At 44.6% G+C, this 68,839-nt stretch overlaps 11 protein-coding genes across 11 annotated transcripts; 2 read left to right on the plus strand and 9 right to left on the minus strand.

Annotated features, from left to right (window-relative positions):
- Nucleotides 1–4,184: 4,184 nt before the first annotated feature.
- Nucleotides 4,185–7,291, minus strand: Osi15 (DUF1676 domain-containing protein Osi15). The gene is made up of 2 exons (XM_076795140.1): nt 6,931–7,291; nt 4,185–4,516 (listed from the first exon to the last, which is right to left on the minus strand). Exons 1-2 carry the CDS (start codon nt 7,289–7,291, stop codon nt 4,185–4,187), a joined length of 693 nt encoding a protein of 230 aa, XP_076651255.1.
- Nucleotides 7,292–9,303: 2,012 nt separating this feature from the next.
- Nucleotides 9,304–11,609, minus strand: Osi14 (DUF1676 domain-containing protein Osi14). Its single transcript, XM_076795241.1, has 3 exons — nt 11,387–11,609; nt 10,606–10,791; nt 9,304–9,674 (listed from the first exon to the last, which is right to left on the minus strand). Exons 1-3 carry the CDS (start codon nt 11,607–11,609, stop codon nt 9,304–9,306), a joined length of 780 nt encoding a protein of 259 aa, XP_076651356.1.
- A 4,361-nt stretch (nt 11,610–15,970) lies between these two features.
- Nucleotides 15,971–17,787, minus strand: Osi13 (Protein). The gene is made up of 2 exons (XM_076794676.1): nt 17,595–17,787; nt 15,971–16,302 (listed from the first exon to the last, which is right to left on the minus strand). Exons 1-2 carry the CDS (start codon nt 17,785–17,787, stop codon nt 15,971–15,973), a joined length of 525 nt encoding a protein of 174 aa, XP_076650791.1.
- A 6,554-nt stretch (nt 17,788–24,341) lies between these two features.
- LOC143357859 (uncharacterized) lies at nt 24,342–25,634 on the plus strand. The gene is made up of 2 exons (XM_076794503.1): nt 24,342–24,615; nt 25,447–25,634. Exons 1-2 carry the CDS (start codon nt 24,342–24,344, stop codon nt 25,632–25,634), a joined length of 462 nt encoding a protein of 153 aa, XP_076650618.1.
- Nucleotides 25,635–27,331: 1,697 nt separating this feature from the next.
- Osi12 (DUF1676 domain-containing protein Osi12) lies at nt 27,332–28,102 on the minus strand. Its single transcript, XM_076795141.1, has one exon. The coding sequence runs from the start codon at nt 28,100–28,102 to the stop codon at nt 27,332–27,334; it is 771 nt and encodes a 256-aa protein (XP_076651256.1).
- A 6,903-nt stretch (nt 28,103–35,005) lies between these two features.
- Nucleotides 35,006–37,199, plus strand: LOC143358188 (uncharacterized). Its single transcript, XM_076795142.1, has 3 exons — nt 35,006–35,273; nt 36,796–36,978; nt 37,054–37,199. The coding sequence occupies exons 1-3, from the start codon at nt 35,006–35,008 to the stop codon at nt 37,197–37,199; spliced, it is 597 nt and encodes a 198-aa protein (XP_076651257.1).
- An 814-nt stretch (nt 37,200–38,013) lies between these two features.
- Nucleotides 38,014–39,444, minus strand: Osi10b (DUF1676 domain-containing protein Osi10b). Its single transcript, XM_076795143.1, has 3 exons — nt 39,075–39,444; nt 38,511–38,570; nt 38,014–38,435 (listed from the first exon to the last, which is right to left on the minus strand). The coding sequence occupies exons 1-3, from the start codon at nt 39,442–39,444 to the stop codon at nt 38,194–38,196; spliced, it is 672 nt and encodes a 223-aa protein (XP_076651258.1). The 3' UTR covers nt 38,014–38,193.
- Nucleotides 39,445–43,248: 3,804 nt separating this feature from the next.
- Nucleotides 43,249–44,916, minus strand: LOC143358196 (uncharacterized). The gene is made up of 2 exons (XM_076795153.1): nt 44,436–44,916; nt 43,249–43,676 (listed from the first exon to the last, which is right to left on the minus strand). Exons 1-2 carry the CDS (start codon nt 44,914–44,916, stop codon nt 43,249–43,251), a joined length of 909 nt encoding a protein of 302 aa, XP_076651268.1.
- Nucleotides 44,917–48,078: 3,162 nt separating this feature from the next.
- On the minus strand, nt 48,079–49,504 carry Osi9 (DUF1676 domain-containing protein Osi9). Its single transcript, XM_076794427.1, has 3 exons — nt 49,095–49,504; nt 48,840–49,012; nt 48,079–48,466 (listed from the first exon to the last, which is right to left on the minus strand). Exons 1-3 carry the CDS (start codon nt 49,346–49,348, stop codon nt 48,144–48,146), a joined length of 750 nt encoding a protein of 249 aa, XP_076650542.1. The 5' UTR covers nt 49,349–49,504; the 3' UTR covers nt 48,079–48,143.
- Nucleotides 49,505–58,747: 9,243 nt separating this feature from the next.
- On the minus strand, nt 58,748–59,724 carry LOC143358197 (uncharacterized). Its single transcript, XM_076795154.1, has 2 exons — nt 59,247–59,724; nt 58,748–59,037 (listed from the first exon to the last, which is right to left on the minus strand). Exons 1-2 carry the CDS (start codon nt 59,722–59,724, stop codon nt 58,748–58,750), a joined length of 768 nt encoding a protein of 255 aa, XP_076651269.1.
- Nucleotides 59,725–64,608: 4,884 nt separating this feature from the next.
- On the minus strand, nt 64,609–67,839 carry LOC143357945 (uncharacterized). The gene is made up of 3 exons (XM_076794674.1): nt 67,583–67,839; nt 66,728–66,903; nt 64,609–65,003 (listed from the first exon to the last, which is right to left on the minus strand). The coding sequence occupies exons 1-3, from the start codon at nt 67,837–67,839 to the stop codon at nt 64,609–64,611; spliced, it is 828 nt and encodes a 275-aa protein (XP_076650789.1).
- Between the last annotated feature and the right edge of the window lie 1,000 nt (nt 67,840–68,839).

Raw genomic sequence — 68,839 nt, forward strand, 5'->3', positions numbered from 1 at the left:
GTGTACGCATCGTCATAACTGTTCCTTGCATACTGTTACTGTCCCTCGTCTTCTATTCGGAACGAGTCTATCGAGCACAGCCGAAAATCCTACTGTAAATTGTCGATCGATCATCGATCATCAACAGGTAATCGTGAAAAGCTGTCGACGATTGCTCGTTCACTATTCCACTTTCCGAGGCTTCGAAAGCGAAAATTAAAGCGTTTCTAAGCAAATCTGCTTCATGGCCGATTTGCGTTCGCGTAAGTGGTCCTTAAGTCGGCCACGGTACGTTTCACGAGACGATTATCGACGGGGATGATATAACAGAATATGGTGAAGCGCGTTTTCCACCAGATTTGATCAAATTTAATGCTAATTATAATTACAATCCGTTTTCACTGCCCGTAAAACAACTAGAACCATGAAAGAAGGCATAAAACCAATTTTTTGTCCATATGGAGTCCAACCGAGTGCTGAATATAATAGGAAAAAATACTTTAATGAACCCTTCCTTATTTCCATTGTACCCCTTCTATAGGAAATTATTGACAAACGATATACATTTTCTAGATAATTTTCATACCCGTGAAGTAATCAAGAATAATGTATACGTTCATAGAAATTTACGACTGTTTAATCTAATTCTAAATTATACAATAAAATTATTAAAACAATCGCGTTTTCATTGTTTCCTGTTCTCAATGCTGGTACAATTGAGTGAGACATTAAATTATCAATACAAAAATAATTTAACTGATTTACATATATTCTTTATAATGTGATTAATAAATATTTCAAAATAAAATGTACAAGTAATGTTTTCAAGATCTGAAGAACCCAAGGGGTTAGTTCACCCCCAAACAGTTATTTAAAATATTCTGTGCAGTATGCTGTGTTTATTTCCGAACGGGTTGTGCGCAGTGTGCTTTCGACTTCGTAGAAACTGACATGTAAACCAGAAAAACAAGCATAAACGCCTGTAACGATCCAATCCGACCCATTCAGCCACGACCTCCGATTTTACGCGACTATCCCCTGTCTGCGCCGCAATCAGGCCAACCCGCGCGTTCCTAGCAGTGACTGCTCCTTTCTTGCGTCGATTTTTGCTCTCGATCGTTGGCGGATCCACCGATCGAGATACTGCCCGCGTATTACACATTCGAAACGGTGAACGTAATTGCGCCGGGGTGAGCCATTAAACCGGATGATCCGTCTCCGGCACCATTTTCGCCTCGAAAATCGACTCTGCCACGAGAAAGTTACGCTTACCCGACGATTTACGAGGCTTCTCCGAACGTAGATCCGCGCGATCCACGCAGGAAATCGATCGTTTCGACGGTGAATGGATCGTGATTCCAGGAACCGTGTCGCGAGGGAAGAATCGCGTGTCTGACCAGCGCGGATGAATCTACTGCGTGCGCTGAAGGGATCCTGCGCCATATGTAAACACTGTGAGCTCTGCAGATCTATGGAAAACGTAATTTTTATTCCATAACAAAACTATTTCAGATTTTTTATTTCTTTTTAAAATTTTTTCTAAATTTTTGAAATCAGAACTATTGAATGTTACACATGACTTTTACATAATCCTTTGTGATAATATCAAGATTTGATTTGTTCAGATTTCGTACAATTTTTTTATTAAATCATAGCATTTTTATAAGTTCAATAATTTCGAAAGAAACACTCTGAAAAAAGTCATTTTGACCTATCTGACAATAATAATGTTTCAACTTCCAAATTCAGTCATTGTTATAATGTATTTCCAGTGTCATTTTTCTTTAAGTAAAAATTCGTGGAGACTTCTTTTCAGTTTTATTGAATTTTTGCTATTAGAACTAACAGAAGCAACGACAAAAAAATGTTCTCACCACTCCAATCCAACTTCCAATTTCTATACAATTGATCACCAAAATAAAAACCGGACCAACATCATCGCAATTCGAAGGACGTCCACATTATAGATCTTGGGAAGAAATCGTGTTCTTTTCCAAGCAGCATTACCCTCCAGAAGTCCACGTCTCATCGCGCATTCGAGGATTATCAGACCTCGAAATTCGTAGCAGTAACGACTGCATCTTATTAAAAGCGCAGCGAGTACTCGTTAGAAAAACGCAACACCGTACACGTTACCGTGGGACTCGATAAAAATTTCGTGAAATGCAGGTCGATCGAGGGATGGATCATTAATGTCTCCGAAAGCAGGCCTGAGAAGAAATGTGCATCCGCACCAATTCCTCGAGAGCGTTCATGGTCTTGTGCGCCCGGCGTCGGTGCGCCACGCGTCTAATATTTCCGCGACGCATCGTTCTGTGCAAATGCATCCGCGTTTTATCGAGCCGTGGGTCCGGTGAAACGAGAAAAATCCAGGGTGGCGACTGGCCGAGCTGCCTAGACCTCGTTAATTCGAGAACGGGCATCCGTTATGCGCCTGAACACCGTCCCACGCACTCATGCTCCTTCATCATACTCTTCATTAACCGCTTGGACACTCTGAATTCATTACAATTCAATTCTAGGACGAAAGGACTATCTGTGAACCTCCTCAACGTCAACCATTTGGACCAATGCTACTTCATCATGCAGTTCATCAACCATTAGGGCCCTTTGATTTCATTCGAATGCAATTCTAGGAACAAACAGCTAGCTATAAACATTCTAAAATTCATTCGAATCGTCTAGGAACGTTCATAAACTGAATCGAACGACTACAAGCCGGGAAGATGTTGAGAGGATGCTGCTAGAAGCTGGAGATGGCTTCTGGGAACAATGTAATGATTGTAGGAACATCGTGGGAATATCGTGGGAACTGCATCACAGGGTGCATTCACTTGTGCAGCGCAATAATCGTAAATAACTTTGCTTTTCCGAGAGAAGGTTAGCGATTTTTGTGAAGGGATATGAAAATTGTATCTTGTGCAAGCTTCCTAGCTTATTGTTAGTTAACAGTCTATGTGTACGAATTAACCTAAAATTGCTAAACTAATAGATTGTTCTCGCTAATGCACACACCCCTTGGCTTTGCTACAAATCTTACGCTACTAATAAGAAAAATAAGATTAGCTCGACAATCCTTATGAACTCAAAAATCCTATATACCTCACAGCCTTCAGGGTCCTAAACGATAGTTAAAGAGGTCAAATGAAAAATAGAAGGGCGACAGAAGGTTCTGAAGGGCCCAAGGACCAAGTCCAGGTGTCAGGGAAAAATTATAGAAAGGCTTGACGTTGGCAAAGTTTGATCCTAGAGAAGAAACTTGACGCAGAACGTCATCATCGGACGTTCGGACGTCCAAGCCGACGTTCTCCGCGCGGAGGTCTGCGGCTCTTGACGGTGCTGTCCTCTCGATGGCCTGGTATATACCCGAGATCCCTCTCCTATTCGCTCAGCGTGGTCACAACCGATCCCGTTACGATCGCTCTCTCTCCCCGCCCCGAGTGGAGTCAGTGATCGCCGAGAGAGTCAGCAAGGTGGGAGTCCACGTGGAGGCAACGACCCACTGACCGTGATCCTGATGATCCACCGAGGGGGAAACAGGGCCGGCCAATCGGAGTCACGGTCAGCTTTCCCACCTTTCCCGTCACAGTGACCCCGATTACCTTCCTCTTCCTACTATACCTCTGCTCTCCCACCTGTTCCCCAGACGTGCCTCGGATCCCCACCTGCAGCTGCATTCTCTCCCGCCCGCGTTCGCCTTCTATTTGGGTCGTTAGCCTTCTACCACCGCCATCTGGTTAACCTGCTTATCCGCGTCATTATAGATTTCCAATTCTTAATGATTTTTGGCCACGAGCGGCGCGCGTGATAGGGCTGCGAAGGGACTTGGAGGGCTCAGGGGTCTGGGAGATGGCGGATCAAGGATTAGGAAAATTTTAAAAATTCAATGCTGCTGATGAATTACAGGAGTCTAAAGACAACAGACTTAGGTGGAGGAACATATTTTTTTAGAAAAAAATAGTTTGCACTCTTTACTGGCCTGTGACTTTTGGCTTCAGAAGTAAGTAGAAAAAGGGGTTGTTTTCATCCTTACTTGGATCTCTAATTTTTTGGACTTTGCTTTTAGCAGCAAGCGGACAGTGACACTCGAAGCGATCTCGAAATGAATGAACAACATCTAGAAAAAATACTGTGACGTCTTTATTCAACGCAGAGGAAACAATAAATAAAATGAAAGGATGAGGGGATGAAGGATGGTAAATCATCTAGAGAGGCAAGTCCTGGTAAGGGTACTGTTCAGGGTTGTACTCCGGTGCCCATCCTCTGTAGGGTTGGTTGACCTCTTCCTGCGACCTGTGCCAATGTTCGTGGTGTACTTCCGGTTTGACGATGCCATAAGTGACTCTGGCAGGCGGAGGTGGTGTGAGTAGGGCCTTCAAGGCTACAGCACCAGACAGGAGCAAGGACATCAATCCAGCACCGAGTCCTTTGAGACCGATGAGTCCTATGACGGCGATGACGATGGGCAGGACGATGATGGCCTTGAGTTTCAGGAGAAGTAGCAGGGGGAGGACGATCCTCTTCAGCTTGGTGCGGGCTATGACGAAAAAGAAAATCTTTAGGTTCTTAGCTGCAAAAAATTCAGCATTCAATTTTCAGACAATTTCAGACAATTTCGTGATCATTTCTTAGGTGTCTTGAAGGTATTTTTTAGTATTATTACACCTGACAGAAAATATTGTAGAAGAATTATTTCGACGTTTGTTGAAAATGAGTATTTTGCATATATTAGATAAAAATGATGAATGTTCTTTGCTCTTTTGTTCCATCATGTTTTCCACCAGTTTTACGACCGCTATTGTCTTTGTCGTAAACGAACCGATTTTCCCCGCGAAGGACACGAATAATTGCAACAATGGGTGCTCGGATCGTTTCGAAATACTGTTCGCCGGGGGTGTCTAATGTCCATACGCGGTTATGGTACGGTCGATCGGCGGGGTTCAATGGATTAAGTGAAATTCGTCACGGCGATTGGTTTCGGTGGCTGGAAGGAGTTTCTAGGAGGCTCTAATAGCCGGTTGTCGGCGAGTCTACTTTCTTCGACATGTGGCACTCTCGTTCAAGGTCCTTGTTCGGCGTGTTCTCTCGTCGGCCGTCCCAGAAACCCGGAATCCCGTCGACGGCCCACTTTATCCCGATATCCCTCTCCGCCTCTGCTCTCCCCTACTCGAGGATCTTAGCATTTTCGCGGATGCGGAGGAAGTGGGACGCGTCTTCGTGGCTTTCTTCTTTCTTCGCCTCCTCCCCCGCGGAGAATCGCCGATAATCCGGCGCGGAGGGAACGCGCGGAAAAAAATCCCCGGAGGTAATCTAGACGAGAAAAGAGGCCGGAGAAAGAGGAACCGGGGGAGACGGTGCCAGTTCAACGGCGAATCCAATCGGAAGACGACGCACCGGAAGTGCCACTTTTCAGCCAATCGGATGACAGCTCCGTGGCTTACTTACAGCGCATTGGAGGGACGATAGAAAGGCGAGGCACTATAAGTTTGAGATCCTGACGCGATCCATTCACAGCCCGAGCGGATCGCCAGAGGATCCGGAGACTCAGAGGTCCTTGGGATTTCTGGGAAATCTGCGGTCTGAGACTATGACGCGGCTCATGAGAATTCTTTTCAGTTTGCTGAGGTGGTCTTCGAGTCAGGAACACTCGATAGTACGAAGTTGTAGTGTCTTTAGTACCTTATAAAGGGTTTTTAGATATTGTTTAATAATTTTTCGCTTCGTTCTTTATGTTAGAATTTTTGTAAAACTTTGAGTAGATGTATAGTATAAGTGGAAAGGGGTTGCAAAGTAAATTGTAATGGAGCAAGTCTTTAGTTTGGATGAGGTGATAGCACAACGAAATGATCAATAATGGGGAATTGAAATCAGACTTATATAGTGCAATTTATAAATATGTAGCTTCAAAATTGTGCAATTTAATCGCTCAATATAGAAAATTAATCTAAAAAGATTTTCTTCCCATTATTTCGAGGCTTCTTGTCATTGTTGTTAATTTTTCTGAAGAATAATGAAGAAGAATATTTATTTAGATATCTTGAATCTTAGAATAGATTTAAAATAGATCTGCTACCTGAATTCTTTAAAGTAATTGCCATATAACAATAAGAATTTATTTAGGAAAATGTAAAAGTTTAATTTGTTGTTTTAAGAATTTAAGTAGATATACAAGTTCTGATAGAAGGAGATCTTCAAATTCTATCATTCGGTTTGAATATTGTCATGTAAAAAAATGGATTTGATCGTAAATAATATTTTAAACATTAATCAGTAAATTGCACTTTAAACAATATGAAGTACACTGTTTACTGTTGAGAATTATTGTGCGATCAAAAATTCATCCTTTGACAGTGCTGCCCTCTAGATTGAAGAACTATTCAATGTTTCTTCGCATGAAAGACATTCCTGAAGCCTGATGGTACTAGCTTAACTTTGACATTAATTAAAACAATCAAGAGCTAAGCCACCTTGCTCACAAAATGATGTTAGAAAAATATAATAGATGTCACTTTTCAAGCAAAGTATGATCTCTTGTAAACTTCTCTCTCAGCTTCATTATCAGGACTCTAAGCATTTAATTAGCCCATTTAATTGAGTACTGAATGTTGAGACACTAAGATATTATTATTTTTTTTTTATTGGAGAATCGGTATTTGATGGAACCATTAAAGTGTCTTATTCGTCGACAGGACTTCCGAGCTTTAACTAGAACATTGAACAAACTCACTAATATTTCTTATGCAACCTTATACAATGGCGATTAGACTACGATTTTCACTAACTCAATTTAAAAGAAGAGGTTGGATTAACTCTCTACTCAAGGATCAACGCCCTCAAGATATATTAGCAACGATGAATACATTCTTAAATCAAAAACTCGATTGTCGAACAATCATTGATGACATAGAGCCAACTTAATTTCAATTTTGCGATCGTGGTGATTAACTTTACCTTCAGAAGCGCCCTTGGTGAGTTCCTTAAGCTCCACTCCAACTTCATTCTGCCCCAAAGCTCGTCCAAACAAGTCAGCCGAGGATCCATCATGAGGAAATCGGATCTGGATCTTCCTAGTCCTCAGAAACCTCTCGATTCTGCTCACTAAAGCATCCTCGCTGCTCCTAGCCAATTCAGGATCCATATCAAGCTCCACCTTCTCGAGAGTGATCATGTCACCGTAGATCTTGATGTTATCCATCCGATTTAAATCGTCCATGGCCCTGGTCAGCTTGGTCTCCATCTGTTCCATGGGCGATCCATCGTCCGCAGCAACGAGTGCAACCAATGATAATACGATCAGCAATTTCCCGTTCATCGTGGCGATCGATCCGGTATACCGCGAGGCCGAAGCTACGAATTTGACTGTTTGCCCCCAGGGGCAATTTTTCTTTTATACACGGGACCGTGGACAATGGTGGGGCCCAGTTTGAACCATTTGGCAAGCGACGTGCAAGGACCGCGGTGTCAGGAATATTAATTCGATCGTCCTCTTCGGGCGCATACGCGTTCACACATGCTCGCGGTCTCGTGACGTAGCGTCTGCCGATAGAAACTAATTTTCCTTTTACCCGTGATCACTTTCGAGCGATCGTGACCGCTCCCTCGTCTAATTGGGTCTCTAATGGCTGCAACGTGAGAACTCTCCGGACAATTTCCCTTTAGGGGACCCGGGTTTCGAAAAACGAAACAATCTACCCCACGAGGCTGCCTCCTCGGTCTAAAAATTATTTTGAAATTTCTTTTTGTGACGCTGCTGAAAATCACCCTCAATTTTAACCTGATACCGTGACAGATTAATTTTTTAAACGTCTCTAAACAATTTTTTGGAATCACTTTATTGGGTACTTCAATAAGGTATTTTTCATCTCAAAGATCATAAACTCGGAACAGATTAAGAATATCAATCACGAACGTAAAAAGTCTTAGCAGGATAAAAAATTTTATGGTCCAACATATGAAGATTTGAAGATCGCGTGAACCAATATATAAAGTGATGAGAATCGCTCATCAAGCTCATCATTAGGTCAACCTAGAAAGCGCTAAACGTCGAAGCAACAAAGCTGCCACGGCACAATGGTCTCCATTTCTGTGGAAGAGGAACAAACGGGCGGAGTTCGACGTCGTCCACATTGTCGTGCACAATGAGTTTCCACAAAGACGGCGGAAAATATTCGAAACGGTGTCCGCGGTCGTCCACAATGGCGTGGGTCCCCTTGTCATATTCAAAGGCGGCCGAGGCGGCTTGGTAATAAGTTTCTGGTGAAAATTAGATTTCCGTGTCCGTCCGTGTGACACGGAATGGCATGCAAAAGCCAGCGGCGTGTGTCCCGAATGTTTCGGCGTCGTCGTCGAGCGAAATGGAACGAGAATGCCCCCGCCGCAAGGTAAGGGGAACGCGAGAAAAGAGAGTACGTTAAAGCCGCATCGGTGGGAGTGCGAACGAAACGTGGGTACCCGGCCGCATCCGATCGGAATCGCATATGAGCCAGCCGGTGGAGATGCCTGATATTCCACCGCAGCTCAAACTAATCACGTACCAAGTGTTTTCTATGCACCTGGCCCTCGGGCCGGACCGAGCATAAATAATTTCTTCAATTTAGAAATCGCGCTTTCGAACGCGACGACGCATCGCCCGTGACAAGATATGACAGCCCCCAAAATTATTTGCATGAGAGCTTCCGGATAGGAATTTTTCAATTTTTCAGAACTCAGATGAAAGCTCGAGGAATACACTTTACGATAGATTTACTTGAGATTTTTTTAAGCCACGAATTTCTATCGAGAGTTGAGGAATGATCGGTAGCACCGGAACTGAAATTTACTGGTATGGTGTTGCTTCAAATGAATTTTTCAATCTTATCCCGTGGGAATTTTTTAACATTTCGGGTCTCAAAAGAAAGCTGGAAATATGCACTTTATGATAGGTTTATCTGGATTTTATAAAATTTTGATATCTCGCGGGGAATCGAGGAATTTCCATCGATAGCACCAGGAAACGTGATTTCCAGGTACGAGGTTGTTTTAAATTAATTTTTCACCACTTTCCCGCATGAATATCTCGACTTTCGGAACCGCAAATGAAAGGTAAGAAGGCCCGCTTTACGACAATAACACACGTGGAAAACTCTGTACACAGGACTTAGTAGAAATAATTTATTAACAGTACAGTTGGTCGTTGAATAATTTAAGTGGTCCATAAGTTAGGGTACAGTTATACATAAATACTAGTCTAGCAGTCGTGAGCCGAAGGGTCTGAGAGTCCCGCCAGGCTCGAGAGATATGGCCAATGGTCCTCCATCATCAGCGGAGTCGTTAAGATTGTCTGATTTAATGAGCTTCGTTCGTTGTAGGTGCTTGAGCAGCGTACGCCATATCATGAGCGTCTTTCTGGTTTTCGAAACTGCGTTTGTAGTAACCTTGTTGCTGAGCAACGGCCCCTGAAGACCAGACTTGGCTGCCATTGTCAATCCATGCTGGTTGAGCGTTCTTGCTGAAGAAATTGGCTGGACCTTTGCTGCTGGCGCCGAACAGTCTTTGGAAGGCCAACACTCCGGCAACGAGCAGAGCGATTTTACCAACGAAGAGGGCCTTCACCACCAACAGGCCGAGACCTCCGAGCAGAATTGGCACCAGGGCGAATAATTTCACTGCCACTGCTGCTACTATTGGCAGGATCATCTTCTTGATCTTGCCGCGACCTGGGAAATGATTTTACAGGGTTACATTCGCTGATTTAGGTAACGAAACATTTATTCTGTAAGGCGGAGCAAGATGCTTCCTTTAAATTGCAACAAATTTTTCTTATGAAAATATAAGTATTGAAATAAGTACAGAATTAATATACATTTTTCTTGTTCTTCTGGGAAATACAAAGGAATTACTGATTGTTGTTGAAGTTGTGGAAGAAATTGTACTGTTAAGGGTTAGGGATTAGTTTCTGGGTGACTTTTGGATTTTATGAATGAACAATGAGGTAGCCAAGTAAATAATGGCTGATTAAAAGAATTCTAGTGAAAAATGTCTAATAGATAGAATCAATAAAATTTCTAATTTAGAGTCTATTCGTGTCTTCTAAAATTGTCATCTAAAAATCGATTAAATCTGTAAAGCACACAACGATACTAAATTTAGAACCCGAAGGTAGAAAACGTGTGCAAGTAGGTCTCCGTTCCCCGAACCGAAGATACTGAGAATCTAGAGGCAATCACTATGCCAGAATGGGACCACGCGCGACAAGAGCTCGCGACAAACGTTCAAATATTTAATCACGAATACTTATGTTAGCCGCGCGGCTAGCCTTCCGTGTGAACCATGAATGAAACGCCGGCAGGACGAGTGTCCTTTCTTCGCAACGGGGGCCAAGGTTTCAGGAGGAAAGGGAATCCGAGGAACAAGTTTGTCCGGTACAGGTTGCCGCGGCGCGTGTGGATGTCACGAAGGTGAAAGGCTCTCTCTCTCTCTTTCTCTCTCTCTCTCTCTCTCTCTCTCTCTCTCTCTCTCTCTCTCCCGCTCTCTTTCTCTCTCTCGGTGAACAGTTCAATCGTGACAGTGCCGGGACACTGTCGGGGATGGGAGGGACCGATTACGTAATGTACACGACGCTATCATAGGCGATAGATGGAAAGTTACCTTCGTCGAGAGTACGGGAAATAGAGGCGTCCTCGGGCATGCTCAGTTTCAGGCTGTGGCTCTTGATGAAGGACATCGTCGACTCGTAGAGCATGTTCACTAATTTGATGGCTCTGTCTGAGGCATCCCTTGGTAGCTCGTTCATGATGTCCTGCTCGGTTTTCAGGTCTTTGCCGCTGCGATCCACTGGAACAAGCACGAGATCGTGTAGAGATTGATTCCTCTATTCAATTTTCAATTGGTCAACAAATTGGCCACGGACCCTATTCCATTCAATTTCTGTTTCTACTACTTTTCCTACTCCATGTAATTCCTATTTTTTCTATTTTCTCTACTCAACGTTTAATCGCCCAAGAAATTTGCGAGGCAAGAGGCACAAGAATATTTAAATGACTGGTATTATAGGAAGTGTGGACGATTATATTTAGGTGTAGACTATTGCATCACGTGATACAACCAAGCGAATTACGGAAGAAAAATATTTTATTCTCATTTTAACCAGACAGAGCAAAAAAATTCCGGGATCTTAAGTAAATCTTCATTTTTAAAAGTAAATCTTAAAAAAGTGGTGTTCACAAAAAATTCTGTTTTCTACAATAGATTAAAAATGATCAAGGACTGTATTCAATTGGCCCGAACTTTTTATTATCTCGCACAAACGATTACAAGTTCGAAGTCCGTAGATAGCTAACACCACGAACCCAGAAGCTAACAAACAGCCTAATCTTTTACGATGCTAACGAACCCCGTAAATCCTAGCGGAAGTAAGAGTCCAACTCACTTGGCGTTTCCCGGACGAACTTGACGCCGTCGAAGATCTCGAAGTCGCTGGATCTCGCAGCCCTGTTCAGGGTGCTGGCGGCTTTGACGAACATGCAGCTGAACAATGCATCCTCTTGCTCCAGGCAATCGAGGTCCCTGTTCGCCTGCAGATCGTTAGAGTCCGGCACGGGCACCGCCATCGCGGACGCAGCGAGAAGTCCCAGAAGCACTAGCTTGGTCATTCTTGTTCCTCGTTTGGTATCCTCTGAACAGACACGGTTTCGAAGATGACTCGAAGATATTTCGAAGATAGTTCGAAGACGATGGAGCACGTTCCTCGGAAAATTTTCGGGGCAAAGTGTGATCTGACCCTGCGTAGCTTCTATCTTTATAGGTGTGCACCGGTTGGGACCCTCCCCAATATCCCCACTCTGGATAACGATGACGCGTGTGACGACCAAGGCACGCGAGAGCCGTCATCCTCGTGGTTTGCCCACCTCCCCGCGGACGCGACAACTTTCTTCGATAATTTTTTAAACAAACCGCCTCTTCCGACGAAGCTGGGCCAGCTGGGCGGACCTTAGGCTTAGGCGATCCCTGATATTGGTGGCCAGCGTAGGTCCACGGATTTGGGTCAGTAGGGGAGGTGACGTTTTAGGCCTACGCAGATGCATCTTCGAGATGCTGCACCAAAACCGATTGGTTTCTCGTTGTCCAGCTTTGTCTGAAACGAGGTTGACCCTCGTTGGATCTTCATGCACAATAGTATCAAAGATTCACCAATTTTTGGGATACACTTTATCGCGTGATCCTGGAATAATGGAACCATCTTTGATTGATACTTGGAATAAAAAAATTACCTTCCACTTATAATGGTTAGACATCTATAATCTTTATATAAAATTAACATTTTCAGGTTCAAAGAAACACATCTTATCCGGAAATGATTAAGGGTTAAAGAAAGAGGAACAAATCGAATGTTTTACAGTACCCAAAGGAAGAAAATGAATAAATTGACCGACTCTTGGAGAAAGATTTGAGGAATGCGTGCGAAGCGTTGGAATCTCCAGAAGTGTTGACCCAACTTCCTCGTTTCCTCTAAAATTCGACAATCGCTAGATTAACGGTGTCCCTGATATCCCGGCGAATATTTCGGAACTCACATAGGCGCTATTTTCAAGAGTTTCCATATTCATGTCGGAGTATCTACAAAGGCTGTTCGCAAGCTGCTGATTTAAAAGGCATAACCACGTGGTCACCGGCACAGTCACCGGATAGGTATCAAAAGCCATCATCTTTATTCCATGGCGTTCGTAGCTCGCATTCCACGCGACCCGATAGAAGAATTCGATGGAAACGGACCCACGGGTCTTTCCAATAAATAGACAACACAGGGCAGGCTCTTGGATTTTTGCAGACCCAGCTATTAGCAAAGTGTTAATAATAACTCCTAATTGTTCATCTGAGGAAATTAAAATATTTCGAGATTGTCGATGTCTGATTATTATTTTAGTCCGAGTCGGGAGTTGGGGATGTACATATTGATTTCTGAGTAGTATAATGGAAAATTCTAATAGTGAGTGCATCCAGGTGCGTCCACGTGCATCAAGCTGCTCACCTTGACCCACAGGCATAGTCGCCGGGCGCTTCAGACCACGGATTACATCGGCATCGTCTGATATAACACCTATTCGAACAATTTCCCTTTTGTAAAAATATAATGTTCACACCTGTTCGAACTGCTGGCATGGTTAACGAAGATCAGTGGATTGTAAACTGTATGCTGATGGGATAGGAGAAAGACCAATGAGTAATCCAATATTTCTTCTTAGAATGAAAGGATCGGGTTCATCAATATTCATTTCGCCTAATATCCCGAGGCGAGTGAAAGATTAGCAAGGTATTTATAGTTTAAATTAAATAGAGTCCTTGTACTTCCGACGTCTTAGACAAATTGTGCAGATGGGATTAATTAATCTCTAGAAGGTGTACTACTTTTTAAAATATTTTTTGTTTTTTCCTGGACAGTATAATATTTCTTTAAAAATTCTTACTAAAAAGTTCACACACGTGCAAAATATGCAGTGGGTTTTTAATAGTATTGTTTAACGGAATATTTCATATACTTAGCGATAGTTTGAAGAGGGAGTAAAACTTTTCTGAACTGGTTTCCCCAAAGAAGCAGTTTTCCCACTTTCTTTTGTGATGAAATATTGCACAAGAATACGAGTGTCAGGTTCCATGACAACTTCTTTGTATTCAACCTTCCTCGGCGTCTGACCAAACCAAAAAATGGCACAGCCTATGAATCTTAATCGCCAGGCATTTTGTACATCGATCGTACAAAATCAGTCAAAAATTCATGCCCGCACGATTAGAAAGTCAAATTATGGTCAAATGGTCCTAGACTCCTAGTCACCGTGTTGTCCCCTTTCAATTCGCAGTCGTCTCGCATATTAATGCACACCTGTTTGCCATTTTACAAGTCTCAACAGTTCGCTAAATCAATAGTTAATCAATAGTAGCTGTAAATGAGAATGTAGAACAAGGAATTCACCGATTGTTTCAAGATGGACACAGACAATCGGGGTTTAACGAAGTCCGGGAAGTAGCCCACGAGGTGTCATTCTACCTTGAACAAATGTTGAACAATGCAGCATCGGAGACATTTGTCGTCCGGAATGGCAACTGCCTTATTCGCCGCTCCATTGTCTGTCGCGGGTCTCTTTAAATATTTAACAGCCGCGCGCGAAACTCGTCATCTCTTTCTCTCTGTTAACGGTATCCGCGGTTTCGAGCCGGCGGATTTTCGCGATTAATTATCTAGGTTACGCCCCTCCTCGAACTCGGTTAGGTTACTTCCGATTACCTCTTCAACACCGATCTCGGTCCCGGAAACGAACAAGGCACGGCCCGTGTGCGGAGCAACCACGAGACATACGATCCGGACCGGCGAAGAAAGAGAAACGAGGATCCAGAATGCTAACACCGGCACGTTAAACGGTGAAACTTTTTTTTTCGTGTCTGCCCACACCGCTTTCGACGATGATTCAATTCGGACTGTTGCGTCTAGATTACTTTCCTCTGATCGCCCCTTTCCGCGTAATTCGACGATGATCCGTGTTTTGTTTCGAGTAAGTGGGTCCCCGATGACGCACAGTCAAGATCTACATCAAAGAATCTACATACAATACATACATTAAAAAATCTACATTTAATCTGTACATTGAGAAATGTACATTTACTCTGTATATTGAAGAATATACATTTAATCTGTACATTGAGGATTTTACATTTAATCTGTACATTGAGGAATGTACATTGAGGAATGTATATTGAGGAATGTACATTGAGGAATGTATATTGAGGAATATACATTGAGGATTGTATATTGAGGAATGTACATTCAATCTGTGCATTGACGAATGTACATTAGAAAATCTATATTTAATCTGAACATTAAAGAATGTACATTTAATCTGTACATTGAGGAATTACATTGAATCTGCACATTGAGGAATGTACATTCAATCTGTGCATTGACGAATGTACATTAGAAAATCTATATCTAATCTGAACATTAAAGAATGTACATTTAATCTGTACATTGAGGAATGTACATTGAATATGCACATCGAGGAGTGTACATTCAATCTGTGCATTGACGAATGTGCATTTAGTATGTACATTACAGAATGTACATTGAATGCGTTCATGTAATATGTGCATTTAATTAGTATATGTCGGTTTCAGTTTCAAACAAATGACACGTGAAAGAGCATAATGGAACGGAAGAAACGTCGATTATGATTGTAAACTGGTTCCGTATATTTTAACGGGAGGTTGAAGCTTGCCACGCGAGTTCCCGTGAGTATGTGGTTCATAATTCTCGGAATTCGAAATGAACTTTCTCTCCGCGATGAAGCGGCTGGATTACGTAACGCCGAAGTTGAAACTCTGCAAGACAATTAATTACAAGCATTGTTCGCGGCCTCTTCCACGGAATTGAATGGAACTCGGGTCGGAATACAATCGACCGGGAAATACTTTCTACCGGACTGCCAGCGATATTTAACTTCTCCGCGAGAACCTTGACACCGACAGTGTTTGTCGAACCCGTTAGCGGCTGTCGCCGGCACGCTAACTTCGGAAGTGAATTTTGCAATACTACGACTCGAGCCTCGAAATAGCAACGTGTGATTTCGTGGTGAAAACAAACCGCCCGCGGAGAAAGTTCTTTCCCACGTGTCGATCCGATTGACGTTTTTATTAGCGTGTTCGCTCTGAGTTCTTTCTGCAATAATGTAATTAGAGGCGAGCTTGTCAAAACCCATCGCTTATTTGTGTTCGCTAATCATGTGTGACCATGAACCTGTTCATGAAGTTGTTGATATTGTTAGTGATTTATGGATGATCGGTAAATGTAGCATTTGTTTAAAGAACTTTAATGATAATTACTTCGGTCGGTTTGTAATGATTTTGTTTGGAAATAGAGGCTCCAAGATGTATTTTTATGTGCGAAAATAGTTTCGTTTGAGGGATTAGGATTGAGAGAAGGTACATTGAAGACGTGAGACGTTTTTAAAATAAATACGATTCTTATTCACTTCCTTTTGCGTCTTTCTCTATAAAATTTGTATGGTTCCGACTCCATGGACGCGCTGTCCGCCATTTCCAGTATGTCCTGCCTCCTGTATTTGCCATAAGGAACGTTGACTACCTCGTAGCCACCACCCGAGTGACTCTGAGCGACTTTTTTCAGGCCGACTATGGCTGCCAGGATCAGGCTCATCAGGCTGAGGACCACTGCTTTCCCACTCAAAATTGCTAGTGTCTTCAACGCGATAGGCAACAAAATAGACTTGATCAGCATAAATCCCAGTACCAGGGGAATCAGGTATCTGTTCAGCTTCAGCTTCTTCTTCCTCCTGCGGGCTGGAACAATGCGAAATTATTCTTTCAGTGCAAATCAACCGATTCCATGCCATCTACTTGAATCTATACGCGAATTTCATAAAAAATGAAGTATATTGAATAATTTTCTACTAATTAAGCAACTACGCAAAAAGATCCTCTTGGATTACTAATGGATCCATGCTTTATGCACGCCAGCACATTTATCTATGCTAATTCCAAAAATCCTAAATATTTATGGACTTTCTCCAGATCCAATTTCCACGCGACTCATCACAGATTCAATCTATTCAAATTAATCCATTCACAGGAAGTCGGATGCATTGCATCGGCTCGGCGAATTGCAATACAAAGGATATCGTAATCGCGCATACAATAAGTAGACTGAGGAATACAATAAAATATAAAGCGCCATTGCGTTCGGTAATAGTTTCGCTCTAATAGGAACGCTCTAAAATCGTCGGACATGTATATTAATTTTCGTGTCACCGTAAATTTCGTTATATGGAAATGTTTCGCATATACAGGCTACTAATGAGTGACCAGACAGTACGATGCGATTTTTCAGAGCGTGGCTTGTCGCGTTAAATTGCGAACAACCCGATAAATTTGCGATGCGCCGGGTAATACGGGACATCGGAAACAGAAAGATAGCGCTCCTTATTAGTCAGCTCTCGAAATGGACATGGTAATAGGATGAACTGGAGTGGAAAGCACTTAGGGTTTTTGTGTCGGACAGCTACGCGCCATGAACGATCCGGGATCGTATTATGATCGGTATTAGAGATCGGCCACAAGAACGCGTAATTACATGGTCCTTTAGCGGGGACCATTAACATCCGACGATAGTAACGATCCCGACGCTGGGAATGCTCGTGGATGGAAACTGAAAAAGTTCGATAGAGTCGCACGGAGCCCAAAGAGTTTTTTTTTTGGTGGCAAAAGCGTGAAAATGGAAAATTTAAACAATTAAAATTCCGTGAAGGTTCGGCCAAGTCACAAATCAAACGTTGGAGAAGAAAATTGTAACTGTTCCGACAATATTTATTGTATTGTGCTGTGATGTTTTAAGAAGTCGAGCCACTGTATTATTAAAGTACAAATTTACGATTATGGTTTTCATCTTTTATATATTTTTCGATATATTTTCCAAGTCAAATCGTGTAAAATAATTATCTAGTTGGATCTGAGCTTTTTAGAATAATATTTACAGGTGCACGCTATGTTCTGCTATCATTTTTGGTTCAATAGCACGATTTTTAGATGGTCAATCTTTTTTATGGATATTTTTTAGCAGCTTCCATTAAAATCGCGTTTACCTTCAACGGAGGACCGCGAAACCGGAAGAGCAGTGTCAACATGATTCACAATCCCATCACTGATCCAATCCACGGGATTCTCCGGTTCCTCCAGCTGCAGATTCGGTGCATCCTGCATCACCGTGGGCTGCGTGGTCTCTGTAGCAGTCAGCAGAGGTAGGAAGAGCAGCAGGAACATCAACAGCATCCTCCTCTCGCATCTGACACTGTCCTTCACCAGTGTCACGCCAGGGTGTCGATGATATTCTCTGATGTACACTTTGGGAGTCGTAGAAAAGAGAACCGTTGACAACAATATCCAAATATACACGAACGACTAACATCCGGCAGCATGATCCACTTGTGTCAAAAAATTATTCAATGTTCGTGAGCTTCAGAAGCTCGAGAAAATGTCTCTGAAATAGCTGAAATAATATTGAGACTTTCGAAGTGTTTTCTTTTCTGAGGAATTTGGAATTTTGGTTTTCTTAAAATTAGAATTGCCAAACGTAGTATAGGAGCACCCGAAGACTTTGAAATTTGTCATTGTCTGAACATTTTATTGTTGTTTCATTTAGAAATAAAATTGTCAGAGCTAAGTTGTATTTCCCTTAAAAATAAAATTGCTTCAGAAGCTGGCAGAATTCTTTTCTGAACATCTCACAGCTGTGTTTCTCTTAGAAATAAAATTGTTAAAAATGATATGGAAACACTTGGAAGCTTCAGAAGCTGTCATCGTGCTTTCCTGGGCATTTTACAGGTACGATTTACACTTTAATGAAATCAAAGACATTTTGCGTTACTCCAAACAAAATAAAAAGGTACTCGACTCAATTGTCGGTTGGTCAACTATCCAAGCGAACACCCAAGCACAGGAGCGAACCGTGACGCCTAAGTGGATTTAGCTCCGGATGTCGGTCCGCACATGATCAAAACGTCCGACGGATCTCGCGTGCGGTTCACGGGTCTGCGGATCCTCTTTGCAAAAATGTAAATTGCACGTACACGATGTAGGAAGCGGAGCTCGCGATCTCCCGGCGAACAATGGTTGCGTTTCAGCTCCAAGGATTGGAGCTGTTTGGACAAACGCACAAGAAGCTACCGGGGCGGTGAATGGTCTCTCTCTCTCTCTCTATCTCTCTCGCTCTTTCTCTCTCACACAGAGGCGACGAACCGACCCGCTGGCAAATGAAATGTCAACTGACATTCGTCCTAGGCCGGACCATTAGTTTATATAGCAGCCACGCGAAAAGCTCAGAGAAGGAGACCGCCATCCCAGTTGGTACTGGCGCATGACGAAGGATTCGCCAGTCTGTCCACCACCTCTGCTCTCTCTCCCTCAAAGACCATTGGACGAGCTTGTCAGCGGGGCAGTGTTTCGTCCCCCGAATATTTCCGACAGTCTTTCCATGATCCACTGACAGCAGGAACATAGCGTTTCCCGTGAAAAGCACCGATCCACAGCTCGCCGGCACCGTCTCGATCACTGATCGCGCGTTTCGTTTCACACTCGAATAATCCTCTGGATGAGTTCACGGCGCACGGCCTCTTTACCACGAACGGTGGTAACTGTGTTGTTTCACCGAGACACGAGGCTGATCGAAATCGACCCATGATCCCGGAGACCAGAAAGGGAACGTGGAGGAATATTTTTTTACTGGGCTTCAGCAGAATCTTTTTGCTAGGGTGCTTGTTCAAAGCGAAGATGATGCAATTAATGAGAAGATTTTGCCTTCGACGTATTTTTGAGATTCTTTTTAATTGGATTTTTAGTAGGGGATGAAGTTCTAATTTCTGATTGGGTCGAGGTGCAAGTTTTGTAATATTTTTTATCGGAGAGTGATTGAGAACACTTCTATCTTGATTTGAACTTGATTCAGTAATTTTTTAGAAGATAAGAAATGATCGGGGAAGAAGATCTTAATATTTGGGAGGAGGTGGGATTTTTTTGCGTTTTTTTTTTTTCATTAAGAAATATATGTATCGTTTAGAATGGTTCTGACTTCGTTTCAGGCACACTTGGTGATTTTAAAAATTGGTATTTTCATAGGGGATGAAATTCTATTTTAATTATGGCAAGCTGGAAGTTTTGTAAAATTTTTCCCAATTGGGATGTATTTCATTGAAGAAGACTATGGACTTGAATTAGAACATATTTTTGTAATTTTTAAAATTAATTTAGATGAAGTCTCTTCTTAACGCATTCGTGCACAAAAATCTGCGTTCATAGAAACTTTCCTGTGAGAAAGTACTTCCCATTCTGTCTATCCTCCATCAGTCACCCTATAATTTGTCCCGCGAGTGAAAAAGGATCACCTGTCCCGTTACCACCGACAATTAAAAGAGAGAAAGATCGTCGCACGCCTAAGCATTGTCATTAATAAGCGGCTCATCTCTTCGTTGAACGCACCGCGTTCCCCGTGAATGTTTCAATTAACATTCACGAGTCGTTCCTCTAATTACTCGCGGTCACGTGACGAGCGAGGGTTCATAAATCTCCTCGAGGCGCATCGTGACGCTGAATGATCGTCGAGAATGGAATCGTGTTCGTGATCGAAGCCTTAAACTCGCTGTCTGACTTCTTTCGCGTTCTGAAACCAGTTACCCGTTTATAGCTGAGGCGTGATCTTTATTACTGTGGTCAACAATAACATAATTGAGCCTTCTACCTGCCTAAAATAATATATCATTCGAGAAAAATGTAATTTACGACTTTTACCATCACGCCACTGAATTGTGTGAACATTATTGAAAATGGTACTTTATAATTCATGGTTTGAGATGATTTCAAGTATTTTTTGTTTTATGAATTTTGTTGAGGTTGTAATATTTTTCCCCTGAGTATTGAGCGCACTTTTCTGTTGATCATACAAACATTTCTTTAATCAATAATAAATTGCAAACTTACAATAGATATTCTTCAAAATTTTGTCGATATTTTCACCCTCTGCTTTCGGAAAATACACTGTACAAATTTGTCTAACCTACTTCATGCCTCAATAAGTAGAAACAGCAAGTAATGGTCAGACACAATAGCCAAATCCTATCAGCAATTATTTAGCATTCAATAGCTACTATACCTACGATCAAAGAGTCACATAAACAATATTTATTGTCCACTGTCGATCGATTTGCACCAGCTTATACGCGCACATGCAACAAAGTGAAACAATCCACGAAACGGTAAACGTTTGCCCAGTAAAACGAGAAAAATTTCTCTTTAGAAAATAATCTTCTCCGGCGGACAACAAAGTCGATGGGCATCGAACAATTGGCAATTTTGTTTTCTATACGTCTCGTCGAAACGTGCTCCCGAGTCGTTCTCGGTTCGAGAGCCGACCGTTACGCGTTTCCTTGAAAATGAAATAGCAGCATCGATCATTACGTCGACATGCAACGACCGAGCGTCGAAGCAAAGACCCGAAAGGGGACTGGTAATGATGATAGTGATTTAACAGGCGTAGGCTTGTTCGTCCTCCGGTATTCTATCAACTCGGTTGCCCCCTGTACCGTTCCACGAGCAATTATCCGCGTTCCCCGTGTTCACGCAGGAAGCAGCGAAATTGTCCTTCGCTTCCTCGGGAGACGTACGAGACAATGCTCTTTCAAGATGGCAGATGAATAAAACTGCGACGAGGACATCTGGGTCCCCCGCTTCATACGCGAGAGATTCGTATAATGTTGCCGTCACTCTCAAGATTAATGATTTTTCGGCTCAGGTACAGTGACCTGTATATCACAACCTGAAATTTTGCACCATGACGGGTCACCGTGATCCCTATCTATTTCCACCTTTTACAGTTACCGAAACGAGCGGCTACCTTCGTGAAATATTGCAACAAAGTTGCGCTCAACAGGGCTACAAAGGCTATTTAGATCTACCCAGATGGAAAATTTTCAGACAGTTGCATCTAACATTTTTGAAATAAAGTCCCCTATGAAAAATTGCTTAAACTTGCATCAATAACAAAAAATTGCAGAAATTTTGCATCTAAGTGCGTCGATACACTTACTTCTATGAACTGGAGTATGGTGGCAGTGTGTAACCTAGAAACAATTAGCGCGCGGTTTATAGGCGAGATGCGACCACGTAGAATTTACTATGTTTGATATTTAATTACCGTTGCCGATAGCAATGAAAGTTTCGGGAAAGTGTGCAACGATAATCTGGGTTGATCCAGGGGACGGTACAGTTAGAGATTAATAAAAATTATTGCGCTTGATAAAAGGAGACTTTCCATGGAGGATGTGTTCGATTTTCGTAGAATGCGGGTGTTTCGTCACGCGATAAACCGCATCGCGTGCCGGTGGTATCGTTTCGTCGCAGGCTTACGTGCGGAGTCTGTTTTTCACCGGATCTAGAAACTCTGCGATCAATTGTCGACAGAAAAACTGACCGACTGGGAAGAAGAAAGTATCGCTATTGTCTGCTAAACAAACGGCGTCGGCCAATTTCCGGAAGTGGTGAACAATTCGAACTTTAGTCCCGCTGCAGGAAATTTAGTTTAAATTAATAGTTCAATTCCATTGGCACGGTGGGATTTAGCTACAATTTCTGGTTCCATAATTGCAAAATTTAGAGCACTCTATTGGAAATTTTTAACGCCTCTACAATTTCTAATTCTCAAATATATGACTCCTCGACCCTCTCTGTTCTAGTCTCAGTTGATTTTTAATTTTTGTTCTTATTGGCTCATCAAAATTGGGATAAAACTCAAAATTTAGAATTTCCAATGCTCTGATTTCACTGATATAAAATTCTAAATTTCCCATACTCCCCGGGCATAAGAATCTTAGAATTACTATTTTAGAACTGGTCACAATGCCCACGTTGCATCAACAACAAAATGACCTCGCGCGTGCTCAAACGAGAGCTCATTTAACACAGAATTCACCCAAAGACCGTACAATTCATTTAACGGTAGCCTCATTTAACTAGAAAATCATTTTAAAGAACCATTTCCGACTTGCTCCACTCTTTTGCTGCAAGAAGCGAAAGCTTTCCCAAAAACGAGCTAAAAAATCTATCATGCCATTGAAAAAAGTGGTTATTTTCCAGAATGGAAAATCACCCTCATCGACCTAAACCGTTTCAGCCATTCTCGATTATATAATCGTTCCGAGACCAACGATTTCAGTCCCAAGAAAAAGAAAAGTCTCCCAAGAAAAATGTTAATAATCGTAAAACTCTGTAATCATCAGATCCTTCGAAACCCCCTCTAGCATATTTCCCACCATGGAGCTGTCCCCGATCGACCCACCCAGATCCGAGTAATGATCGATCGATGACAACGGGCCGGTTGTTATCGGCCCGGTTGCCAGCGTAGCGTAACTCAAAAAACAAAGTGTGCGTCCTGACGGGTGTCTTGCTTTGAAATTGCGACGATCATTTCCTTTCATTTCCCTGTGCGATGTCTGCCAAACAGAGAGACGCACGGGGACACACCGCCCTGACGTGTTCCCCGCTTGTTTCTCGCGGGGAACGGGCAACCATGAAGGGGGAGCGCCCGAGAGTCATGCTGTACCGTTCGACAATATAGCCTGACATATATATCGGCGGGATCACAGAATTTGGATCACAGTACTTACCGCGCACACATATATTGCCGGCTCGTCGCCGCGGTGCTCATTTTTCACGGACTGTCGATCCCGCTGGCAACTGAAGCGTGCCCGGCGTGGTACCCCGGATAGCCCCCCTCGGATCCTCGGCGAGGAATCAAGAGCGGATCGGTTAGTTCACGGTCGCTCGCTGTTCGGGTCGTTCCGTCGACAGACCATTCGTCATTTGCATTTGCACAGTCGATCGTCGTGACAGAATTGTTAATTGCCTGGCAGCCTCGAACGGCGCTTCAAACACGGCGTTCACGGACGCTGATCCGAGGATCGAGCTGATTCGGGATCCGCGGTGAGTCCTGAACACGTTACTCCACCCTCGTACTGTTTGCATTTTTCAAGCGATCGTTCGTTATCACGATTTTTAAGGGTTCCTTACCGATGAACCCCCATACCCTGTACCCTCGTGCTACTAGCATTTTTTGAGTGGTTGTGCACTATCGCGATTTCCAAGGATTTTCTTATCGTTGACCGTCATGAGTTCGTCATTTTCTGTCTTGGGGTACTGCGAGGTAGTTGTTCTATTCCCGTTTGCGTCCAAAATGTACTTTTCCCAACTGTGGATTTATATTGAAAACAGTATTTGCTGATTGGTCACTAGCAACTGCTACTAGGCGTTTGCTTAGTTATGAAATTTTATTAAATACAACATATCCTTTTGTACAATATGCGAATAAATACTGTCACGTAACAGTTAGACGTTCTTCGTTTTGCATAAAATTAATTTAACCCCTTAATAGTTTATAGGCGTTACAACTTAAGAAATTAAATTGTTTCGTAGTGTATCAGACTTAAAAATAAATAATATTATAATAAATTTTGAAATATATTTTAGAGTCAGTACGATGTACAGACGAAGGGATTCTCTTCTTAACTCATTGAAAAGGAACAAAATTTTCGACTTCACACAGATGCTTGATCAGCAAATTTATTTTGCGGTATCATTTTCAGCAACCTCCGCTTTGAAGAAGTCATGTAACCACCTCTCATTCGGCCTGAAGAACTAGACGAGACCCTTGATACGGATGTGCGAAGGATCCACTATTTCCGGGCACTCCGCCATCCGGGGAACCCGCGGTTGCCTCGATGATGTGATTGGGGGTCGTGGATGATCGTGGACAGTACCCAGGTGAACCCGTTCACGCGAACATGCGACCGAGAGTGAATCTAGCCGCGGTTCTCTTGGCGCTGAGCTGTGTCGCCCGGTTGATCGATACCTCGAGGCCCGTTGTCAGGCGTCAGGATCACAAAAATGTCTTTAGGGATCACGGTTCTGTTGGGAAGAAGGCGGTTCTCAAGGCGCCCCAGAGTAAGGTAGCACCGACCACTGCGGTGCTTTTGTTGGTGCAGGATCAGAACAAGGCTGTTAGCCATCTGACGAAGAACAATGATCAGCCTGCGTCCAAGGACTACGGCGATGGAGGTAATATGGAAATGAACTGGAAGATGATGGGGTTGCTGTTGATTTTTGGGAATGGTCTAAGTTGTCGATCCATTCTCTGGGTATTTCTTACTTTAATACAATTTGGAATTAACGTTTGAGAGGTCCTGAAGTTGTTTTAAATAATCTCTGTTTGAGATTCGTCAAGGGGGGTACCTTCTGGCATTGGTCAAGTACTAAAGTCAATATTAGGATCCAGAGAATGGTTTTCTTAAAATATTTTTATTTAGGGTCGATCAGGAAAAGTGCCATTTTTTATTAATCAGATTATTTGATCCCTCTGCTGGGTCTGTCTCTTCCTGTATTACTTTTAAAGTATTCCAAATTAAGATTGTATTAGAGAAGAATGCCATTTTAGACTAGTAGCATAATCGATCTACGAACACCCAGACATTAAAGAAGGACAAACTTTATGTATCAATTATTCTCAATTATCTGACGAGATCTTTACATCCGAATGTCAAAATGGCCCTAACTCCCATCAACCAATAATCCTTTGATCATGAAAGAGGTTATTGTCATAATATTACCTATCCAATGTCTGCGAAGCTAAGAAATGGCTTAAAAGCAAACTTCCTCATAAAAAGTGCCATTTTGTCGTTCCACAAATCCCACGCCAAGTCAACTATAAAAAAAAACCTGTTCCGTGAACACGCAATGATGCAGGCCCCGTTAGCCGACCCTGTCAATATCACGAGACATAAGTAGCGTTTGATAATATGATTTATTAACACACATTAACTGGTTAAGATGAAGTACAGGTGAGAGAGGGGCGTATTGAGAGGGGTCTAACCGGTGGTCCGGAATTTTCAGGGCGTCCTCGTCGAAAGAAGCAATCGATGGACAAGACGATGATGGCCCTGCTGATCGCCTACAAGATGAAGTTCGTCGCCCTGATCCCGACCATGGTCGGCGGCCTGATCCTGTTGAAGGCCACCGCGTTGCTCGCAGGATTCTTCTTCGCGCTGTTCGCCGCTGTACTCGGGCTGAAGGTGCGCTGATCAACCACATCCGATCGACCGTCGATGATCCACGTGACGATCAATCGGTCAAGGTCACCCCGGATCTGAACGCGAAGCTGATCGTTTTATACCTTGCAGACCCGCGGCCGCCATTAACTCCATTGATCCAGCGAAATGACAATACCCGCGATCGAGACGATCCGGACGACGATCGACGGACGATTCATGGCCGATCGTCTCACGGAGACTTACGAGATAAGTGTGTAACATATATCGTGGAGAATCATTAAAGCTGTTCTTCCTGTTCGATTCTGTGCCTCTTTATTCGGTCAGTCTTCGTCTATCGATCTCCACGGCGAACGAACGCGAGGACACGCGCGCTATATCGTGACAAATAAATACATGGCGATCGGTAATAAATAGTAGAGCTTAAATGATAGTTAGAGCTTACGCAGCTACAACGTACAGTGGCAGATTGCGACGATGAAGCGACCGCAAAATTCGTGTACAGACAATTTAGTACAGGATCTATGAATCCTACCAGTTGTACGGACGTTGCGGGTCGCTTCGATCGTTGACGCACAAGACAGCTCGTCCTGGTTCCGTTAGAAACTCGCATGCGTGGAAATCACTGACAGCGGTGTCAGCTTGTTTTTATCTGTCGGTGGCATTCAAACTTAAATTAGGAAAGTGCCTTTTAACGTTTAAACTTGAATCTAACTCGGTGTTCAAACAATTGAGAAATTTAAGTTTGAATTTCGCGCTTTTAGCATGGAGTCCCAATCCGAATTTAGGTGAGTAGGAATTAAAATAATCCTTGTAAGTAAAATCTATATTGGCAAGTGTCTTACACTTACTCCCGATTCTTGTGCTTGAATTAATTAAATTCAAATTCGAATTTCTATTGGATCGATACAATTTAAATCTAGTTACACGAGTTGGTTAGAATATTGTTGGATAAAATATTGTATAATTTTGGTTGAAACATGAATGCAACAATTCAAGTTTGAATTTCCTTCTGTTCGATTCGGAATACAAATCTGAATTCAGTGATCGTGTCAACAAATGTTTAACAATGAGTCGTTATCCGATTTTGTGTTATAAAATTCCGTTTAAATGCAACCATTGCATTCTAAATTTAGGCGATGCAATCGAAATTTGAAATGACCAGTCGGAGCATTTCTTTCAGTGTTCAATAAAATCAAATTTTGAATTTCCCTGGGATTCGAACTCGAACTCCAAAGCAAACGGTCTCGGTCCCGTTAGATCCTCGCGTGCAAGAGAATCGCAGCATCGTCGTAGTCATGTAAAATGGTTCGAAAGCGAGTGACAGTTTCAGTGCATCTAGCGACACTTGACATCCTCGGTTGAACATCCGAAGCCTCGATTAGGGTAATTTTCAACGAGCCGTGTCCCCGGGACACCAGATTCGGTAACAAAGAAACAATTTCCCTCCATTCGTCAACGATTCTTTCTGTATTAACCATAAAGACGAGACATTAAAATTCGCGGAGACGATTCGAGGTCTATCGGAATCCTTTACGGGAACCTATGAACAACAACCGATAAATCACCCTGTAGATCAAGGTACTGTAACGACGAAATACGATCGTTCTCTTTCCGCGAACAAACAGAGACCGTCCTAGATCGTGCACAACAGATCAACAGTCCAATTATCGCAACGCGGGAGCCATAATCGCCCATCGTTTGCAAACGGAACCGGAGGACGTCGCTGCTCATGAATGAAGATGTCTCGCAGAGTAGGCCAGGTTCTGCGCATAATTCTTCGTCTCCTCGGTGGTGGATGGCAGCATGGTCGCGGTAACAGCCTTGAGACTTCTGTCCCAGCCTCCTCCGCTTTGTTGCCAGCCGCCATGATCGTGGCTCTGCTTCTGGCTGAGCAGCTTCTTCAGACCGATGATGAGAGACAGCACCAGCGCGATCTTGCTGATGATGAGTGCTTTCCCAGCGAGCAGGAACAGCACACCGAGGGCGATCGGTATCAGTGCAGCCATCTTCATAGCCATGCCCATCATCATCATGCCCATCATCTTCTTCATCTTGCCTCTGCCCTCCTCCATGCCCCTCTTCAACTCTCCAGGAGTGGTCTTCGGTAAACGAATCTGGACGTTGAAGCTGTTCAGCAGCGAAGCCACTCGATCGAACAGGATCTCGTTCAGGATCTCGTCTTTACTGGCGGCATTCCTCCCTAGGGTAGCTTCCAGATCGGTCACGGAGCTCTTCGGTGGCTCCTCGCCGGTCCTGACGAGCTCGAAGGTCTCGGACAGAGGCAAAGTTCGCATTCTGCCTAGACGCTCGAAGAAAGTGATCGCCTTCTTCTTCAGGCATGGTGAGAAGCCTATGTTCCTCTGCTGACACTCCTCGTAGACCCGGTTCATCGCTCTGAAGCCTCTGTCCACGAGGCTGTCCTCCTCTTTGACGGTGGACGTCGCGTGGACCAGCACGCAGCCGGCGAACAAGAGAAACACACACTTCAGCAGATCCATTCCGAAGAATCCTTCCGGAGATCCAAACGGGGTAATCCTTTGGGACTGCGAGGGACGGGCGGCAGCAAACCGATCGTTTCTGTCGATCACGATTCACCGGGAGAATTCGCACGATTCCACGCTCTTCAGGATCCTCGACTAGAGAGAACTGGCGGCAGGACGAGATACTCCGGCCGATATATACCATCCGGCTCAGCATCGGAACATCCGACGGGGGTGAGCCTGCTCTCCCACGTAAGAGGACTCCGTGGCCAACACCGTGGACCCCGCACACGTGACATCGGGGTCCCCCCTGTTACCCCCCTCTCGACATCACGCGGACGTCCCGCGGAAGCGTCCTCTATTCTTCTGTTCGCACCGCCACGGCTCGCTCGATCCTTTTCTCGCGATCCTCGTACACAGATGTACACGCGGACGTACACAAACAAACTGGATTCATCTACCGGAAGATTCTCACGTAGAGCATGTGACCCATCCTGACACAGAGACCCACTGAGCACCTGGAAGGTGGAACGTCTACGCGCCTCTCGGTCGTTAAGTTTCGCTGATGCTACTCGGGATTCGCTCTAAGTGCATAAGAGGGGGGAGTATGCACAGTAGGATGCACCGACAGGGATCCTATTGGCGTACCTGGCACCGTGACCTCTTCGTTGACCTCACCGGGGATCGTCGTGACGCTCGAAAGTAGTTTTAGGTCGTGGACGGTCCGCGTCCTTACTCTCTCGATTCTCTCCAGCCCTGGTATTAGGCTGTTGCATATGAATCGTCCGATTCGTAACAGTAACATTAAACGCACCGAGCTTCCTCCTAAATACAGTTCATCGAGGTAAGCACCATTGTGATCAACACGTTCAATGTTTATTATTCTACATATTTCCAATGTGGAAAATATTTTACGATACAGACAAACGCAATGACAAAATTCGCCATATATAAGGTAATTATATTTACATAAATTAATATGTTGGTTTCTCATAATGTACCAGATGGGGAAGTTACACACTGATTTAAGGAAAAATCACCCCCAAGCATGCTGAATATTTTTGTGGCAGTGTCTACTGTAATTTTTATAGTTATGGACGTTAAAAAGTGTTGTATTGTTTTGCTATGCGATACCGCGCTATTTCCTTGCTCATATGAAGTCATTACGATCGACTGTGAAGGCATCCCTAAACGGATCTCACGAAAATCGGTGCACAGAATTTCTCCGCTTGATATCGATCCGGTCGCTTTGTTTTCTGTGTTGAGGTCAGCTGCTCTTTTCTCTTCTCATCGGAGGAGGACGACGATGATGATGATGGTGATGACCAGTCCATCTCCGCCGGTGAAATCCCCCTTGTTTTCCTACGTGCGGTTGAGGATGACGGTCACCGACACCGTGACCGATTCATCCGACTTCCGATCGATGATCGTCTGCGATCATCGCTGCGCGATTGATTCTTCCGCTTCAAGTATCTTCGACTTCTCCGTTGGAGGGCGAAGAAGTTGTCGTCGATCTCTCATGGCGCGACTGAAGATGATTTCTTCTAGTTTTGATCGGCGATGATCGAGCTCCAGGGTTGAGAGTTACCGAAAGTGACGGTAATGTGGGGCGATTAAAATGATTAATTAATCAATTTTATCTTTGTTTTTTATTCGAATTGGTCACCAGATTTATCAGTTTGACTTCTATTTGATTAGAGCCCAAAGGATGCCAGGAGGATCGAAAGAATAGCCAGTAATAACAAATTTCTTCTTTCCAGCTTTCGGTTCATTAATTAAATCGTTTTCATTTTGTAGAAGGATCTTGGCCAATAAATGTTAATTGCTAAGAAATCGCGAACTAAATCGTGAAATCGTTTCGTTCCACTAGAAATGCCTGTTCGGCTATTAACTTCCAGTCCAGAGATTAATCGATACTTTCTAGTTGATCGTGGATCTAGCTTGAAGCGATAGATCGCCGAGTCATTCGATCGAATTCGACAGAGCTACATCGACGGAGCAAGTTGCGATGGTACACGTAATACGCAGCGAGAGGAGATTACGTCTGGCTAAAAGTGAACCGCATCGGTTGCACCTTTTTTGCCGGTTGCACCAGACCGCACCGACTTCACCTTCACTCGCGGTCTTCTTCTTTTTCCAATAGCTGCTGGGCGTGGCCGTGTCCGAGGGGAGACAAACGAGGCGCCTCTGGCTCGAATTAGCAGATCGGAAAGCGTGAAACTTCGTTTTAAGCGCGAACATCACGTATCTTAATTATCGACGTAACACTAGACGCTGCTTGGTATTCATTCCTGTTGTTCAATTACCTTATCTCTTCGGACGATGGCTGAACATGAATCAAGCTGACTGTGTTTACAAAATTCATTTATGTACATTTCGTAAATTTATATTTGTCATCAGATTTACCTTGCACTTGAAATTACAGTATTGAATTATATTAAATACAATATTAATATTGTACAATTAAATTGGATCACAGTTGATGTACAGTTTTGAAAAAAATCTTGCTCTCAATGTGAAATTTATACGAATTGTTAATGTCAAATTAATTTATATGTTTCGGCAAGAAAAATTACAATCAAAAGTTAAGCTCTGCTTCTGCATGTGGATCTTCATGTAAAATAAACATTTGATTTATCAGGTACAAGAAACAGGAGCTATGCAGAAATTTATTCCTCCCGCAAACAACTTTAACAAATCGCGAACACTATATTAGAGTTATATTTCCACAGTTATAAATGCATAAAATACGCAGTCTACTTATCACCAACACCCAAGATACATATCAATGCAAATGAATGATCTGTAGATGTTAATGTAAATTGAAGTTTCTAAAGTCCAATAAACTAGTTTCCAGTACATAAATACACATATCAGTTCTGTGCACAGGTGCAGTGGCTAGAAATTCGAAAAGATACGCAAGTGTGGCTTAGTAATGAACTTGAGGATTTGTCTAGTCGTTAATTGCGCAGTGACCTCGAAAGCCGCGTATCTCCAGGGCTCGGGATCGTTGTCGAAAAAACGTTTACGATCTAGAAATTAAGGGGGACGAGGAGGATTTTCCTCGGAACAAGACCCGAGGGCGTCGAGCTGTCGCGCGTTTCTGGCAGTGAATTTATCAAACAGAATGTGTCACTGTGCCGATCTCACAATCGGCGAGCGCGTAACGTTGGCACACGCTCGATCGAGGTTAACGCATCTCTAATGCGACAACGTAGCATCCTCCATTCTGCCGGCTTACCTACATTCGCGATTATCCCATACCGGGCTCTCGGATCGGCGCGGCGTGTTAACGCGCGTGCCACATTCGCGTGGCACGCCGATTGAATTCGCCGGAGCGCGAGAAACGGATTCCGCTCGCGAGTCCGCGCCGGAAACCGAAGCCGGCAGACGAGGAAACGCATGCCGGGACGATCGAGATCGTCTACCGAAGATCCAGCGGACTGTGGTGCTGTTCGACAGGGAAAGTCAACGGTATTAACATAAACGCTTCGGGATTTCATTTTACTGCGAGTGAGCTTGAAAATGAGATTCGGCGTAACGATCGAATTCTGAATTTGTAATGCGAGCACAAGTCGAACCTCGGAATCCTAACGAGCGAATATGAGATTCTGTTGAGGTGCGATAAAGCGATGTCGATCTGACTCGCTACAGTGTGGTTCCGATCGAAAGTTCAATGGTCCATAAAATCAGAATTTTAATCCTAAAATTGACGAACTTGAATTTAAATTTGAATTGCTAAGCCGAGGGTAGAATTTAAATGTATGGATTCTAATAGTAGGATAAAAATTTGGACATAACTGCGAACGGTGCCGTTTGAATCTGATTTATAATATTAAAGTTTGAATGTTAAGGATTCTAATGGGAATATTATTATTGGGAGGAAATTTGAATTTGCATTCCCTGCTAATCATTTCAATTCTCATTGAAATGTCAACATTCGGCTGAACTCGTTCGGATTCGCCAAGGCCCCGGATTAAGTTTGAGGACGCATCCTCCATTGTTACTGAGGAAAGTTGATTTGTCTCGAACGAGGACACCGAGAATTAATACGTGAATATATTACAGTCAGCGTTGAGGTACTCATTCGTAGGGAGTCCTGCTTAAGTTTCTTTATTACCACGATCTCGTGATACGATCTACTGAACATAATAGAGTGTGATCTAATTTCAATCCTCTGATAAGATCGGCCCATTAAAACCTATTATATGACTGCGCATATGCAAATACACGGCTTTCTATGTGCTGAAATTGTAAATTCAGTTGAGACCACAGGTTGAACATCAATCTTGGTTAACAAAAATTCACGTACCACAATTGTAAAAATTCAGACCAAAAGGGGGAAATTCTTGACAAAACCCCGTGTGTTAAAATTGTAAACATCGAGCAGAAACAGTTCCAACAATTCCAATTCCCCTGAAAAGTAAAATTTTCCTGCAACTCCAAACGAAACGGTGAACCGAACTATCCTCTGCTGAACACTTTACTGTGCTTGAGTCACGTAGACTGTTGAAGCACTGTACTTCTACTCGAGACGTCGCCTAACACTTTCTTCGCGGAGAGCCAACAATGCCGCAAGAAGGTCTTGAACGGAAATGGAAAAAGGAGCATTTCTCGAGAATCCGTGCTTTCGTTTATCAACCCGGACGGTCTGTCGAGTGACACTTTCGGTGTTCTTTATCGACATTAGCACTTCGGGTGAGTGTACACGCGTCGCGCGTGCCGCGCAAGCCTAACGAGCTCGCGGAAAAGTGTTTCCCCTTACGCAATTTGAACGGTCCCACGGGAACATGGGCAAACAGAACGGTTTCCGGTGGAATGGAAGCCAATGGGTTACAGATAGCTGCGGAGCACGGAGGATCCTCTCTCAGGCGATGCTCTTTCGATAAGCCGGCGTTTCTCTCTGTTATTAGATTCAGGTCACCGATCCGCAACAGGTAGCCGTGTCCGCGGCGTTAGCTTCTGACCTGGCTCATTACCGCCGCTACGGAACTGCGGATTTATGCGAGTCGTTTCGAATCCAGCTACTGTTCAATCTCGCCGCCTCTGGATCCACCGTGTACTAAATCCTACGATCAGCTTGACCCCGATACGGAAAACGGGACGGGAGCACGCTGAGACCTGTGGGAAATACTTCACACTCAAACTAAAAGCATCCCGTTCGTTTCGATTTGGCGTTTAGTCGAGACCGAAAGAACTTTTTTTAGTGCAAATATTCTATATGCTACTTGGAAAATAATATAATGTGAAAGGAATCCTTTTTCAACTTCATTGTATCGTCTTCGTAAAATAGTATAATAGTATAATTTACAGTGCATAATTCACACATTTTATTATACATGTAACGGTACATAATAATAGCCGGTGGAAAACAACAACAGATGGTTCGTGACCCAACATGGACGAACAAAATTAAAATAAACGACACTTGCACCAAGTGCACAAAGCACGCTCGTGACAGTGTCGTGTCTGTCATCTACTGTTCGACTAGTAAACAGCGTTAAATTCGCATTAATAATCATCACGTCTCGCCTATCCCGTCATTACAAGCGCACGGGTCAAGCGATGAATGCGGGGTCAAAAGGTGGAAGATCCTCGGAATGACTCTAGGGATCATTGAAAGAGATTCTTGAAACGCGAGTCTCGTTTCGCTACGGCGATTTACGCGTTGATTGGAGCAACGAGCGAAGAAAGCAGCGCCAACTTCAACTTCGATTCCGGCGATGTTCACTTCGCGTCCGACACGATTTTTGAAGAGAAGCAGCAGAAATTTGTCGGAGAGAAGGCTGCAGAACCGGCTTTCTCATGGTGTCCCGGCATTCCGGAATGTCAAACGGTTCGACGACTGACACGTACGCGAAATGACGGTGATTATCGGGCCTGCCGGTGTTTTCTACACATTCCGTGTTTTCACGGGTTTGCCAGTCGCGTGCGAACGGCGTCCTTCGGAGGATACGCTTTTAACATACTCCGAACCAGTGAATCGAGGATGCTCGATCGGCCCAGTGGCACACAAAGCAGAAAAAAGACGCTGCCTTTTAGACCTTGTTCTCCACTTCCCAGCAGCGTGGGGAGATGGGTAGGCGGAGCTAGGGAGACAGTGTTTTACTGCATCCTTTGCAGTTTTGGCTGCTTTCCAAGTTGCTTTGTAATGAGCTTCCACACCGCTGCCAAGACCCACCAGAATCACATCTCGGAACCCTGCGGGATCATTCGGACGCGCAAGAATTTTCATAACTAATAGCGAATAGCGTCGTTGTAGCATAAAAAAAATTCAGTACAATTTTATTTACACCTGGATAATGAATTCAAAATTAAAAGAACAAATAATATTTGTCTAATACGTTGTTTAGACTACAAAGAAGAAACCACGTTTGAAGAAGACAAATAATACTCGGATTAAGTCCTGTTCAGATTGCAGAAGAAATTAGTATTTTTTCCATCACTAAAATAAAATCAATCTTACAAGAACAAATATTAACAAATACTGTTTTCAAGTCTTGTTTACAAGTGCCTTGACCGTGCAAAAATGAAACTATCCAAAACAGGGCAGAAACCACTGTAAACATTTCGAATCGCGTGGCTGGCCCAAAAAAAGTCTCTTTTCCCGGGCAATTAATTAATCTCCGCGTAGCAGGAGGCGTTTAATTTCCCGACGAGCGGGCAATTAGCCCAATTCGTTTTCATTTCAATTGCATCGAAACATGGCCTGCGCTTCATAGTCGTTGCACGGCAATTATCGGTGACCGCGGACCGTGATCCAGCGGATTATGTTCTTGGTTCAAGCACGCGTCGACGGAGATACGCGCCTAGCCGCGATCTATGGATCCCGTAAAACACACTCGCGGGAATGATCTCGCATCGCGAGTGCATTCACGCTCTGTATGGCGTAACCGCTAATTACTTCTGCCCTCTATAAAAATGGTGAACTGTTCGGCCGGCCAGTCCGCGTCGAACATGCTTCGACGTATGATCATTGTTCTGCCGCTGTGCGGATTTCTGGCGATCTGCAGCTGCACTGTTATCCGCCAGGATGTTTACACTGTTGCAACGGTGTCGCCTAACTGCAGCGGAGATGGCAATTCCACCGCGTGCGCGACGAGGACGGAGGAAATCGCGACGGAAAGCGATTCAGGCTCGTTCAGAGTGTCCAGGGGCCTTTCGGATCTAGGGAGTGATGATGAAGAGGGTGAGTTTTCATGATTTGAAGCAGTGAGTAGCGAAAATGTGCTTGGAATCTCTTGGATGTTGCTGTGGCGGCGAAAAGTGCAAAAATCCTAGTTGAAAACAATGGAAAACTGAATGTGGTGACCTTGTTTATTTCATTTTGTTTATGAGACATCTATGTATAATAATTTTGACAGTCTCGATACGTGGATTAGAATTATTTCACAATTGTAGAAGTTTAAAGGTGATGATTTCATGAAGTGAATTTTTTCAATCGACGTTCAAGATGGTGTTGCTATTTATTTTCTATTATTTCATTATGATAATCTGCTGATATTGATTGTTTATACAATGCTCTGGTATTGTATATTTGTTTCATTAACGGAAGTCAAAGCTACAGCAAGTAAACATTAAAAGCACTGGCTCCAAAGCATCTGCCTCTGTATTTCATATTAACTAATAAATAAAAATTCAATCTCTCAAGATCAAGATTGTGTTATTACCTGTTAGCAGCCATTCCATTGCAATGTGTGCTGACAATTTAGTTTAGAAATGAGCATGGTAATTTTGACCAGGATTTTGGCGATTTTCGTCGCCATGTGTAGTGGCTGTGCATTTTAAGGAGAACAGGCAGATTTGGGTCAGACGTGTGAACACATTGTCAACACGTAATGAGAAAGATTTTGTCTTTGGACTGAGTGGTGGTTCGTGATGTATATTTTATAATAAAATCTCGAAGATAATTGGTATATGTATGATGATGAAGTGGGCCATGTTTGGTACGTGTGGTGGGACTTGATTAGGTTGCAAGGGGAATGGGCTTGTTAAGATCAGACCTCGAAAAATCTGGGTCGTATTGTTATGACTTAGAGTGCGTCATTTTCGTCTCAGGTGACTCAATGCTATTATAATAGCAGCTTAGTGGGCTTTGTTTTGTTAAGCGGATTTGGCGAGCCTCGCTCAGACGATTGTAATACCGATTTTACGGTACTTTGTAATTAATTGAGCAGAAAAAAAAATAAACGTAGTAAAATTTAATGAATGCGTATTTTATACATTTGAAGTGGAATCGATAAGTATAAAGAACGCCGTAAAATTTAATGAACATGTATTGTATAAATTTGTTGGGGAAATGACTTCCTAATGAAGTAGACACTAGTATTTATTCATCTCCGTTTCTTACTCTTCAAGAATTTATGCAGAACCAATTAGCAGTACACCAATGTTTAATCGCTTTCGTTGTAAGTAGAATCGGATAGTCTGGATCAGGCAAACAATGAGGAAGCACAGTTTCAATGGGAACGATGGTATATCGCAGCACTGGTTGATAGATAATTATGAAATTACACAATGAGATCCGTAGATTGACGCAGTTTATTGCTTTCCTTTTATCGTGCTTCTCGGAAGCAATTATTCATGAAAGTGTTCTCTGAGTAAAGAGGTGCTGCGATTCACACGTAATCTACACCTTGTCTACTTTTCACTGACAGGGATACTGACTTCCAAATATTTTTTTTTCACTTAGAACTAATTGTTTTTTCTAGAGAGCGGGCGGAAGAAAAAAGACAAAGGATACGGCAAGCTGCTGGTATACTTTCTGGGAGCAGCGAAGGTAATGATGCTGCACGTCGTGCTCAAAACAGTCGCTGCTATAGCTGCCAAGGCTCTGATCGTTGCCAAAGTGGCGCTGGCGGTCGCCACTGCGATTGCATTGAAGAAATCAATGGGTAAATAAACTATCTCTCTTTCGAAAATAATATGCTTACTAAATATATAATTAATTGTTTGAATTTCATTTCTAGATCACAAGGAGAAAGTGTCATACGAGATAGTGAAGCATCCTCACCATAGTTACGAGCACACGCACAGCTCCAGCGTCGATTTCGACCATAACGGATTAGGAGAGGGTGATTTTGGATACCGGAAACGGCGAAGAGCCCGCCGGTAGTGATCGAAAATATTCTGCGAGTTTCATAATGTTGTCTGAAAATATATTCCGAAAGTACAAACATGTCGACGAAATGTTATAACTATTAAAGTTTCAAATTTTACATGTTATAAAGTATTGCAACTGTTTTATTTGTTGAAATCTTCTTCTCTTAATCTTCCAGTTCAGTAATCGAATTTCTGAGATTACGTCAATTATTTTATGGTCCACTTAGAACGTAAGCTATGAACAGAAGAGTCTAGATAAATTGTATATTTATATTTACGTTATATAAGCTCAGAGAAAATTGTCTATCATTCTGTCATCGATTGTATAATTTACCGAGCTTCTGTAAATTCCACAAGGTAATAAAATGATTGCTGGAACAGTTCTCAAGCACTTACTGTCAAATGTGACATAGTTCACTGACTTGTTCGTTTCTACAGTACCTAAGCAAATAAAATGACTTCAAACAGAATTCATAAACATTTACCGTCACAAATTACATAATTCACTGAATTATTCTCTTCTACATTACACGCGGAACTACAATTCCACCTTGAACAATTCTTAAAAATGTAATGCAAAAAATAATAAAACTCCCAGAATTATTCCTCTTCAAATTACGCAAGGAAATAGCATGGTTACTTGAACAATCTTTATTCACCGGTGAACATTATTTTACACAATATACATACAAGAACACCCTCCGGTGCGTCCAACAGAATAAATATTAATTTTTGGTACAGCATAGCAGTCATACAAAATAACTACCCAACTACGACTAACTACATTAAACGACACGTTTACAATAAACAATATCGTGATAGCCTCCTCGCATTCCTCGAGCCAATGATTCCGTAAACGGACAGTCATTGGTCCTCGGAATTTGTTATACATGTACAAATGATAGAAAAGTATCTCTTCCGTACGGCTCTTACAATAAATATACAATAAATTAACGCGATGATTAAATCTTCTATTCAATTATGTCTACTCGAATTATTTACTCGACTCAAGTCGGTGCAACACCATCGAGAGTTCTTTGCCAGCCACCGCCGTATCCACCTCCTCCACCATAGCTTCCATGGTGTTCGGATCCAGTCGCGTAGATCACTTCGTGACCTCCGCCACCTTGGCTGGACACCAGCTTCTTCAAACCGATGATCGCGCTCAGGACCAACGCGATTTTCGCTGTCAGCAAAGCTGTTCCGGCGATGAACGCGATTTTGCCGTAGGCCAACTGTGCCATCATTGCTAAAAAATTTTATCAGCAGGTTAGTCCGCCTATTAGTAGTAATCGAGAGATTAATTTATGATGGAGGAACTTACCTCCCACTGCAAGGCCTCCCATAATAAGGGCACCATAACCTTTTCCTTTCTTCTTACGACCTGCACAAAAAATGCATAACGTTTTAACTCTTGCTAAATTTTATCCATTCTCATGTGATTATATTTAGTTGACAAATTTTTGGGAGATTTTTCCATATATTTGTCAAGCTCTTGGTGACTTCACTGCCTCTTCTATTTTTGCTATCTTTAGATTTCTCCTTCAGACTTATACACGTCTACTTCTTCTTATTCTTCAACTATAGTGTTCCTTATATCACTGTTTCTTCACCAGCCTCTTCTCCAGCTTTTAATGACTTTTCTACTTCTATCTTTTTTATTTCTAAATCTCTCCCCTACTTCTTCTAAAACTTTCTGTCGTTTCATCGATCTAGGCCGATAAAATTGATTCAGATCATTTTTCTATCATCGATAAAGGCTCTAGTGATTTTCCTACCTCTTCTACCTATCTTATCTCTAGATTCCTAGATTTTCTAGATTTAGCTTCACCATCAATCTAGAACCATTATTAAATCTAGAACAATTAAATCATTCCACACCGCTCACCTTCGAAAGCATCGCCAGGTATAGTAAGCTTGACGCTCCTAGACGCTAGATACTCGTGGAACTTGTTATCCAGCTTCTGATCCAGACTCAGCTCGGTCACGTTCTCGTCCTTGAAGGATCTATCGACGTTCCTAGCCGCCGAAGCAGGATCTCTGGCGATCGATATGTAATCGTTCAGCACGTACACCGAGTCATCGTTGATTGCAGAGTCGAGGATCTCCAGGGCCCTCTGTTTCAAACAATCGAAGGCGTTCTTCTCGTGGGCGCATCGGTCGAACAGCTTCGTGTACTCATTCTTGCTCTCTGCTAGAGCAACAAACACCGTCAAATGAAGGATTAGGATGAGATCCACGAGCCTGGTCCTGCTCATCGTGTTCCAAACGAGCTCTCTGTTTCCCTTGGCTCGAGGATGACTGGAACGCAAGCTGACCGCTCGAAAAAATCCCGCGGACTAATTCGAATTATTCTGTCGCGACTCTTTTATAAGGGTATTTCCCGCTCTCCTACCATCTGCCATTCGTCAGTCCCGCGATGCCTGCTCACACCTGATCCACGCGCTGTTTAACGCCTCCTACTACCGAAGGAGGGATTCCTGAACCAAAACATTGTTGTACAGCCCCGTAAGTAAGTATCCCCCTGACCCTGTTGCCTAGCCAAGCCGAAACTCGCAGCTCGGTCCGAGACTGTCCATCGGAGCCTCCTACGACAAGGCTTCTGCAGCTACTGTCCTTCGCTCTGCCATTTTCACCATTATCAAAATTTTAATCTCCTCTATCGAGCTACAACAATGTTAACCCAACGGTACCATGTTCACTTAGACTACGCGTTATCACACTGGGGCTTTTCTAAAATTTCATACAAATTTACTGACGTAGTTTTCAATCTTTATCTACCTAGGAAGCCTATTAATAGGATTCTCAAGCATTTTTCTGTGCGAAAAAGAAGCTTGGAAATCCTCTTTCATATTATAATCCCAAATAAAATAATTATCATTATCGAGGGTGAGTTGTTGGTTCACGATTAATATCGCTGTTGAAAGAGATATTAAGAAATATTCACAATTGCTGTACAATGCTTCAGCCAACATCGGAGTACAGAAATTTCGTTGGGGTCATCAAATTACACTTTTCGGAAGACTTAATTTTGTCCGAGAGTGTCGAGATTCGAGATTGAAGCACGCCGGTAAGCAACTTTGTAATTACAACTTGTGTAATGAGGATTCAAGAAGGTTGTTTATTTTGCAGCGAAAGTTGATGCATTCGTTAACCGTCCCCCTGCCTTGTTCTTTTTTTTTTTTCCTCCGCGAGGAATCTGTTTCCCGTGGATCGCAGTCACGCGTGATCCCGAAATGCTACAAATCGCCGCTGGTTGCGGATTAATTAATGCCGGAGAGGTACTGTTAATCCGACACAGATTACGGGACCGTGACGAGCCAGTTCCGACGAATCGCCGACGCATTTACGCGCGTACGAATTTTTCTGAAAAATGTCCACCACGCGGCGGTTACGGAAATCCAGGACGATGATCGTTATTCCCGGCTTTCCCGTTCCCATGACCACGCAGTTGATCGCGATTACCCTACTTTTTGTCGGAAGAGACACTCATTAATATCATTACTCGCGAATCCTGAGCAATTACCTGCAATGCGTTCGCTACGAAAATGTTTTTCAAGGTTCTACTGCCCGAAACAGTTGTACGTTCGTTGTACGAGGTACAATAATACTTCTGATTTTCAGGATAATTTTATACAGGAAATTGTACGGTGGTTTTATACAGGAAATTGTATAATGACATTATACAGGAATTTGTAGGATGAGTTTATAATGAGAATTGTATCATGATCCTATACAGGAAATTATTTCTTGTTTATGACTTTGGAATGTTAGTTCGTCTGATTTGGACAAGGTTCTTGGAGGTTCGCTTTCTGTTGAAGATCAATTTTAAAGATGATTTTTATGTGAGGAGTAATTTTTAAAGAAACTCTGTAGACAAAATTTGTTATTGCATTCTGACTACACCGAACTGAAAAAATTTGTGCAATAAGTTCTGCTGATAAAACAGTGCAGAAAATACTGTTGACCGTCTAAGGGATGTTTATGAAATTGTCTCCAAAAAGAGCATATACAACTAAATATAATTGAACCTCCAAAGAGCGTTTATTAAATTCTCCCCTCAAAAAGAACAAGAAAATCGTAAATAATGTTTCGTTGCACGAAAGATTCCCAAACAATTCTTAGTCTTCCACGGTGGTCTGGAGCTACCTAAACGGCATAAAAATGGAAAAATAGAAAATTGGATTCGTTTCGAAGAAATCATTGTCGGACGAGGACGGGCGAGCGCATAAACTGCGCATTGTCGTCGACGGTCTCGTGCACAGATCAGGGACCGTGAAACCGTGGCGGAAAACAAGGAACTTTTATGGTCGACTGTCCCCGACTGTAATGTATGCTCGCCTTGATTGTTACACTTGACATAACGAACGCGCGTGGCGGTACGAAGAGCCACGGGACCGTGGCGGCTACGCGAGCATTGCCATTTACGAGCAAAAGCGTATTTCCCGGACGCATTTTCTACGTTGCCTATGGTTCCACCTTCTTCCGCGGATGGAACTACAGTTAGGCGACCGGCTCAGAAGGCACGGATAATGGAGGAAGCCTGACGGATTCCAGGAGTGAAAACGGACCGAGTCGGAGGGACGATAGTTCGGCTGGGAATATTCGAAATCGATAGTGATGAATACCACTCTCCTCTGCGGCTTGTATTGCAAAAACCAAGCCCATGGTAACTTTATTTCCTGCAACAATTTATTTGGTTTAAGAACAGCATGAGAAATCAGTGCAATTTTATTGGTGAAAATTTAACATTTTTGTGAGCTCTTGATGCACGGAGATCCTTTAGTCTTTTATTAGAACTATTAAATGGTTTGTAACAACATTGTGCAAGTGCTTTTGCAGATTTTATGGTCTCGTGGTGTGTTGTTAAATGAATTCATGTATTCGTACACATTACGAACTAGTTACTTTTGGAAACTATTTACATCTACATTTATCAGAGTATATTGTCAAAGGAACGACTTTATTTAAGAAAGTACCCATAAATGCGTGCTTACAATCTCAGTAATTTAACCCGGTAATTTAAGTAGTCTTGATTAATGTAAAACCAGAGCTCATAGTAGATTTAGACTAATAAAAAATATAGGTTGAATAGATGAAACTGTCGATTTGTTAGTTAGGTCTTTCTGGTTTCTGCAAACTGCTCGATAATAGTACGATAAGCTTCACGGTTCTTCAAGTTTATTACACTCGTTCGCTCCATCATAAACAGTTTATTTTCCCCAGTGTGTCTAGTTTCTCTTCGGCATTGTCCGTTGACCCAACACTATATACACTTCTCCGCTTTACTTTTAATCGATAACTGTCGTTGATAGCCTTAATTTAAATTGAATAGCGGCCATTAAGTGGGATCACAGAGTTTCCCCTCGAAGCAGAGCAAAGAGGAGGATGTGGTGGGGTGGCTGCTACATAATGGAAGCGGAACAATCGGCGAGGGAAGAACGAAATCAGGTGTGGTTGCGCACTGATTGTGGGTCTTTCTTGGAATCCTAACCTTTTACCAGAACGCGGCGAGGCGAGATAGTTAGCAACACCTGACGGATGAATGGGTACCCTCATTCTGAACCACGTAAAAATATAGTACAATATTGCTAGAAATACCCCTCCAAATTAGAATTGCAATTTTATTGTAATACATCTTTGGATTAACATTGCACGTCTTTGGATAATGAGAATCAATGAGCCTGCCAGTTACACTGCGGATTTGTGTGATTACAATAAAAAATTTTTGTGTCAATGGCAGGGAAAATCACCAGAGAACAAATTGAGATTTATTAGAAAATTTTCCTCGAATTATTTTGATGAAGTTATTATTAATCCTTCTACGGTATTAAATTTTTCGTAGACACATAAAATCCTCAGTCTGATCATAATGCTGTCAACTAGATGCAACAGAGCTTGTAGATCCTCAGACAAAATAAAAATTGTCGGAATCCTTTCGATAATTCTAGCAAATTGAGCACAGTGAAAAAAATGCACAAAATCCGCAGTCCAGGCATCTACACATAATTAAAATCGAATCTTTGCATCGATCACAGTTCGTTCAATTGTCCCAGGTTTCTTCAACCGCTTTTAGCCCACACAAAGTTCTTTCCGCTCCGCTTATTCTTCGTCTCCTCCGTGTTATCATAAACATCGACGACTTCTCTGATCACGTGTTGATTATACAGCCCTAAGTCGCTGGCCTGATGTCCTCTGTAAGGTCGATATTGGAAGTTGTGATGATCGTAGTAAGGGTATCCTCCGATTGGAGTTTCCTGAGGATATGTATTGAAACCGTGAAGTCCTCCTCCGGGATAGGCTGACGAGGCTGATGAGAATAAAGAGTTCCAGCCTAGCAGACCACTGATGAAGAGGGCCAACTTGGTCAGGATCAATGCTTTCTTCGTCAATAGGAGCAGGAAACCGAATAGCAGGGGTACGAGGGACACTAGGTTGAATTTGAACCCTAGAAGGAATGGTACTAGGAGGTGTCTGACCATCTGTCTTCCTGGAAAACGATCACAGTTGCTTCAATTAAGATCATCTACTTTTACAAGTGGATTATGTCTTGTATATCAGACTAGATATAAAATTATAGAGACGCTTTAAAATTTTAATAACAGAGGCTACTCGAAAGAGAAGACAATTTCAAAGAATTATTTTGAAACGGCAGACTTCTTCAAGGTCTGACCTATAATCACAATTGGTGCAATTTATATTTTCTACTTGCACTAGATCAGATCATGAAGGTGTCAGATCGTTGCAAGTAAAAACGTGTTAATTGACTCTATAAAGCTACAGGGCTTATCAGAGCTATTTATTCTGGAAGAACGTAGTTTTAGACGCTGAAGATGTCTCTGGCCTTCAACGCGAGTGGCCTTGACCGTGCTGCCTACTGCAGGTGAATCCGGAAACCTGCAGGTGAACGTCGCAGCAAGGATGCGAACCTTGATGATCATTGGGTTCGCTTCCAAGCTTATCAGGCTTGCTTAGAGCTCCCTCTACAAAACTTTGAATCCTCCCTATCCTTAATCATGCCTTTTACTTTTTACTCTAACTAGTGGTCCTTAGAGTCCTTGAAATTCTCAGAACATCAAAGATAGGTCAAGCCTGACACTAAAAATTTTTCTTTAATTGAATTGAATTAAATTTTACAGAAAAGCCAGCTATGTTCGGTTCATAATAGCATTCCAACGAAAGTGCTATTAGAACCTGCTATCAAAAAATTAAAAATACCAATTGCCTACATTTTCCCAATTTTCCTCACCTGGACCAGCCTGCCTATCCGCAAAGGCAGTTTGTCTATCATTCAACACGAACTCCAACATTCCATTTCCATTGAGCATAGGTCCAGCCCTAAGTTGCAGCCCAGGATACAAAGTATCCAAATTCCACTTGAGACTCCTTCGTTCCATTAACCTGGTGGCAGCTTTCACAATACTCCCAAAATCCTTCGGATCATAATCCCAATCCAGAAGATCCCTGCCAAACCCATCAGCCCTCTCCAAATGAGCATCCCCAAACTCCAAATCATCATCTTGATTCAACGACTGCAGAGCACTGAGAGCCCCCCTATTGACACATTCGACGGTACCATACTCTTTCCTGGCTAGGCAGGTCCCAAACGCTTCTGCGAAGCTCGAAGGTTCCTCTGTGTTCAATATAGGCTCTTCTCTCGGCTCCATGATCACTGTGATCCCCGTGGAGACGAAGATGAACAGACAGAAGCTGCGCAATTCGTGCTTCATAGTGGACATCGGTCAACGCCGGACGGGAATAATGCCGAAGGAAGACCGTGGAGAAAGTCGATAAGGTTTCGTGTAAATGCGTCGAGATGAAAGTCCCGTGCGAGGAAAGGGGAATGCGTAATTAAGCCGATCGCTCCGCTCTGGGAACAGATAATTCGCATTGCATACGGTCCCTGAAGCGGGGGGGCTCGTTGGGAGATGCGCAGGAAAGATTGGAAACTAACTGGCTCGAAACTTGAATTTTTAGCAGGCATCTCATTACCTTCCACTTATATTTTGCTTGTCATTTTCTTCTTTAAGAAACCGCGGTGAAAGAGAAATGTATCCAATGCTCATTCGGTTCGTTAAGAAACTCTTTCGTAGTCAAAGCAAGTTCCCTTTCATCTTGGCTTTACAAAAATGTTAATTTTGACTAATGTTCTCAACAGATCGGGGATCTTTACGCAAAATACAAATGTTCCATTTGGAACGGAAAAAATAGAAACCGTATAGAAAGTTTCTTCTTTCTTTCTTCCTTATTCTTTCTGTAACACTTTACCACAGTGATTGCTCTGCGCACCACTTCAGTTTCTTAACACCCTAACGAATCTGAGTACACAAAAGTGTATCGTAGCTAAAATTCATAACTAGACTACGGATTTTGAAGAAAAATGACTTAATAAAATAACAAATCTTAAAAACATGTTGGTACTGAAACTACGAGCACTGGGCCATCTCAAATCACCGATTTTGCAACCCCCACACCTTTCCCAGCTCTTCGAGATCTAAAGTCCCAATCTTCTCACTTTCCACATCCCTCCACTGATCCACGTCGACGATCTTTCCTCACCTAACGCGTTTCCACATTTTGTCTCGGATCGACACCATCAACTAGCAACGTTACACGTTCCACCATCGATTTTTACGGCGGAAAACCGAGGAGACCTGGTGTCGCAAGAAATGCGGCCGGGTTCCGAAACAATACTGTTGATCTAGCACCCATGATCCAGCGGCTATATAGGCGTCAAGGGGGCGTTCACACGCGACGGAACAATCGGTTTCACTCGACGGGTTCGCCGAGCAGCGAAAGTCCGCGGGTGTATTTCGTGCATGGGTCCCTGGATACGCCGGATGCACCCGAAGAGGAGCAATTCATCATCCGGGGTCCGGCATCCTGGGACTCGTTACCCCGTCAAGACTTGTCCAGGTGTCCTAGAAGCAACGAGGAGAAACTCGAAGTCGTAGGGAAAGAAAACAAGAGTCAAAACAAACAAAGAAGACAGCGAGGACGAATATTTCTTATTGCGAACGTGCTTCTTCGAGACTCAATCTTGTAGAGTACATGATCTAACGCGATTAGTGACGCATGCATGGTCTAACCTGGGTTTTAGTGCTGTCCGAGGTTCTATCGTTTATTTTTAACAATTTTACAAGACTTTTTTGAAAGACTGAATGCATGACTGGGTCTTGTAGATTTAGTTAATTGTAAATTGTTCGTTTTCATTAAGGAACATTCGTTTATTTGATCATAAAGTTAATAGCTGTGACCTAGATTACGGAATAAGTTAATGGAATGTTATATTATAATTCTACATAGGTGCTAATTCTATCGGGGATTGGATTTAACGGTCCATCTTGTTGATCATGCGTTGCAGTCTCCAGCGCGCTCGCCTAGTCACGCGTTGCAGTCTCCGGCGTGCTCGCGTAACCGCGCGTTGAAGTCTCCGGTCGTTACAAGTTGTTTCCTATTTTGCTCTCCTGTTATTATCTTTCAACATTAATTGAAACAGCTTTTTATTTTTTACAGTATTCGTATTCTCATTAACTTTCCAAACTAATAATAAAATCGCCAATTGTACCATGTAAACCAATACCGATTCTAGATTTATAGAACTCGTTACGAAGTCTGGCCTAGAAGCAACGAGGAGAAATTCTAACACTGTAGAGAAAAGAATCGAAGCGGACGAGGAAAATAGCCAAGACGGTCAACAAAGTAGACAGTGTGCTGGTAAACACTGGGTAGCGTTAACGCGATTACGAGCAGTTAGCACGTGCCGGATGTCGACCGAGTGAAATCCACGGCAAATACAGTCTGTCGAAAAAATATCCGAACACCCATCAAACCAGAATAACTTTCGTAAAACTTGCTAAAAGGATCAGTTCACTAAGAGACTTATAAAAATCTTCTTCGGGAAATTACAGCTAATCATACAACTTTCTCATTTGTGTCTCGAACGAAAGTTTTAACAAATAGGTTAAACTAGTCCAGTTCAATAAGTTCAGAAAGGAACGACAGGCATTGGGAGTCGTAAAAATATTCGGAGCAGCAATTTCCGCTACTTTGAACTGTTTATAACTCGTGTAAACGTTGCTCAATTTCGTTGAAACTTCCAGGATACATACAACTGACATAAATTTGCTATTCACTATTTTCTTCGTGACTTCTGCCAATTGCAATCTTCTCTGTAAACGATCCTTAACTACTGTTTCTAAATTCTAGAGCAATTTCAAGTAGTTTCGGTCCAGTTTGATGAAACCCACTGCATTTCAGAGGTTGTGAAGATTTCAGGCTGAGGGTAAAAGAGAGGCAGGCGATCGTGTTCATATAAAATTAGGATTTATTTATAAATAATGCGATAAGTTACATGGCAGCCCCATTCGGGGCAGAATATAAATAATCATTGGAATTAAATCTGGTGGACCTGTGCAGGTACTGACTACGAGTCCGAGCGCGTTCGTCCCGGGATCTCCGTTTGAGATCGCTCCGAAGCGTCGACCCCAAGAAGGGATACCGCACTAGGGGATTGTGTGTCTCGGGGGTGCGCGACTGCCACCATACATTCACTGTTCCTAACAAAACAAAAAGTCTGTCCTGTGTCTGTCACCGTAGCAATGATCGTCGCGTCGTTTCGTCTAACAAAGACGAAAGCCGTCCGAGCTGAGAGTGTCCCGTGTCGTCGATCGGTCACAGTTCGTTCGTCACAGTTCGGTCACTGGTCACGTAATAATGCGTGGTAATCGTCTTAAACAACTAACAGAAAATCTAAAAACAGGTCCTCGGTCCAGGTCGTGGATGGTCGTGGCGATAAAGATCGTTTGACGATCTTTTTGACGAGTTTTGCACACGGTGCTCGAGAGGATTCGAGCCGCGCAGCCCCCCGGGTGATCGCCAGCGGCTTTGACGATCACTTTGACGAGCGAAGGTAGCGAAATGTGAGCGTGGTTGATGATGCTAGGCGGCCACGAAGTTATTCGGATGGCTTGTACGCTTTGTACGCGAGCTCGGAGCCAGACGATGATCTTGCCCAGCCGTGGTGGTCGTGGTGCTCTTCGTGGCCGTACGAGTGGACAGGGTGAGCAACGACCTCGTAGCTCTGGTGTTTGTTGGCGAACAGCTTCTGCAGGGCGATTATGGCGCTGATGATAAGGGCGATCTTGCCGATAGCAAGAGCCTTCAGGGCCAGTAGTGCCAGAGCGCCGAGAGCGATCGGGATCAAGGCTGCGGCCTTCAGTTTCAGGAGCAGCAGGATCGGCAGCAGCGATTTCACGATCTTCTTCTTTTTGCCGCGAGCTGCAATCACATCGAGCAATTGTTAACTTGGGCACTTCGATTTTCTATCGGTTCTGGGGATTACGCGGTCAGTCAATCGTTAACTTGGGGATTTCTACTGATCAACTCTACTGACTCTAAAGGGTATTTAAAAATTGATTGCAAATTATGAGATACGACAACTTTCCAGCACTACTGTGTACTTCCTAGAATACGACGATGGCTATTTCATAGCCATATAATTTCAAACAACCGTTAGAAATACTTAAAGCACTACAAGTTATTCGTACTGGTAAACGATAGGAGCAAAGGGAAAAATGAAAGAGTATTTTCTCTTGAACAAACTGTAAATGAACTAACGCTCGTTAAAGTTCAAGTTGTCGAAGATGATTACCTTCGTCGAACGAACGGGAGACCTCCTCAGGGATGCTGAGCTCGACGGTGTGCGTGGAGAGGAACCTAGCGGTCCTGTCGAAGAGGGCCTCGTTGATGGCGGCTTCCTTGGCCTCTACCTCAGCTGGCAGGGTATTTTCGATGTCGTTGAGGGACCTGGCGTTGTCAGCCCGGCTGGAAAGTAAAATCCTCCGGTGAGTCATCGCTCGGTACAAGATCGGCGCGCACCTGTGTCCAGGTGTCGTTCCCCTCATACCTGTTCTTAGACTCCTCGGTCTGCACGATCTTGAAGCCATCGACCACGTCGATGTCGGCGGATCTGGCCGCCCTGTCGACGAAACGCAACGCCTTCAGCTTCAAGCACACCGCGAGATCCTCCTCGCCGGAGCACGATGCGTAGACATCGAGGGCTTCTTCGAGGATCGACGATTGTGCAACCGGGTCCTGGGTGGCCGGCGCGGCGAAGGTGGACGCGGCAAAGACCGCAGCGATTACCACGTACTTGAACATGTTTCCTCCGTAGGGGGTGTTGATTAGAGCTTCGGCTGGTTATACACCAAGTAAAACAAGAACCAACTGTGCGGCGGACTCCTTTCGGGCTCCTCTCTCCGGGTGACACTCCCAAAAGTGGACGGAACGCTCGCACCGTAACTCGGGAACAACTGCGGCGATCGTATCGACACTGACCGAAAGAATCACGATTGCTGCCTTTTATCCTCGTCGCGAAAGGGGCCCGCGTACGTTTTTGAAATTTTGATGGCCCCCACCGGTCTGGTCCCCGGGCGACCCCCTCTCCCCCCTTCTTCCAGACCCGTACGAGCTATTGGTTCTCCTCGAGGCGGTCGGTGTCCCTCGTGGTTCCTCTCTGTCGCGCGCCTCCACGAGAGCTCGCATACTCTTCCTTCTTCTTCGCGCTCTCCTCTCCTCTCCGTGTTCTCGCTCTCTTCGGCCGGACCGCTCGTCCGGCCAGCCCTCCGCAATTGTATGCGTGCGTTCGGCCCGTGTACGTGTGGCTATCGTACGAGGGGCCACCTCGATGACCAGGGCCCGATCCCCCTGCAAACGAGAAGCGGGGCCCGATTCCCGGGAGAGGGAGAGTGGAAATCGGTGGAAGATGCTTCTTCTTGCCCACGCGTCGCTGCCCTTTTCCAGCCGCGGAGATTCGGGCATCCACCGGACACGCAGAGACGCGCCGGCGCGGGTCAAAGCCGAGACCGAGGAGACCCGATCGAGGCCCGAATGGAACGCGGATTCCAGCTGCAACCGCTTCCGGTAAGAGTAGACCCGTCTCGGCCCGCTCGGACGTCCAACCGCACGTTTGTGATCAAGCGTGATTTTTCGGGCTCGGGAGACTTTCTGACGGGTGTTATTCCTCAGGTTTACTTCAATCTATTTCTTAGAAGAATAGCGTGGGTACTGGGGTTTTGTAGATTTGATGGTGGAGGACATGTAAGACTCTTTCGAGATCGAATCTTGTAGATTACATTCACGTCCACGTTTAATTATACGGTCTCGCGGTACATTTATTTAAATTTCACGCTTTATTTTAATTGTTCTATGATGAAAGTAGAATGGGTATTAGAATTAGCAGATATAATAGTGTCAGGTGTGTAACACTCTCTTCAGTAGCGGATTTTGTAGGCTGCTGTCGTTTTAGAGCTGTCCATTTCGCATTTTAATTATTTCAGAATAATAATAGTATAATGAATTTTGAAGGTATGAAATTATAAATGTGTAAGAATTCTTTTTGCGATCAGACTTTGTATGTCCTTGCGATTTTGAGGTTGTTCACTTCCTGTTTTAATTGTTTAACCAGGAAAATAGACTACCGGGTTTTTAATTTTGCAAATGTTTTGCAGCGAAGTGTGTAATAGACTTTGTAGATCGGTTTTGGTAATGTTCAAGAAATATTTGATAGTAGACCGGGTCAAACAGGCTAGGCTTTAGTAGTCTACAGATGGCTAATATAAAAAGAGAGCTGCAGAAACGAGGTGTCTCGTTTCGTTCGAAGACACGTGGAGAATATTTTAAGGATCGGATATTCAAGGTCAATTATATTCATGGAGGACTGTTGACATTGAAACTGAACCCCGCGAGGCACCGTAGGGAGCGTCGATAAATTATCGATGAACGAAGAAATGATCGACATTTATGCCTGACTTGGTGCCGACAATTATCATTCGAACCACACCGGCTGCTTCTAAAAAGTAATCCAATGGAGGGTAATTCTCGCAGCAGAATTTGCATTGAATCGAGCATTAAAATTACCTTCCACGTCTGCAACATCGTGCAGCACAGTTCACGTCAGCAAAACAAATGTAATGGCAGTTTTCTAAATTAATGTCACATTTGAGAATCAAATATTCAATTTAGAATTAACACGTTATTTCTAGAAATTGACTAGATTTTAACGTGAAAACTCCATTACGAAGTAACCGACAATTTTTCAATGCTGGCTACGAATGAAACAGGTGCGAAGCTCGCGTGAAACCCACAAAATTCGCGGCGGCGCTCAACGCGCTAATTACAAAAATACTCGAAGTGTCTGTCCGAAATATTTCCACCGTGTTCGTAGAAACTCGGACGCCTAGAAAGTAATAAGTCATTCACAAAATTCCATTTCGTTCGGACAACCGTGTAGTGGGGATGATTAACGAACCTCCGGGGGTCCGTTAGCTTTCCCTGCGAGAGGTTCCCATGGTTTCACGCATAACTTAATCTGTCGAGAGGAAAACGTGGCTGTAGTTCAGCGAAAAGTCGCGACGACGATGATATCAAGGATATCCGCGGCGGTTTCGCTTTCAGCAAGCCGTATAATACCTCGAGCCTCGCGGAGAAGCTCACCGGAATATCTCACGCCTCCGCAACTTTCCTCGGCGTGCTGTCGAACAGGATTTCGCGGGTTTCTGCGAGGCCTGTGGACTTTTCACGGCACACATACCAAGCATACCTAACCGGTCCTTCGATTCTAGACGAAATCGCACGATTATTCGGAACGGTCCCGAGGACTTTTCTCGCTAACTGTAATTCGCAGTTAAGCCGCATTCCCAGGGACGATCTCTCTCTCTATCTCTCTTTCTCTGTTTCCGGCTGCCTCCCCTTTCTGCGTCGTTCGGGCGTCCCATTCATTCGGATCGAGTGTCATCGGTGTTCCGGTGGTCCTCGCCGGCCGGCCATCTTCGAAATTAATATATTCGCGGGGAACGTTTAACGGTTTTTCATGGAATGTCCACGCAGACGAGTTGGGCTCGAGCCAACCGAACACCGGAGTCCATCGTGGCGTGGCCGCGCCTCGCCTCGCCGTGACCCCGAAGACGTCTCTCGCCTAGAAAAACAAGGCGAACGCAGGGAAGAAAGATGATGGGAGGCCTGGAACGAGGATCGAGCCGTTTCCGATCGTGGCAGCCCGCCGCCGGACAGAACGATCGCCGGCCGCGACGCGACTTTCTCCGCGGTCGAAGATGGTAACACGAGGTTACCTCGAATTTCTCGCTCACGAGTCCCCTTTACGTCTCAATCTGAGCCGTCGATTTCGGGGTAATTCGCTAATTGACCCTTCGAGACCTTATCTTAATCGCGAGCTTCGAACTTTCCGGTCTTGAATGGAAACTTGAAATTTTTGTTCTAACGCCGTCGTTACTTCTTCGTCACGATTTTTATTCTAGATACTTGAAGGTCGTCCGGATAAATACACTGAGGATTTTATGCGAAATAAAAATTGTCTGTCATAGGTATTCTTAAATTCTTAAATAGTACGTACCCCATTTTGTCATACATGCATAAAATCCGTAGCCTAATGAATTTTAGCGAATATATTCGATAATTGTTGGTGTACTGTAAGGATATTTGTAAGTGACACGAAGATACATTGTAAGAACATTTGTAAAAGACATAAAGTAGAAATCTCCAACGTGATCGCCTAATTGCGCGGTGAAGTCTCCAGCGCACTTTCCTCGCCGCGCGTTAAAATCTCCAGCGCTTCGATCGATTTAGCACACCATTTCGAATATTTTCCTATTTTACTCTTCTACTATGACCTCCCAACGATTATTGCTAACTATAATTACAGTTTGTTAAGCACGTTTCCATTAACTTTCCAAATTAATAATGGAATCAGTAATTCTATCAAATAGTAAACCCACATTCGCACTGGATTTATAGAACTCGTAAATTCGACGGATTGTAAAAATCGTAAATACTTTTTAGCTGTGTTCAAGATGTCGGATTACCAGTGGCTTTCCAAATTGACACTAAAATCAGTATTTCTGCTAATTAAACCCGCATTAATACTACTGTTATGGAACTCGTTAATTTTTAAATAGATAGAAAGAGTCATAGAGATGGTGATTTCCAAATGAAATCAATGATTTTACCAAGCAAACCAGCACTTTCGCGCCAGACTTGCAGTACTCGCTAATGTGACGCATTAACGGAATCATAAATATTTTCTAGCTGTGCTCAACGTGCCATGTAAAGTGTGACACAATAAAAAGTGGTATACACTCATGTATACTACACGAAAAAATAAATGAAGAATGCTTTTCGTAAAACACTCTTCTCCTAAAATAGTTTACTTTCGCAGATTGTTTAATATGTACGTTGTAGAATAAGAGTAGAATACTCTAGAAATTCTATTTTCTATTTTTCACTCGATCATTCATATAAAATCCCCCAAATTGCAAACAATTACATACGGTGCACTATTTATTTTCCTCCCAGCTTAAGAAACGTTACATGTACAATCAATAATCTAGTGTTAATACCAAGCAAGAATAAACCGCTCGAAAAGCATATCGGAGCCGAGGAACCCGCCGGAACTTTCACGAGTCCGCGCGCGGCCCGTATCGAAAACCCACGAAAGTATATTAAGTTAATTACCCCGGTATGATAATAAGTAACCGAACAAGCGGGCCGTGCATGGCTCGCATCGTCCGAAAGAGGCTGCACGCGTCGGACGAGTTCTACAAAATCGTCTATACGCGGCCGAAACGAAAGTGTCTGCGAGCCACGCGAATGAAAAAGGAACACATCGAGACAAAGAGAACATCGAAAGAGAAGAGAATCGCCGGGCGTTACATCCCGGCGGAAGACTTTCACTTTATCTTCATCCGCCAATGTCGATTTTCAGTGGTTCGTTTTTCTCGCGTTGCTCGCTGTACGACGATCCGTAGATCCGAGGATCGAGCAACTGTTGATCAGCCAACCGTGTCACGAGTGATTTTCAATGATCACGCAGCACGTGACGACCCGATGATGCGGGGTCGATGGCGAGACACGAGAATAGCTCGTGGACCAAAACGCTAATCCTGGTGGCATAGCGAGCCGAGCTGTACGCGCCTGGGTAATGGAACACTTTCCTCTCGACGACGCCGGCGAGAGTGAACTCGCCTCAGGATCGAGGTCAGGTCAAGGCCCCCACGAAGCGAAGCCTTCTTCTTCTTCTTCTTCTTCTCTTCTCCGTTCTTCGTCTCCTTCGTCGACTCTCCACCTATCATCGCCACGAAACGCTGATTTGTTTCGTCATCCTCACATTATCCTACTCGCTAAACTCCTACTTCTTTATTTTGTAACATAATCTTCCTACAACTGTGACCTTAAATTTATAGATTTATTTTTAAATTCTTTTCTGGGCCTATATGTTTTCTTATTATTGGGATATACATTTCTTTTTATTATATTTTAGATGATTAATAATACTGCTTTGCTGCTCAATCTTTGCCATTGGATCTCTTCAACTATATTCAATTAAATATAGTGATTTTTGAGTTGTTGGTGAGTTCTATGCGTCTTCTCATAGTAACAGACTATAGAAATTAATACAGACTCCTTGGAGAGAGCACGTTCTATGTCAATTTTACAAAGTTTCAAGAATTTTGATTGATTAGAGGTATTACAAACAATACACGTGACAAAAATTTACAGTTTACTTGTATTACTTATCATGTATCTTCACTAGAAGCTTGATCATTATTGAACAGCAAAGAATTTTTGCTGAATCGAAAGCAATTAAACTAGCACATTTTTACGTCGACTGCAGTAAATTGGAAGTGTACATACATAAATTTTGGTCACTCTGCAATTTCTTTTCCACAAATATCCTCGAATGCAGTTACAAAATTCCGTGCATCACCTTTTAACTTTGCAACACGTGTCTCCGACACTTCCAGCATTTATAAAGAGAAACTTTTCCGAGTATAAATAGACAGATATAAAAAGATCATAATCGAAATCGACCGAAAGAAGTCGTTCCCACGACGAGTTAATTCTCATTCGGAAGTTTATAGACCTCGCATGTTGCGAAAGAAAGTGGTCGGAAGTAGGTCTCTCTCTCCCGAGATTTGCGAACGAACGAACAGGTGCATTCACGGGCGTCTGTCCACTGGTGATTATCATGATCCTCGCCGCGGAACTACTCGTACAGCAGGAAAATGTAGTGCATTAGTAAGCGGATACGCAATCCGCAAGAGCATGCCTCGCGCGCTTCAAATTATCCTTCTCCTTTTCTCTCTCCTTTGTAACGATGAACCAGCGCCGACCGATGACAGACGAAGACGGAGCCACGCAACTTTCCATATACGCTCGCGGTATGAATGAATGATCCTCCTTTTTTCTCTTATTCCGTTTCAGTGACTCTTCTATCCTCCGCTTAAGCTGTTCGCTTGCCGTACGAAAGGATTAATAAGAATCGTCTACGGGACTCGAAGAGACTTGCAAACTTTAAGGGATTTCATAACTCTAAGGGAGTTCAAAGCTCTAAGGGGCATAACTCTAAGGGAGGTCAAAAGCCAAAGGGATTTCAAAACTCTAAGGAACTTCATAATTCTAATAGAGGTCAAAAGCCTAAGGGATTTCAAAACTCTAAGGGACTTCATAACTCTAAGGGAGGTCAAAAGCCAAAGGGATTTCAAAACTCTAAGGGACTTCATAATTCTAAGGGAGGTCAAAAGTCTAAGGGATTTCAAAACTCTAAGGGACTTTATAATTCTAAGGGAGGTCCAAAGCCTAAGGGATTTCAAAACTCTAAGGGACTTCATGACTCTAAGGGAGGTCAAAAGCCAAAGGGATTTCAAAACTCTAAGGGACTTTATAATTCTAAGGGAGGTCCAAAGCCTAAGGGATTTCAAAACTCTAAGGGACTTCATGACTCTAAGGGAGGTCAAAAGCCAAAGGGATTTCAAAACTCTAAGGGACTTTATAATTCTAAGGGAGGTCCAAAGCCTAAGGGATTTCAAAACTCTAAGGGACTTCATAACTCTAAGGGAGGTCAAAAGCCAAAGGGATTTCAAAACTCTAAGGGACTTCATAATTCTAAGGGAGGTCAAAAGCCTAAGGGATTTCAAAACTCTAAGGGACTTCATAATTCTAAGGGAGGTCCAAAGCCTAAGGGATTTCAAAACTCTAAGGGACTTCATGACTCTAAGGGAGGTCAAAAGCCAAAGGGATTTCAAAACTCTAAGGGACTTTATAATTCTAAGGGAGGTCCAAAGCCTAAGGGATTTCAAAACTCTAAGGGACTTCATGACTCTAAGGGAGGTCAAAAGCCAAAGGGATTTCAAAACTCTAAGGGACTTTATAATTCTAAGGGAGGTCCAAAGCCTAAGGGATTTCAAAACTCTAAGGGACTTCATGACTCTAAGGGAGGTCAAAAGCCAAAGGGATTTCAAAACTCTAAGGGACTTCATAATTCTAAGGGAGGTCACAAGCCTAGGGGATTTCAAAACTCTAAGGGACTTCATAATTCTAAGGGAGGTCAAAAGCCTAAGGGATTTCAAAACTCTAAGGGACTTCATAATTCTAAGGGAGGTCAAAACACTAAGGGGCATAACTCTGAGGGAGGTCAAAAGCCTAATTCCTAAACACATAGGAATTCAGAGGCTCACCTAATACTGACCAATTTTCTACAGAACTTTTCCAGAACATTTCTGTGTGCTGTTCAAAGTGCTATCATCTTAAATTTCGAAAGCTAAGGATTCTCAGCTCCCATCAAGCGAGAGACCCTAAATAGAGCACTATATGTGAGTTCAAGGACCAACCTCCTACAGGCCTTCTTCCATTTCGCTAACTCTTCCAGCTTCTATCTAAGCATGAATATACATGAGTATACGTGGATTCAGAGACTAATTCTCCAGAAATGTTCCTCCATTTTGGTGACTCTCGAACCTTCTACTTAAACCAGCATCGTCTCCGCTTCCAAAGAATTCTCAAAGTAGAAGCAAGTGGGCAGCAAATATGAATCGAAGAGCTCACATGATCGAGGGTCCCGTGCTCCGGTATCGTGGATGAGTATATACGGGTGTCGCGAATTTCCCACAGATCTACGGAAAGAAAGCGGGCGCATCGGCCGTGTTTCCATCGGCACGATAATTGCCACTAAGCCCGGTCCGTCCCACTTGACACGGCCTACTTTCAACCTGATCCCGGCCGAATCGTCTGCTCCGGCCAAATCCACGGCTAATTAGCAACGTTTCGAAGCTTATCGTCCTCTATCCCCCGGGTTCCTGTCGAAGGATCAAGTTCGCTGGACCGTGGAAAAGGAGGCGAGGCAAGAGAGCAAGTCCGTTGGACTTGTCGGGCACGACTTTCGGCAGAAGAAGAAGAAGGGCTCTGGTTGGCATCCTCGGAACGGGACCACCTGACCCGAGGTGTGTTCGAGGATCGATGAACCTGAGTCGAGTAGGGAGATCGATCTGGTGGACCAGAGGAGAGGAAGAGGGGACAAGCAGGGCTCGGATGGAAGAGCGACTGGACGGATGATAGAGATGGAAGAGGACAGAGTGGACAGAGAGACGCGCACAGCTTTTTCTCCGGTGGACGGTAGAGAGTGTTAGGCGCACCTTGAAAAGGCTCAGCGCGGATGCTGACTGGCCTGGTCGGGTCTGGTCGGCCTGGTTTACTTCTCAGACAGACGTGTGTGCCTCGTACGAGTCGCACACGCGTGCAACACGGTCCCCGACGGCAAGTGCGTAAGGTGCCCAAGCGTTTCCAGTATGTAGGTAACAAGTCTCTGCCTCTTCACTGCCGCCTGCGCCGGCCTGCAAGCCGGAAGTGCTCTCCTGGCCTGCATCGGACCTCACAGATGTCGATGCCGATCGCCCGTGGCCGTCCAGCTAGCTAATCGACCTTTCTAATTGTCACGCTCGTTCCTGTCTCGGCGGCACGCTTCCGGCCAGCTCCACTTCCTCCGACCCTAGCACCCTGGCCGGGTTCACCGGAGCTTCTAATCTTCAAGTACTAATTCAGACAATTTCTCTGCTCTACGTCTCCACTAGTGATTTGATCTACTCATACAACCCTCGTGTCAATGTCTGCTTCATCGTTTAACAAGAATGCTTCCTATTTGCCAAAACATACACAGCTAGGGATAGACGTTTAAGAAGCACAACTAGTCCAGCTAAAATGAACAGCAAAACACGAACCGAAAGTACCTAGGTAGCGAAGGATCGACTGACGTAAGGATTAAGGTATGAAAGTGGATACCTAGGTAGCTAGAAATCGACGTAAAGATGAAGAATGAAATTTCGAATGAAACACGACTAAAGCGAACAGCGAAGACGAATGAAGATTAGAATAGGATGCGGAGCCGTGTCTGTGGAAGGAAGCTACGAGACGGGTGATAAGAATGATCTCGAGATGGCTGGTATGAATCTTAATATATTTGCGTATCTATAAATATACATGGCTGCCTCGCAGCACCGCGGGAAACAATAAATAGTGAGGATGACGTCGAACGGGCGCTCGCGGTGTCAATGAGGGTTCGGGCACGGATGACGCGGCGATTGGGGGCTATCCATGGGCGATGGGAGGAGGCAAGGTATGGGCAAGAAGCGGCGCCCGGTAACGCGCGTGAAAGCGAAGTCTGATGAGATTGCGAAGTGAAGACTCTCGTTGAGTCTCGGGGCCATTGTGTTCCTAGGTCGACGCTGGTTTGTAGGCGGAGTAGGCGAGGTCGTGGCTCGACCGTGCCCATCCGCTGGACCCGTGTCCTCCGCCAACCTGGACGACCTCGTGACCATGATCACCGCCGCCCGATACCAGCTTCTTCAGGCCGATAATGGAGGCTAGGACCAGCGCCAGTTTGCTGACGATCAACGCTTTGCCAGCCAGAAGAGCCAGAGCACCGAGAGCCAAGGGGACCAACGTGCCTCCGATCAGCAAGGGAATGGCCAAGAGACCGCTCATGTTCTTCTTCTTCTTGCGACCTGGGGAACCGCAGAGTGGTTAATCAGATTCGTCCGGCCGAGCGTGAATAATAAAATAACGACGATTACGTTCGTCGAATTCTAGCGGACGATAGATGCCAGTGGGCCATCCGGTCTACTGAACCAAGAAATTAGGTCCGGATGACTGGCTCGAGCGGGTCTCGAAGAGTCCGCCTCCGCGAGTCGACAGCACCGATTAGCACGCTCACCTTCCTCCACGAGGCTGCGCTGCAGCTCCTCCACGTTCGGCAGCTTCAGCTTCAGCGTGTGGCTCTGGAAGAACTTGACCACCTTGTCGAAGATCATGGTGTTCAGCGCGTCCTCCTTGTCGTCCAACGCTCTCGGTAGGTTGACCTCTATCTCCTGGATAGATTTCGGTGGTTCCTCGGTCGCGACCGGGTCGTCGCGAAGGAACGTGACACCGTCGGCCACGTTCAACTCGATGCTCCTGTACATCCTGTCCACCGCCGAGAGCAGTCTCACTTTGAGGCAGGGGCTGAGCTCCTGGTCGGCGCACTCTTTGTACACCTGGTAGATCTGCCGCAGGTCCCCGAAGACGTTGCTGTTGCCGGGCGACCTTGCGGTCTCCTCGTCGATCGAGTTGGTCGGGTTGGTCTCGGCCGACCTTGCCGAGGCCGTGGCCAGCAGGGCAGCCAGGAACGCGCAGCAGCGGCCGAAGTGTCTCATCGTGGATCAACTGGAGGATCTGCGAACGATTCACGATCTTTCTCGTTGGTGCTTCTTCGATTTACCGAAGACAAAGTTTCGACGAGTCGAGTCGATGTGAACAAGTGCGTATGCTAGCCACTCGAGTGCGATAGAATCGAATCGTCTCGTCGGATCTAAGGATAGGTACCTACCGAGGGAATGTCAGGATCAAGACAACTCGGTTGTCCTCTTCGGAGCGTCGTCTCCTTCCCGATTGCAACCACCGCGACTCGTTTAGGCCCACGCCACGCGAGATCCGTGCGTACAGAGAGCACTGTAACTGGACTGTCCGTAACGGAAGCCCTGCCCTAGCTCTATATATCTGGTCAGGTGTACCTCCGTAGCTGGCCTGGCGATATTCCTCCCCACCCACCGGCCCCGCGTACGTACGCGACCATTGTGGGAGCATTTTCATTGCCAAGGATCACCCGAGAACGGATTCCGTCCCGCAACCACCAGGCGCAATAGAGAGCAGAGTTCCGACGACGGGATCAGCCCGGAATTCAACTGTCCCTCCTTAGGCCTGTCCCTCCTGCATCCATCCCACCAGCCGGGACGATAAAACCGGCGATCACGGCGAATCGTTTCGCTACTCGCCGACGAACTCCCCTGCCCGGTGTCTCTCTCTCAGTCGGCTCGCTCCTAATCCGGTCGAACCGGATCATCGTGCCGCGACCGGCTGCATTTTCTGCATAGAACCGTGCCCGGTCTCGCAGCCTCGCAGCTTCCGCTCGGCGGCCACGTGCGCGACCGGATGGCACCGTGTGTCTCTCTTCCATCTTCCCAGCCGTTCGGTCCTACGATAAGCCTGAAATCGAAAGCGACCGGACGTTCCGTCGATTAGTCGTTTTAGAAACTTCAGGACGCGATCGATGCTTCGACGATCGGAATGGGCGGCATGCGCGAATAATACATGTCTGGGAGCCGTTTTTGTTAGAAGATGATCGTTACTGTTTCAGCGGATCAAGTGAAACTCGTTGGGTACCGTTAGAACCCGATCCGGCGCTATCAGCCGACCCGGTTAGCTTTTCCCCTTATCCTGTTGCAGAGTCCGAATCCTTGCCGTTTTCGTCCTGTCGCGGCGACGCCGCTGGTCTAGGTAACTAGGTCGCGCCAAGTGAAACCACGCCACCACGTAGACACGCGTAGGCCTTGCCGGAGGGTGCTCGGGGAAGGGGGATATCGTTCTGCCGGTGTCCGCGGACGCAGTGAAGCATCGAGAACCACCGAGGCAAGACTGAATATTTCGGGGGGAAGTGGTCCTGTTCCGGCACGATTTCTTTTCGCATTATCTCTCTCTCTCTCTCTCTCTCTCTCTCTCTCTCTCTCCCTAGCTTCCAACCTGCAGCCTCGATATGAATCACCGGATCCATCAAATTCAGCCGTGCAGACCACGGGATTCGCGGAGGATTGCCTGCTGGTCGTCCGATGGCTCGCTTTAACCTCAGCTGTGTAGATCACGGTGAATCAGCGATACGAATTGGAAAACAATGCAGACTGGTTTCAAGGACCTAAATTGGTCATCAGATCTCGCTCTTTACGCTTCGCCGAGCAGTCTAGGTTGCAGCGAATCGGTGGTCTATCGGACTTGCAGAACGAAGCAGACGGGTCATGATGATTTAAGGAGATTATTAATTGCACCTCGGGCACCTTGCTCCATTTAGCCGCCGACAAACAGTCTAGATCGCAGTGAACGAGCGATCGGCCAAATTCATACAGCCGTGCAGACAGGTTGCGAGGATTAAAGGAAGTTGTTAGCTGGTCATCCAAGCATCTCGCTCTCTATAGATACCGCCAAGCAGTCTAGTCAAGATCAGTGATCCACTAAACTCAAACAACGTTGCGGACTGTGGGCAAGGTTTGAAGAAGATAGCACTGTCTTGGGAGCCTGTCAGAAGGTAGGTTATCGGTCAATGTGAAATCCTTGGCTACTAAACTGAATGATAGATACGGATAATGCGAAGATCCTGTAGGATCGAAGCAGGTTATCAACTCGTTATCAGATATCTCTCTCAACGATGCAGAGTACCAATGGGAATCAGTGATACTCTGAACTCAATCGTAGATACAGATACAGAGATGCTGTAGAGTCAAAGTAGGTTATCAGTTTGTTATCAGGTATCTGTCTCAATTATCCTTGCAGAGTACCAATAGGAATCAGTGATCCTCTACACTCAATCAACAGTGCAACAGGTTGCAAAATTCACGGAATGTAATTCTCAGGTATCTCTATCTTTTTTTGTTCCTAGCTTTCATCAAGCTGCGTCCATGTAATTTAGCAATCCACTAATCAATCAAAGACGCAGACAGGCTAGAAAGCTTTTAAAAAAGTGTTACCTGATTATCAGATAATTACACTTCTCTGAAGGTTCTAGGAAGTCTCACTGTGACTCAGCGATCCAGTAAATTGAAGAATGCAGACATTGCAGTTCCCATCCAGTGGATCTTCAAGCACCTGTATTAATTTCTGTCACTTTCTTTCATCGGTAGACATCTCAACGTGATCTAGCAGTTCCCTAAATCCATCCAACGGTGCAGACAGGCCGCAGAGATCGAAGGATGTTGCCAGTCAGTCATCAGGCAGCCGGAACTGTTGATTGCGTCGCGTTACCGATTTCACGGCCGCGTACGTGCTGTGAAAATGATCTCTCGCGGCGAAAGCGACGCGATCTTGAACTTGCGCGGACTATCGCCGCTGCGAACTGTGGTCCACGTCATTTTCGCGTAGCACTTTAATTTACTAGTTTGCTTGAACAACATTTTTACATTTTAAAAAGTTGGCTGGAATTTCAAGACCTGACTCATTTCTTCAAAGTGTCTTCTAGAGGAAATATTCTACAACTAAATATAATATGACACACTTAGGAAGCGAATTTTTACAGTGGAACACTTTCAGGCTGTACCTTCCAGCTTTATATCCTACTTTACATCGAGCTCGGAGTCTATATACAAAATAAAAAATTTCTGCAACTCCTGCAAGCAACAGGAACCACCACTTCCTCCAATAAGTTCAGTAAATTAAAACTAACACGTCGGTACCCTTCGATGCTTCTAATTTTTCTACCATTCCGAATTGCAGTGTCATTTGCCATAATTGTATAAACTGTGCAGTGTAATTATACAAATGGAATGGAGAAATATGGAGCTTCTTAAATTTCTTCATTTTTATTTAAAATATGAGCACCGAACCCAATCTTTTCAAGCTTTTCAAGAATGCATTAAATCCTCCATCTAAACAGCAACAAAAATTGGGACCTCCCTAATGAGTAGACTACCTTTCATGCACTTACATAATAATTTCAACATTATATCGTATATCAGAACAGTTCTAGAGTTTCTTAACTGTCCTAAGTAGGTTCATAGAGCTACCTATGGGAACATAATCGACTTATATCATTCCATAGGAAGTTCTAAAGTGAAACAGAGGGAACGGGTTGCATTGAACAGAATTAGCAGAAGAAACAAGCATCTATGCAGTTCCTGTGCCTCACAATCAATGCACATGTACATTCTGCACAAGGATCTGCGTTCCACCAGCAACACTTGATTCAAACGTTCCAAAGGATTGCTTATCGCAATTCTGACTCGCCAAATCCTTATTTGGGACCACCATGAGCAACCCGGCGGTCCCCCCTGTCCGTTTCTCCAGGTGATTTCCGGTCCGGTATCGTCGTCCGATGATTTTCTGCATCGCGATGCCTGTTGATGGTTGTTGGCCGGTTGGCGGTGGTCGTCACGCGTCGCTCGTTCGGTCGCCAATGAAATCCTCGTTTTGATTACCGTGTGGCCCTGGCCACGAATCAGACGCGGCGACATTAGTCCCGGTATGCAGGCCACCGGCTTCAAGTTCGCGCATCCGGCTGCATGCCGGCCCAGGTAATCTATGCTCGCCGGTGGGTAATGAAGGTGTTTCGCCGGAGGAAAATGACTCTCGGCTGGCTTTTACGAGCCATTAAAGCGACCGGCGATCGTAGCTGGGTCAGTAGTGTGGCATCGCCGAGCGAGACCCTTTCTTCCGGGTTCTTTACGACGTCCATCAGCAGGGATATTAGACAACTGACGGAAGAATATCGGACGCGTCGATCCGAGAAACTGCACCGTTTCTCATTCTCTCCCCCCCCCCCTCTCTCCCTCTCTCTTGTTCGCTGGTCTTTTGGTTTCTCGTGAAAATAAAAGAACGAGAAACCGTACTTTCTACTCGGAATTCCCCTCCCTCACCGGCATGTTTACGCGAGGCTCATTAGGTCGTATCTGGTTCAGGTATATCAATGGATGTACACTACTTTCACTCGTTTTCATAAATATCGGCCGCCATGAAAGTCGCTTTGTACGCCGTTTTACTTTATCTTTTCTTTTTTCCGCGACGCGTACTCTCCGGGAGCGTGTCGGCGAGTAGGCGAGCACTGCGGTGCTGAGACGGTGTTAGATGCTACTTAGGGTGGCTTGCGATACGGTTTTCTTTGGGACTGGACGCCGGGACGGCGCACGTCATCTCTTTATTACAAAAGAACAACCGTGGGAAGGGCAGTAACAAAATAGCACACGGGGACGAGTAATTAAATAAATACTAAGTCGTGTTAGCCGCAGGGAAATAAATAATAAGGCTCGAGTAGTAATGCTATACATGGAACGAGTATCTCGACGAGGCACTGGTTCGTGGATGGGAATGGACAGGAAGATGAGAGACAGTACAGAAGGAGACAATCTAGAAGAAAGTCAGTCTAGAATGAAGACAGTCGGGAGGAAGGTAATCGATAGGAACAAATAAATAGACGTTCGAGAGAAGAGAAGGAAGGAAGAAGGAGGAAGATGAAGAACGAAGGTGGGCGAAAGTGGAGGAGGTCGAAATCGTGTCTAGCCGCTTCATGCTTGCGGTTGTGGTTGATGGGCGCGATAGGCCAAGTCGTGGGCGTCCTGGGGCAGGCTCCTGGCCCATCCATGACCGCTGCCGCCGGAGTAACCGCCGCCATAGTCAGCGCCACCGCCGCCGTAACCACCACCGCCGTGTCCCTCGTCGTGGCTGACTACGTGGCTGCTGCTGTGATGAGGATGCGAGACGACCTCGTACGTCACGTGCTTCCCGCTCGAGCTCAGCAACTTCTTCAGCCCGATGATCGCGGAGATGACAAGGGCAATCTTGCCGACCAACAATGCTTTACCAGCGATTGCGGCGATCGCACCGAGGGCCAAGGGCAGTAGGGCTGCAGCCTTCAGCGCCATGGCCGCCATGAGCGGGCCCAGGATCTTCTGGGCTTTCTCTGCAATTTTTTACAGTACGATTAGACTCGTGGCATTTCGGTATCGGAGATAGTTTCGAACCGAGGGAAAATTGACTATAATAGTGCGACAAGGACGCCGCTGTTCTGTTCGGGAACCGTTGTCCGAGTATCGATTGCACGGAAGCGACAGGTTGACGGTCCCGAGCATAGTCTTCATGGCTAATTTGCCGCTCAGCCGGGCACAGGGTCGGCGTACCGTAGCCGCGATTTCTCACCGATTACGATCGCCACGGTACACCGTGGACATCCTCGCGAGACAGCCAACGTTCTTCCCACGAGGAAGAAATCCTCGCCAGAGGAATTCACCGTCGAAAATCTCTTGACTCGACCTTTCTCGGAGGGAATCTCGAAAAGTGGAATAGGCGAGGGTCAACGGCGACATTCTCCATGTTCGCGGGATGGAAAGTATGTCAAAAAGCTGTACACGCGTTTGCAGGCCCATTTAAGAAACTGTCATTGAGAAACGAGTTCATTTTTCTGTACCATTTACATCTTTAAAAAGGTGTTCTCTCTGAAAGAGAGGAACCGTCGCGGAAAGAATGTATCGTTATAGTATTTTTTTATAATGAACTGGAAATTGATTTCTGACGGGCCCATTGTTATAAGATATCAAGAGACTGGTACAAAGTGCTATTCAAATTTCTGTGCCGTTTCCATTCTCATAAACGAGTTCCAGAGAGTAGGAGAAAAGAAGAAACCATGGAAATGTTCGTGAAGCAACCATGCGATTTTCCACGGGGAAGAAATCTTCACAGGATTCTACCGTCGAAGAGCTCGCGACCCGACCTTTCTCAGAGGATATCTCGATAAGTGGAATAGGTGAAGGTCAACGGCGACGTACCCCGTGTGCACGGGATGGAAAGTATGTCAAAAATCTCGCGCGGCGGGAGATCTCGAGAGGCGTCTGTCTGTCTCTGTTCCACGCTCGTAATCGTTCTCCTCGTTGCCCGAGGTGTTTCAAGGGGAAGCGGAACCAGTTCCTCAGTGGGTCAACGTCTCTCAGCTTCCCCGGAATCATCGTCATCGGCGTCGTTGAATAGAGCCCGCCGCGCGCGACGCCGCGTGAATTCCGGTTATCGGATGTACCAGCGTTAATTACCGCCGCGTAATTGCCCGATTGCTTTAATAAAGCGGCTTAATTTACCGCGCGAGAGACTGTTCCTCGTTTCGTTCGCGGGAGAATCAGCGCCCGAGTCTCAGCGGTCTGGGTCATGGGAACTGGGGAGACCTCGGTGTACGATTCGCCTAATGAATAGGAACCGTTCCTCGTCCTTCTTCCCGTGATATACTCAATTTGGTTAATCCTCCGGCTCACCGGCTAGGAATATAAATTTTTTACTCCATTGTTCTATGGCGCATACAATTATCTCCAACAAGGAACATCGAGAATTTTAAAGAACATTAAAACAGTACAAATTCAATTCGTGGAGTTCACAGACCCAAACCGTTAATTATATTTGGAGTATCAGAAATTCATGTTTGAGTAGCCGCATGCAAGAACTACTAATAGTAAAACAACAATTCATCGAGGAATTCTAAGAGTTGATTTTTAAAGAAAATCAAAACGATTCAATTCGTGGACCTTACAAAACCAATCTGTGCACTGGTTGATTATTTGGAGTATCAGAAATGGTTTGAGAGGACGCAGTACTTCTCGGACTAGAAGATCACACTGATTTTTTGGTTTCGTTGTTCATACTCACTCTTTTTGCCTCGGCTTTCGACAGCGTTGTCGGTGAAGTCCTCGAAGCTGCGGCCTGCTGATTCAATGGCCCCGAGGATGTCGGTTCCCTTGAGGTCAACCTTGACCGTGTGCGTCTTCAGGAATCTTCCGAGTCTGTCGAAGAGTAGCGTCTCGAGGTCGCTGGACTCGATGGACCTGCAAAATCACGGTTTATTAAACATTCAAAATTATCCACCCCTCCATCGAACTCGATCAAACTTTAACTAAATCGCAAACGAAACAATCTGCAACGAAGAGTGATCTATTTCTCGGAAAGAGACACTTGAGGTATGCTTTTACTCGTGATATTTGTTCACTGTACTCCTGTGTTGCAAGTCTGAGATAATCGACAACGAAATACAGTTCAAATAAAAATGTAAAAGACAGTAAAAATAAAAAAGTAATGGCAAAAGAAAAACTATAAACATATGAAAGACAGTAGAAATACACTTGCAGTCATAACAGCTGTTCGCTCCACTCTTACTTCCCAGAATAGTTCCCGAAGTAGCAGGAGTGGGGTGACAGTTATTATACTAATGAGCGTGTTCCAGGTGTTTTCTTTGAGCAGAGAGACCATAGTGAGGCCTATCTCCTTGTTCTACGATGCTAAAACTCTACTACGAACACGTACGATATTCTATCAAACAGAATTCAACTTCCGCGTTCTCGACAATTTAAATTAGCAACAAAGTATACCGGTGCAAACGGTAGAAATTTTGGGTCTCTTCCAGGAGAGTATGATCGAAAGGCGATCTCTAACTGCATCGGATGCAAATTAGACGCGGAGCAAGGGGTCAATGCGATGCAGATCGATTCGAGTCACAAGCAAACGGACCTCGGCGCGCCTTCCTCGGCGTTCGTCGTTTTGACAACGGTGATGCCCTCGGTGAGCGTGATATCCTCTTTGTCGGCGAGCATCTTGTCCACGTAGGAGAATACTTTGTACTTGATGCAGTTGATGGACTCCTTCTTGAGGCAGTCGCTGTAGATGGTGGCCATCAGGTCCTTCTCCGGTCCGGGTTTGTCGATGATCGAGAGCGCCGCGGCGAACACCGGTAGTAGCCACAGAACGGTCACAGTGTACTTGTTCATGTTTGTTGTTCCCAGTAGGCAGATCGGATCAGCAGTCTACCGAATCACCACCGAGAAGCCGTAAACGAAGTGCGAGGGTAACCGGCGTCTTCGATGTTATGGGGACTAGACCAGCTGGCTGGTTGTCCGCTGTGTTACGGGTGCCTTGGTGAACGTGGACGCCGGGATGCGTCGATCGAACCTCGTGTGTTACATCCAAAAGAGGTTGCATTGCTTTTATACCGAAGTATCGCACGAAGGGGAGACCCGACAGAGCCACGGGCCACCGAGAGTTCGCGTTCGCTTGGTGCGCGCGCGTGCTCTCTCTTTCTCCGTCACTCTCCTGCCGTTCGCTCGTTTCCCACCAACGGAGCCTCTTTGCACGGTCCCCGGGGCCCCCCCACTCCTTGATCCTGCGAAACTGGAGTTGCACGGGGGCCCACTACTCTTCGACGGGGTCCTCCTCTCCCTTTCGGCCAGCCCTCTCCTTCGGGGGGGCATGTCCTCTAAACGAAGGCCCCCACGTTTTCGGCGGGCCCGGAAAGCCTCTGGGAAAATAGGAGAGGGACGCACTTGCATTTTCTTCGCCTTCTTCGCTCGTCCTCCTCTTCCCTGACGAGCCTCCTCGTTTCCCTCTTTCCACGACAGACCTACTTCGGGCCACCATTAAGGTCCCATGGTAGAAGGGAGCCCCCCTCTGATCGCTCGAATGGGATTCAATGAGGGAAATCTACTTGCGCGGATCGTGGGGAACGCTAACAGACGGCTCCCTTGTGATTTCTCGCACGACTTCGCCTGACCCCCTGTATCCTCCGCTAGTTTATGGTCGGTGCAAAAATAATCACTCTCGAGTTTTAAAGCTCTGCGCAAGATGTGGTAAACAAGATACTGCACGTGTCAGATAAAATTTTATGGCTCTGTTGATCACTTCTCTATATTCTTTTCTACCAGTTTATCAATTTTCACGGAGCTCCTGATTTTTTGACTGGCGCTACATTTAGTAGAGGTATGACCGTGTGGC

This window comes from Halictus rubicundus, chromosome 10, assembly GCF_050948215.1.
Source record: "Halictus rubicundus isolate RS-2024b chromosome 10, iyHalRubi1_principal, whole genome shotgun sequence".
NCBI lineage: Eukaryota > Metazoa > Arthropoda > Insecta > Hymenoptera > Halictidae > Halictus > Halictus rubicundus.

Coding starts and splice junctions, on each gene's coding strand:
- Osi15 (XM_076795140.1), bottom strand. CDS start 7,291: ATGAACGGGAAATTGCTGATCGTATTATCATTGGTTGCACTCGTTGCT. Junction 4,517..6,930: donor CACCAAGGGCGCTTCTGAAG/GTAAAGTTAATC, acceptor TTTTCGTCATAG/CCCGCACCAAGCTGAAGAGG.
- Osi14 (XM_076795241.1), bottom strand. CDS start 11,609: ATGACCAAGCTAGTGCTTCTGGGACTTCTCGCTGCGTCCGCGATGGCG. Junction 10,792..11,386: donor GTTCGTCCGGGAAACGCCAA/GTGAGTTGGACT, acceptor TGCTTGTTCCAG/TGGATCGCAGCGGCAAAGAC. Junction 9,675..10,605: donor TTCCCGTACTCTCGACGAAG/GTAACTTTCCAT, acceptor ATCATTTCCCAG/GTCGCGGCAAGATCAAGAAG.
- Osi13 (XM_076794676.1), bottom strand. CDS start 17,787: ATGCTGTTGATGTTCCTGCTGCTCTTCCTACCTCTGCTGACTGCTACA. Junction 16,303..17,594: donor GTCCTCCGTTGAAGGTAAAC/GCGATTTTAATG, acceptor GCATTGTTCCAG/CCCGCAGGAGGAAGAAGAAG.
- LOC143357859 (XM_076794503.1), top strand. CDS start 24,342: ATGCGACCGAGAGTGAATCTAGCCGCGGTTCTCTTGGCGCTGAGCTGT. Junction 24,616..25,446: donor CAAGGACTACGGCGATGGAG/GTAATATGGAAA, acceptor CGGAATTTTCAG/GGCGTCCTCGTCGAAAGAAG.
- Osi12 (XM_076795141.1), bottom strand. CDS start 28,102: ATGGATCTGCTGAAGTGTGTGTTTCTCTTGTTCGCCGGCTGCGTGCTG.
- LOC143358188 (XM_076795142.1), top strand. CDS start 35,006: ATGGTGAACTGTTCGGCCGGCCAGTCCGCGTCGAACATGCTTCGACGT. Junction 35,274..36,795: donor AGGGAGTGATGATGAAGAGG/GTGAGTTTTCAT, acceptor TGTTTTTTCTAG/AGAGCGGGCGGAAGAAAAAA. Junction 36,979..37,053: donor TGCATTGAAGAAATCAATGG/GTAAATAAACTA, acceptor TTTCATTTCTAG/ATCACAAGGAGAAAGTGTCA.
- Osi10b (XM_076795143.1), bottom strand. CDS start 39,444: ATGAGCAGGACCAGGCTCGTGGATCTCATCCTAATCCTTCATTTGACG. Junction 38,571..39,074: donor ACCTGGCGATGCTTTCGAAG/GTGAGCGGTGTG, acceptor TTTTTTGTGCAG/GTCGTAAGAAGAAAGGAAAA. Junction 38,436..38,510: donor GGGAGGCCTTGCAGTGGGAG/GTAAGTTCCTCC, acceptor AAAATTTTTTAG/CAATGATGGCACAGTTGGCC.
- LOC143358196 (XM_076795153.1), bottom strand. CDS start 44,916: ATGAAGCACGAATTGCGCAGCTTCTGTCTGTTCATCTTCGTCTCCACG. Junction 43,677..44,435: donor GGATAGGCAGGCTGGTCCAG/GTGAGGAAAATT, acceptor ATCGTTTTCCAG/GAAGACAGATGGTCAGACAC.
- Osi9 (XM_076794427.1), bottom strand. CDS start 49,348: ATGTTCAAGTACGTGGTAATCGCTGCGGTCTTTGCCGCGTCCACCTTC. Junction 49,013..49,094: donor ACCGAGGAGTCTAAGAACAG/GTATGAGGGGAA, acceptor TTTACTTTCCAG/CCGGGCTGACAACGCCAGGT. Junction 48,467..48,839: donor CTCCCGTTCGTTCGACGAAG/GTAATCATCTTC, acceptor ATGTGATTGCAG/CTCGCGGCAAAAAGAAGAAG.
- LOC143358197 (XM_076795154.1), bottom strand. CDS start 59,724: ATGAGACACTTCGGCCGCTGCTGCGCGTTCCTGGCTGCCCTGCTGGCC. Junction 59,038..59,246: donor GCGCAGCCTCGTGGAGGAAG/GTGAGCGTGCTA, acceptor GCGGTTCCCCAG/GTCGCAAGAAGAAGAAGAAC.
- LOC143357945 (XM_076794674.1), bottom strand. CDS start 67,839: ATGAACAAGTACACTGTGACCGTTCTGTGGCTACTACCGGTGTTCGCC. Junction 66,904..67,582: donor GCCGAGGAAGGCGCGCCGAG/GTCCGTTTGCTT, acceptor GTGATTTTGCAG/GTCCATCGAGTCCAGCGACC. Junction 65,004..66,727: donor CGAAAGCCGAGGCAAAAAGA/GTGAGTATGAAC, acceptor AAAAAATTGCAG/AGAAAGCCCAGAAGATCCTG.